This window comes from Ochotona curzoniae, unplaced genomic scaffold, assembly GCF_017591425.1.
Source record: "Ochotona curzoniae isolate NIBS_2020 unplaced genomic scaffold, NIBS_Ocur_1.0 contig_1274, whole genome shotgun sequence".
NCBI classification, from domain to species: Eukaryota; Metazoa; Chordata; class Mammalia; order Lagomorpha; family Ochotonidae; genus Ochotona; species Ochotona curzoniae.
This window is the reverse complement of record NW_024465023.1, coordinates 34,479,548-34,551,636: the sequence shown is the minus strand read 5'-3', so window position 1 is coordinate 34,551,636 and position 72,089 is coordinate 34,479,548.

The following is a 72,089-nucleotide window of genomic DNA, read 5'->3' as shown; positions in this document are numbered from 1 at the left end:
GTCAACTAGTACAACTGTTAAGGTAGGCAATACGAAGATTCATCAGAAATCTGAAAATAACATTTACTGTGTGACCCCGCCATCTCCTTTGAATTTATCCAAAGAAAATGACGTCAGTGTATGAAAGAGTTCGGTCGTGACCCCTTGTTTATAGTACCTGATTTCACAATAGCAAAGATAGGGAATAAACCCAGATGTCCACCAACTAGTGACTGGACAAAGAAACTGTGGTACACAGGGATTATTAAACGATCATAAAAAAAAAAGCTTGAAACTTGTAACAATATGGATGCAACTGAAGATATTATGCTAAGTTAATAACCCAGAGCCAAGTATCACATGTTCCCTTACTTGTGGCTGTTAATATAGAGTACAAAATTTGTGCCATATCATTTAGTGCACAGTTATATACAATGCTTTGCTAAATCATACCATACAAATAACAATATAGTCTTATTTCATACCGTATAAAAAATAAATGGGAGTGGGGAATTGTGAGGACTATTGGGGTATAATAATGCTTTGTTCTTAATTTGAAGTGCTGGTTTTTATAAGTGTGATCAGATTTAAAAAAAAAAAAAAACATTTATCTGCACACTGATGTGCATTTCTTGCTATGTATACCTTATTTCAACAAAAGGTTTTAAATAGGGAATTATTGACATATAATTGGTATATAGCTGACTGTGCACGTATTTTGTATACAATCTGGTGAGCCTTCGTATGTGAGTACACCCATGTCACTAGCACCACAATCGACACAATAAACATATCCAACACTGCAACAGGTTTTATTATTGTGTCTGTTGTTAGAACCCTCTTAAATTTTGAGTTGCATAATACCATACAAAAACCATAGACAGTATGCTGTATAGCAGATCTCTAGAACTTATATATTTAGCACAACTGAAAAATGCTATCCATTGAACAAAACTTTCTTTGTCTCTCTCCCTTTCAGTTTCTGACAACCATTATGATATGCTCTGTGTCTTCGTGTTAGACTACGTTAGAGCAGATGATGTAAGTGGAGTCATGCAATATTAATTCCCCTGTAATTGGCTTATTTCACTTAGCATTATGACCTGGAAGTTCTTCAGTACTGTGAAAAATATGAAAATTTCCTTTTTAAAAGTCCAGATTATGTTCCAGGGTATATACATATCACATTTTCTTCATCTATTAACCTGTCAATGCATGCTTAGCTTGTTTTTATGTTACGAGCATTGAGAATGATGCTGCCATAAACATAGGGATGCAGATATCTGTTGCATATCCTGACTACAAAATCTTGGATATGTGCTCATAACTGAGATTGTTGCAACAGATGCCATTTTTTTGATTGTTCAGAAATCTCCACGTGATTTCTATAAATGCTTCATCATTTTATATACTCACCAATGGTGTAGGAGATGTTTGACTTTTTTACATCTTTAATAATATTTATTTATTTATCTTAAAATATTTATTTATTTTTATTGGAAAGTCAGATGTACAGCGGGGGAGGAGAGACAAAGAGGAAGATCTTCCATCGGATGATTAACTCCCCAAGTGGCTGCAACAGCCAGCTGAGTCAATCCGAAGCCAGGAGCCAGGAGCCTCTTCCAAGGCTCCCACGTGGGTGCGGGGCCCCAAGGCTTTGGGACGTCCTTGACTGCTTTCCCAGACCACAAGCAGGGAGCTGGGTGGGAAGCGGAGCAGCCAGGATTAGAATCGATGCCCAAAGAATCGATGTGTGCAAAAGTGAAGACTTCAGCCATTGGGCAGGGACTGACCAATATTTATGATCTTTTGTATTTTTGTAACAGTCATCCTAACATATGCAAGATACTGTTTCGTTGTGATTTTGGTTTGCGTCTATCTGAAAATTAATGATGCTAGGCATCTTTTCATATCTATTTGTAGGTGGACAATTAGGAGGATAATGGGGAATCTTGCCAGTGTGAAACTATAACCAGCTCTAATCTTGTGAAAAAGCTTTGAGAACTCAGGGTAAAAGTCCTGAAGCAGTTGAAACAGGAAAGCATGGGTGCAGGAACTCTCTAATCCTTAAACTTTGACAACAGATCAAAGAGGGTACTTCTTCTAGTGTATGCTGTTTAAAATTTGGTAGCCAGCTAGAACACATTGATTGACCCGCCCCCCACTCCTTGCATGCAAGCACAGAAACCACATTCTGTTTCATACCCTCCTTCCTTATGCCTACATGGGCTAAGTCTTTTGCTGTTAATGAACTTTGCCTATTGATCATCAGTCAGTAGCCCTTGTATACTATCATCAACTCTATGCCTCAAGTTCCTTGCTGCTGTACAGTGAACACCTACTGATTTTTTGTACTTCTTTTTTTGGAGAAATGTCTCTTCAAGTCTTTTCCTCATTTTAAAATTGTGTTATTTCCTAATTTTCTATTGAATTGTAGGGGTGCCTTATATATTTTTGGAAATGAATCTCTTCTCAGAACTACAATTTGAAGTTTGTTTTCACCATGCCTTCTCATCCTGCTGCTGTGCTCTTTGTTGTGTAGAAGCCATTTAGTTGGATGTAATCCCATTTCTCTAATTTTACTTTTGGTGTCTTTGCTGTTGGTATCACATATAACAGATCCTTGCCAAGACCAATGCCAAGAGTTTTTTAATGTATTTTTTTTTTAGGGTTTCAGGTCTTTAATTTAAATCAAATTCAAGTTCATTTTCTGTACATGATATGAAATAAGATACAAATTCTATTCTTCTGCATGTAGATATGTAGTTTTCTCAAAATAATTTTTAATGTCAATTTCTTGAATTTCATTTGTTTAATAGGGAGGGAGAGAGAGGGAGAGAGAGAGAGAATCTTCCAAATGACTGGTGCAGGGAGCTAAATGGGAAGCAGGGCTGCTGCGATTCAAACTGGCACCCATATGTGATCCCAGTGCTTGCAAAGTGAGGTCTTTAGCCACTAGACTATTGCATCGGGCCCTAAGAGCTCCATTATTTTTCAGCTTCCTATACTCTTCCTAGTTGTAGGAGCGAGGGTCACAGTGAGGAGTGAGGGAGAGTCCAAACTCATTACTATGTCTCCTTTGTTAAAAAATTGGTGGGAAGGAGAAGTGCCACTCTAGCTCCTTTATACTGTTGGGTTGGGTTCGGGGACAAGGAGGAAATGGACTTCTATGAGTACTAGTGACATGAGAAAAAAGTGTAAATCTGAGCCTGTCTTCTGCCACTGAGTGGCGAACAAGTGATAGGCTTCCTGGTTTCTTAATGCAGCCATCGTTTTTGGCCACAAAATTTACGTGGTGACCTTTGTATCTTTTGATGTTGGGTGGGGAGTGGGGTGTAGGGCTCTCCATTCAGTCTTTGCTGTCCCTACCAGGGAAAGGGAGTAGAATAGTGGCTGCCTCGATTTAAGATTTAAGTCCTGACTTTCATTTACTGGATGGATAATCTTGGGTAAGTTATTTATTGTCTCACTGTTTTTGCATTTATAAAATGAATGCTAATTGTACTTAATAGACTTGCTGGAAGATGGAGCATTGTGCTTAAAACAGTGTCATGCAAGGTATAATTCTGTCCAATATTCCTGGTGAGAAATTTGAGTCTAATCTGATTATTGTTCCCCTGAAAATGAACTTCTCCATTCTCAGATAGCTTTCAGATTGTTCTGTTTTTTTTTTTTATGCTTTTAAATTTAATTCCTTAAAATCAAGGGGATTCCTGGTTTCTATTGAACTGAGAACTGTTTTAAAAATTCCGGGGAAATTTTCCTCATCATTTATTCAAATGGGTCCTCATATTTTGCCTCTCCTTTTAAGAGAGCTATTATGTGGGGAAGTCTTTTTGTGCCAGCAGTGGAGTCAGGAGTGTGAGTGGCTGGGTATAATCATTTTAGGCAAGGGATGGTAAGGACATGACCTGCATCAGTAGTGGAGAATGTGAGGAGGGGGAGGGAGAGTAGAATGAGAAGAGGATTGGGCTATGTGGCCCGGCCACTGGGAGTTTGACAGGACCTGTGAAGAAAGTAGAACCCTGTAGCACGGACTACTGTCGGAGATGGAAAGAACTTTGTGAATGTTTTCAACACATTTTCCTTTCCTTCTCAGCTGCTCACAAATGTTCTGACCCAGACACATCTCAGCTATCTGGTTGGGAACTGGGATTCCTGGGTTTATTCTGATGTACCTTGTATTTTTCCACTCTATGGAAAATACAAACGGGCTTCAATCACTCCATGTCTGTATTATCCTGTGCTAATCATGTTGCTTACTTTCAGTCAATCACTCTATTACAGCCATTCCCCAGCCTCACCCTTGTGTTGTCATAACACAGCTCCTCAGCACTCCTTTTTATTAGTGCCTTCATTTTCCAGATGACAAGCAGAGACAGAGGAATGAAGCAACCTATCCAAGACTACACAGAGCATCAGTGGTCATGCTGAAGCTAAAGCCATGTCTCACTAAGTGTACTACATTAGTTTCACATGTTTCCATTTGAAGTGAAATTCATAGAACTGTGTCAGTCAGGAAACACTGTCTAATGTGTCACTGAGGGTCTGGCACTGTGGCAAAGCAGGTAAAGCCACCCACCGGCAATGTAGGCATTCCATTTGGAAACCAGTTTGAATCCCAGTTTGCTCCTCTTTCCATCCAGCTCTTTGTTAGTGCCCCTGGGAAACCACTGGAGAACAGCACAAGTGCTTGGCCCCTGTCACCCGCATAGGAGACCTGGAAGAAGTTCTTGGCTGCTGGCTTCAGCTTGGCCTAGCCCTGACCATTGCGGTCATGAGGGGAGCGAACAAGTGGATGGGGGAACTTCTATCTCCTTCTTTGTCTCTCTTGCTCTCTCTTTAATTATGCCTTTCACATAAATGAACCTTATAAAATGATGTACAGAACGATATACAGAAAAAAATGTGTTTGCCCCAGCATGATAGCTTAGTGGTGAAATCCTTGTTTTTCCTGAATTTTAGTAGGAGAATTTTCTATGACTGAGGCTTGCAGGAGGGCTGATGTGTGTAGCACCTCAAAGAAAGCAGGGATGGAAGGAGTTTAGGGAGTTAGAAAAGAGGTTAGGTATGGGAGGGAGAAAGTGTTGATAGTCTTCATGAGATATTCAAAGTCTGAATTACTTCCTTTTCTCCCTCCCAATGTAGTTTCCCTCTGTCTTAGCTATGACGTTCAGCACTGGCAGAAAATTAATAACTCATCCTACTCATGTTCACAATAATGTTTAGTGCTCCTGCTCGGTAGGGGTGTAAGGGTAGAAGGATAGGCCTGGAATTCTGTCTTCCCTGGAACTTAAAAAAAAAAGACAGTAATTATTCTACTTATACACGCAGATAAAAATAATAGTGAGGCCCCATCAGACAGTGTTGAACTTTAAATAATCTTTCCCTATTCCAAAGGAACCTCTTCTCAAGGGTCTATTACTCTGTGGTGCTCCTTGATGATCTTAAAGAGTGAGACAGAGTCCTTTAATATCTGCACATACGTTTATTGAATTATTCTACATATCCAGCACAGGGTACTGGGATTTCACAGATAAATTAGTTGATCACAATAAATAAGGGTCAGGAGAACAATACACACACACACACCACACTTAAAACCATAGAGCAACTTCTATTCTAGGGAACACAGCTAGAGATTGAGAGCAATAGTAGCCAACTCTGAGTGGGTTTCACAGTGAAGATAACATCTGACAGAGGGAAGAATACTGCTTTTTAAGGGGAGGAATTGAGTGGGAGATTAGCATGTGGGAACTGAATGTGTGTAATAGGTATGACTAGATGAAAGAGCTGATGTCTTGGAACTCTGAAATGAGGTAGAGGAAGTTTAAAATTGAATTACGAAGAATTATGGACTTGACTTTAGCCAATTCTGGATAGATCTGTGATTCAGAGATTATCTGATGCCAACGTAGACAGCCATGACACAGAGATGGGTCTGGGTAGCCAGTAAGTACGCTGTTGCAATTATTTAGAGAACAGACGATGAGGATCAGAAAGAAGACTATAGGTTATCAGGGAGGAAAGGACTAATAGAAGAGATACGTTGGAGGTAGCATCAACTGGACCTATTGGTGAAGGTCAAATGGTGGGGACCCCCCTGATGTTTAAACTGTCAAAGAGGATACTAAAATATCAAAATCCTTGAGAGCACTGGTCAGGTTCATTTTGGGACAGACTGAGGTCTCATGTGTGAGCAGAATGCACCTGTAATGGTTCCTGAGCTGATCTTGGAACCTGAGCTAACTAACAGGGAGAGTACTTGGGAGGGTTTAATTCATTTTTAAGGGTAAATGAAAGCCATGAAAATGATTCTTTGAAGCTTAAGTTACATTTATGAGACAGAGGACCTGTGAGATGTCAAAAATGGTTTTGTGATGATAATGGGTTTTGGGGAAAAGAAGTCATGAGAGGCATACGTGACTTTGTTTCTCTCCTGTTCTTACCTCCTTTGTTAGTTTGGCCAAATCACAAAGATAAACTTCATCAGTGATTTGGGGAGGAAGATGACAGTGCCAAACAACAAGGACCAGAGTGTGCTCTGTGTGTTCAAGAAGCATTATTTCAACTTTCCTGGATTGGGTACGTAGGGAGTGAGTGGGCAGGCAGATGGGCAACATAAATGGGAATATATGTGGGGCAATACAGGAAGAAGGCAGTCTTGAGGGAACAGGGTGAAATTCAAGGAAGGGTAGAGTAAAATAGTTGTGTTTAGCCCTCCTGAATTATTTAGATAGCAGGAGTAGATTACCGTGAGGATCTCCCTTCAAGCTACTCATTCTAAGGAGAGAATAGACTGTTAGCCCCTCTAAAGGTCCTTTCGATCAGTTGAGGATTTAGATCGCTTAGAAGGCCACCATTGGGTAGCAGAGCGGAGCAAGGCAAACCCTGCACGCAGGCATCGGTTTGTGCTCTCTCTTCCTCTGCTCCCTGAACAGCTGAGGGATTCTTGGTCTGTTTTATCTACCTCTTCATCTTGGAGACTATCTGGTGCCTCAGACTCATCTTGGAGGATGTGATGATCATCCTTGACCTGATCTGCGGGGTTAGAGCCATGTAAATGTTTGTGTTTTAGTGCTTGGCTTGATTCCTTGGGACGAACAACACATTCTATTGGCAATAGGGCAGCGGTGGCTGGCACAGCCTGTTTCTTGGATGGTTCAACCAGTTCATGCTCTTCTGTGCCCTGTTCATCAGCTGGTTTGGCTTGTGTCTCAATCAGCTCAGCTGGTAACTTAGCTACTTCAGCTTGCAGATCAGTGTGCCCTTTGGTCTGTTCTTCAGTGAACTTGGCCTGTGCCTGATCCAATTCAATCTGTATCTTACCTATTTCACCCTGAAACTTGGATGGTTCAGCCTGCTTTATTGGGACTTCACTCATCTCATCCTGCTTCTCTGCCCCCTCCTCCTTTGCTTCAAATTCATTCCAAGGAGGTTGAGCCTTGGCTAGCTTGGCCTGTTCCTTGCATGAATCCACCCGCTCCTCAGCTGCCTCAGACTGTGCCTGAACCTGCTTCTGATGTGCTATGGCCTGCGCCTCAATTTGCTCTTTCGCTGACTCATTCTGTGCTTCACTTTGCATCTGCACTTTGGGTGGTTTGATTTGTATTTGCGAGTGCACCTGGCCCAGTACAGACCGTACCTTGGTGAGTTCAATTCGTATCCCAGATGGCATAGCTTGTGCTTCAGCCTGTTCACTGTCAGATTTGGATTGCTTCTCACCTAGTTCTGTCTGCTGTTTGGCAGGCTCAGTGTGCTTCCCAGCTGGTTGAGCCTGTGCCACTAACTGTTCCTTAGCTGCTTCCTGGATTGGTTTGGTCTGTTCCCTAGCAGCTTTTGCTTGTTTATCAGCAGATTCTATTTGTACCTTAGCCTGCCCTTTTGCCTGTTCCTCAGCTGGTTCGGCTTGTGCCTTAGGCTTCTCCTTAGCTTTTTGGGCTTGCTCCTCAGGTGCTTTGGCCTGTTCCTTATCTGTATTCCCCTGTGCCTCAGGTTGCACCCCTAACAGTTCAGAACACACCTCGGTGAGTTTAGCTTGCATCTTGGCTGACTTGGGTGGTAGCTCAACTGGTTCAGCCAGTGCCAAAGCTATCTTGGCTGTTGCCTTTTGTGGCCCTGGCTGTAATTTAACTGGTTCAGTCAGTGCTAGGGCCAATTTGACCTTTGCCTTGGGTGATTTGGTTGGTACCTCAGGCAGTTCAGGAAGTGCCAGAGACAGCTTGATTTTAGCCTTGGGTGACTTTGCCTGGACATCAACTGGTTGAGCTAATGCCATGGTTACCTTGGATTTTGCCTTGGGTTTTGCCTTGGCTGGCTGCACCTTTGCTTTGGCCAGCTTAGCCTGCACCTGAGCCAGCATTGCCTTTGCATCACCTGGCTCAACCTGTGCTTTTCCAGGCTGGATTTGTCCATCACATTTTTGGGGGGAAAGTTCTGTCTGTGCCTCTGTTGACTGGCTCGGATTCTTGATCTTCTCCCTGGCAGGCTTGACCTGAGTCTCTTCCTGGGTGGACAGGGCCTCCACTTCAACATTCTTCTGGGCCTCTGCTTTTTTGTCTTCATCCTTCTGAAACTGAAAGTCGTAAAATCCTTTGATGGCCTTCAGCACTGCAAGTAGGGAGTCCGGCAGAAAGAGTTAGTAAGAAGGAAGAAATAACAAATGGGAAGCAATAGAGGAGCCTCATTGGCTTCTCCATCAAACAACCAAGTACAAACTCTGCCAGAGACCCCATAGTCTTTGCCACCATTTAGCCCAAGGCAGGCAACATTAAACACTTCCTCCAGACTCCCACCGACTATTCTCTTAGTATTCTCAGGCATAGCTAAGCTAGACACAGATCTTAGAAACCAATTCGTTCCATTGGTAGATCCCAATTCAGATAAGCAAGACAACAGTAGGGGGTGGGGAGCAATTTCCAATATTGCAAGAAGACAAGCGGAAATTGTACATTTGCCCACAATAAGGCTGTACCATAAGCATCACTCAAATAATAATTCTTTTGGGCTCAGAAGCAGAGGTTATCTTATACTGATCAGAGGCTCTGACTGGCAGTTATATGTCTTTGAGTAATGAAAAGTGAAAAATTGGATTACGAATAAATATATAAATATATCCTCGTGGGCATACAGAAATCTCGAACATGAGTCCTAGCAGAAGGAAAATGATGGTAGGGTCCTGAGTAGCAGACAGGTTGGAGTCTATGGGTGGGGGCCTACAACTCCCATCTGTGAGGAGGAAGCTATATCCACAAAGCCTGGAACTGTCATGGAATTGGCTTAAGTTTACAAAGTAAACCCATAGAATAGTAAAGCCAAAATTAGCATCATAAGAAATCATTCATAGCATAGCCTCAGAAGCTTTTCTTCCATCAGCGTCACACTTGGATGCCTAAGAAATCAATGTATGGCAGAGTTATTGGTGTTGAAGATTGCAATCCATGGAGTCACCTGCTTACCTTCACTCTGTGTAAGATACTTCTGAGGCACTTGAGGGTATTGAAAGTTCAGTTAACATCATGAGCCCTTGCTCCATCTGTCCTACTAACTGTTGATACAGATGGGGACCCCAGAAGCCAAGAGGTGCTTATATCACTTTAGAGATAGAGCCAACTCTAATACTCAGGCACCCATCTTCTCAGTTCAGGGGTTTCTTTCCACCCACTGCTTTTGTACTATAAACAATTAGATATGATCAAGGTTATGGTCAACTTTACCTTTAAGATTCTCCAAGCAATAGGCTGAACCTTGAACACATAAAATAGTGGATCTCAGATGCTACCCTAGGTCTGTTTGACTTCCCACCCAACCTCCCAGCAGTGAGAGGACTTGGACTCAAGCAACATGCTTTGAAATTGCCTGGGAAGCAAGGAAGTGAAGTTATCTTCCCAGTTGTGGCTTCTACTTGTTTCTGACTTTCACCCTTTTCCAGAAACGTCTGAAGCTTTCAGAAAAATGGCATATTCAGTCTCCACAATGGTTTGTTTTCCTGGTTGCCTTTCACTTACACTTTCAAGCAAAGTTAGCAAGTTAGCTTTCTGGAGGGCGAAAATGGTCATTTCACTTCTATATCACTGATAGTTGACATATCACAGATAGATACTAAAATTTCCTTTCTTCAACTTAACTCTCACTGTTCACATGTAGTAGTGAGATACCGATTATTATTCAATCTCCAAAAGAGTAAACATCAATTTAGATAAGGAGAAGAAAACTGTTTATGGATAAATAGAAAGTTAAAGATATTGCTGTTATTCTGCTCTCCAGCTAATACTGGCTTTCTTATTGGGTGTTGGTAAAGACTGAGAGCTTTTTAGGAAACAAGGGGTGGAGAGAAAATGCAGTAAGAAGACAGAACCGTGAAAGCATAGAAGTGAGGAAGCTTCTGGGGGAGGCAGCAGAAACTTGCCTTCAGTATGAGCCTGGGTATTGGGCAGGAGAATAGAAACCATGGGAAAGGCCCTAGTACTAGAGCCTGAGACTGTGTTTGACCCACACCCTCATGATCTCTTACCAGTCTTCCATTAATAAGGTAACTATTTTGTTAGTGACATCGAGACCACTGCAAAACATGCTATCTTAAAAAAAGAACACACTGAGAGTAGATGCTAGAGCCACCTAGAACTCTGGCCAATCATCTTTTCCTATTAATTCCACGGCAACAGCCCACAGAGGGTTTTACCTTCAAGGGATCAATGGAAACAGGGAGATTCAGATGACCTAGGGTTTTAAGCCTCTGTTACCAGTGATTCTTAGCTGCTCTTCAGGAATATGTGGAGTGCAGTGTATGGCTTCTGCTGGTTGGGAAGGGTAGGACGAAAGTAATAGGGACTTCTTTGCTACTTGTTGGATCCAGAGAGAGCCAAGATTCTTTCTATTTGGAGACTCAACACATGTAATGACAGACTCACTATTCCGTTCGTTCATTATTTTGATGGTGATGGGAACAATGTGTCTCCCAGGATTTCCCTCTGATTTAGTCCGCCTTTTCTGTCTTCTTTTTGGGTCTCTTTATCCCTCCTGGCTTCTTCTTTCTAATATCCAAATGGCTTAGCTTCCTTACTCATAGGAAGGAATTAAGTGCCTCCACCCATCCTAGTATTCTTATTCTTGCACCAAAATAAGCTTATCTTCTAATTTCATTTTCCATGAATGTTTTTGAACCCCGTCTCAGAGATATATCTATGCTGCTTTAGTGTGTGCGTACTTAGTGTGGGAAGATGAACTTCCTATCCTTTATTCCCAGGATCAGCTGTGATCATAAGAGCCATTTCTGAGGCATCAGAGCTGACCACCAGCTAACAATGCCACACCATTAGCACTCTTTAAGCTGTTGTCTTTAGTTTCCAGTGGAAACACATATTTTCTACTCAGCTTCTCTGTCCGTTGGCCCAGAGTCCTTTGCATAATAATGCCTCTGGTTATCTGGGTTACAATGCTTCCCACCACTTCCTTTGGAAAGAAAAGAAACCAGTTAGGGATGGGGCTTCAATGCCTTTTCTGGGCAGATATTCCCTCCACATATTCAATCATACCGCAACCCCATTTTAAGTGGTAGTGGTAATTTTCTCCAGCTGCTCACACGTCAGAAGCAAAGTCTCGGCAAAGAGAAGGACCTTTCCCAAGATTTGGCCCAGAGGGCTACAGAGCTTCTATCTTACCAGGTTTATCTTCAGTGCCACTTGCACTTTCAGCCTGGGCTTTCAGTAACAGCACAGGAATATCTTCACCAAAGATTTCAAGAGTATTTTCAATCAGGAACTGAACCAGCTGGGTAACCTGAGAGCAAGGCCTGCAGTCAGAGAATAGGACTGGAAGGGAGCCCCACTGTGAGGAGCAGCTCAAGAATGAATGAGAGACCACCTCTTCTCAGATAAAATCCAAACCCCTGAGATACAAGGCAAAAGAACCACAAAGGATTTTTTTTTTTTTTCAGAAGGTGTAGGAGATTTCAAATACTCTATTGCCACTTGACAGGAAAAATAAAATGACTTATCCAAGGTCACAGAGCCAGTCAGTAATTGACACACTTTGCTATACAACGATAGTTTCCCAATTTGTCAAGTATCTGTTCTTGTTACCAGGTGAAAGTCTGGGGAGCCGAAGGAATGAAGCAGGATTCTTGATTTCAGGAAATCTGCAATCTGGTATGTGAACCAAATAACCATTTTTTTTTTTTTCTTGTTCAGCACTGTAGAGTTTCAAAACATTTTTTACCCACTGTTTGCTTTTTTTCCCCCCCTCTAATAAACACCAATAGAAGGGGGATAAGGATAAGGCTCAGTGAGGTCACTTGATTTGTCAAATTTACACAGCAAATGATGACTTTCTAATGGTGGCTCCCAGACTCAGCCTGTGCTCTTTTCATGAAATGGGGTAGAGCAATGTTTGTAAATACAAGAGGTGGCTTTTGGGGGGTCAATAAGGAGAGAAGTAATGGGTTCCTTACCTTGCCCATGTTCCGGCTTTCATCCTCTGGTCTTTTGGGATTGGGCAACCACAGCATGTTCGGTGCAACACACAAGGCAAGGTTGAATGCTGTCATCTGGTTCTGCTCAGAGTTAGCCACAATGTGGTCCAGGACGGCGAAGAGGTACTTTAGCAGCAGGCGATTGCCTTCAGGAAGCTGAGCTACCAGTCTGAGAAGTGAATGAGTTATGACATCCAAAAGATGTGAAACGAGCATAGCTTCCTAAGTGTGTGTGTGTGTGTGTGTTGGGTTTGTAGTGATAACTGTGTAAGATCTTTCTTTTCCTCTGTTTGGTTAATTTTGTCAGAACCTTATTGATAACTAGAACCCCCCCCCCCTTTCTCCCTATGCATTAAAAAGACATTAAATTTCAGAAGAGGAAAAGTCTCCTAAGGGCACACAACTAGTTTTAGACAGAGCTTAAAATGGAACCATATATGCTACATGAAGAGCCATGGTTAGAGAATATCTGAACTTCTGAGATATGACATTCCTCCCCCTTTTCTTCCTTTCTTCATCTTCACAACTCTTCACATGCCCCAAGTCCCAGGCTGGAGCTTTGAATAGGGGTCTTACCTCTGGAGAGAATGGACTTTCTGCTGTTTGGTGCGCCCCTGCATGGCTGTCATCCACTGGCTGTGCATGCCTGAGGACAGCACGCTGTCAGGTATGTTGCGCAGGAATTCCTGAATGAAATTCACTCTTATGAAATATGTATCTTCTTGATCTAGGCCTACAACCACTATAAGAACAGCTGATGAATAAACAGATGCACCTGTGGCCCACAGTCCCCTGCCACAGTCACTGTCCCACCCTCTGTCATATGAGTCACTGAGGCTTTGTCCAGGCAAAAAAATATGGTTTAAATGAGCAGCTTTTATGAGGTTTAGGGCCAAGTGTCTGGAAGTAAGGGGTGTCTTGGTTTCTTGCTGGTATTCTTTTGAATATTGGAGTGGACCACGTGAAACCTACTTACAGTCAAGACAGATGCAGACACGAATACTGACTCTCCAGCCATCGATACCGGGGTCCCAGAATTCAGCTTCTCCTTTATCTCCTTACATATTTTGGCATTGGCTGAGCGGCGGAAAATGCCAGGAGTGGTTGGACCTTCCTTGTATAACAGCATCAGCATGTCCTAGGAAGATCCCAATATATCTGGGTGGGGCCCTCAATGTCTTCTAATCCCATTCCCAAGGTTTCCTGGGGCATGAGAATACATTTGCCTCAACCTCTCCAGACCCCTAGGTATCTTTTCTACCCATAGGAAACCCTGAACCAGTGTCTTAGCTGTTGCAAAAACTCCACTTCTACTTCCTAACATCATGGAGAACTTTCTCAGTCTAAGTTGAACCAATATAAGGAATTGTGTGGTCAGTAGAGAACACAGACAATCTCTATCAAAGCACATGCTGAAGGAAGTTACTTGTCACATGTAAGAATTAGTTGAATGCTAAGTAAAGCTGGAGCATTCTTGCCTAAGAATATGGGCATGTTCTGAAACTGGGGCATAGTCATTGTGGATTGGATGGGGATTTTGGATGCCCTGTTAGGATGTGGTGGCATTACTTTGTGAAGCAGATTGAAACCACAAAACGTGAGTGAGTCCTGATGTAAAATAACTTAGGGATCTTGAGAGTTACCTGGGTCCAGTCTTTAGGTCATAGTTTCATGCTCACAACCAAAAAGGACTTACCATGATAGGCTTGGGAAGGCAGCCTGATCTGCACAATATGGATAGATCCAGGCCAAAGAGCTTGTGAGCGACCTCTTCCTCTGGTGATTGCACTATGGAACTTTCTAAGGATAGAGGTGGATTTTTCTGCAGGGCCCAGTACAATAGGGATTTCCTTTTCTTCAAGCTTTTCTTCTCACTAAGTTCTATGGGTGGAAAAATGAGGAAGAGACACAATTAGTTCATGTAGGATTGGTATTGACCCTGTTCCCACAAGACATTGGAGGCGTTGAGTGACAGAGGCACAGTGGGAGTAATTGGGTGCCATAGGGACAAGGACAGAGGATGGAGACACCAAGGAGGAGAAAGCCAGCTAGAGTGTAACATAAACTGAAATAAATGAGATTGTAAAATGGATTAAACAGGTGAATTCAGTGCAAAACATAATTGAAATTCATGTCTATTCCTACTTGTTTTTGTCTCCAGTCTCTTTCATAAAGCCCTCAAAAGTTCTGCAACTTTTGAGTGATAGAAGCCTTTTGCTATTCATAATAGAAAATGGATAACTATGAGTTTATAATTACCATATTGTTTAGAATGAGTCACTTGCATAGCTCCAATATCATCAGAAAGACCAAATGATTACAGGATTAGAAAGTTGAAACTTTCACCCATTCTCCTATGCCCCTGGAGAGGAGAGTGGGGCCTGGAAATCCAGCTCTATTAAAACACTCTTGAAGGAAGAATGATTATGCTTATTGGTTTCTGCATATGCGGAGGTACTAAGAGACGGTGGCCAAGAGAGTATGGAGAAGCTTTACACCGTATTCATTCCTGCATCTACGGCCCTTCTATTTAATAAAATGGCAAATGTAAATAAATACCTAGCAAATTGAATTTAGGTAGACACATATTTGTAGCCAATGGATCAGAAGTACAAATCATAACCTGGGTCTTGTAACTAGCATCCACACCAGTTTGTCTTGTGGAACTGAGCTCATAACTTTTCAGCTTTGACATTATCTTCAGATCGAAGTTTCAGAATTGATTAGAATGATAGGACACTCAGTTGATACGTACTGGAGAACTGTTTGGTGTGTCTGGAAAATACCTACACAGCTGGTCATTAAAGTATGTTGCGAGTGTATTGAGTAGAGAGGAAAAAAAAATTTGCTATTTTTTCCCTTCATAGAGTATCTGGAGCAAAAGGACCACATATTGTTTCTGGATTCCCAGAAGCCACACAGAACTTGGTGCCAGGAATCCAACTCTTACCTCTCTCCAGGACACTGGGTAGTCCACTCTTGTGCTTTAATATGAATTTATACTGCTTCTTCTCAGGTACCTTATTCAGAGATGTGGGGTCAGGGCAGTTCTCATAGGTCCTGTGAGTGGTGTGTTGGGGAGAATGGCGCAGATTGGTTTGGGCAATGCTATACAGGCTCTCATGGCCTAGAAAGAAAGGAGAGACACTTACTTTTTCCCTAGCAGTGCTTGGCCACCTAATCTTTCTGATCGCTTCCCTTCCCCTTTCAAACATTGGTGAAAGATCTTCTCTAGAGAGGAGGTGACTGAGAGATTTCAATTCACTGATCCTCTCTGGTTTACAGTTATCTGAAGGACTGGAGGATTCTGAAGTTGTGTACAAACTCAAAGGGAAACAGCATTACAATTTGCAATTTGTGCCATTGGAATGAGGCATGGGAACTCATGATGTACCTCTGCCATTTTAGATCTAAGAGTTTGAAAAGGATATTTACAAGGTGCAAGCATTAAGCATATTAGATGCCCAGTTACTTGTGTATGTAGTGATGTGTTTATTAACCTCTCTGGGTCCCCAGTTTCCTTTCAGAAACTTAGAACTTTTAGACAATTTGTGCTAAATCCTGAGAGATAAACTCTGGCAGAAAACATGCATAAAAACATTTCTAAATAGTTCCAGAACAGAAACTAGAGTAGCTGATATTATTCATCTTGATTTAGACTAGTTTAAGGCAACAGTTTATCAGGCTGGCTATTCTCTTGCTTTGCCTTGCCTTGCTTTCTTTTCTGTAACCAGTTTGGAAAACATAATTGTGCAATTGGCCTGATGCCGTTGATTCGTTGATTCGGGAGATACATATTGGTAGAGCTCACAATTTAGCCTTCTGGAATGAGGAAAGAAGAGCCTGTTTATGCACACATACCCCTTTTCAGAGGTTTATAAGATTGCTCCACAAACTGTGTTCCATAAACAATAGTAGACCACAGGAATCTCAGAATTAAGTGGATTGGGAAATATTGCACTCTGCACGGATCCCCTTTTAAAACATGTTAATACATTCATGGGTCAGTAAGTTCTACAGTGAAGAAACAACTTTCATTTTCTTAAGCCAACACTTCCCAATTCTCTTGGCCACTCCTAACTTCTTTTCTCCACAAAGTAACAAGGAACATCTTTAGCAACTTATTCTTTTGAAGTTGGCTTAGGACACCCCAATTTTAAACAAAGTTAATGGTCAAGGAATCTTCTGGATATCTCTCTTCAAGCCTTGCGGCTAGGATGCAAAATCATGTCTCTTATCTTGAACTTGGCTTCCTGATCATTCTGATACCCAGTAAGTGAACCTCACATCTCCCTGTGTTTGCAGACAACTCTGCAACTCTTACAGCCTCCTTTCCCAAACAAGTGTCCTATGATAAATCCAGGGACACTTGGATCCAAAAGTCCACTGTACATAGACCTCAGGCTATCAAGAACTACAGGGTAGGGTGGAACCTCACTCAAACCTTCATGCAACTCAAAGATCTTACCAATGAGTGGGTAGGACAGGGCCTCCTTTGATGAATTCACCCATAGCAGGAAATCACTGGATTGGCCCTAAGGAAGAACAAGGGCAAGATGATAATGTGGAGGAGGCAAATGTTAGTACATCAGGCCAGAGCATGTCAGAACTGCCCTCTCCTCAGCTCCCAAAAGCTTCAGAGGCCCTAGTAGTGCCTGAGAAAACCAGTCACGTTTGCCCCACATCTGTCCTCACAAAGCATTGAAGACTGCAACAATCTTCACGGAGGAAGCTGAACCAAGGTCACTAAGGAGAATTAGGATTGAGTTGGGGAACCACTAAAAAAAACAAAAAAACAAAAAATAAAAAAAACCCCAAAACCGAAACAAAACAAAACAAAAAAATGAGGCAAAGTAGAACTGGGGTAGGAGTTGGGTAATACTGCCAGGTAGGTCCAAAAACAACATTGAGAGGACAGGGACATAGGTAATTGTTCTAAGATAAGTGGCAGGAGGGTCTGGGATACTCTGAAGAGGGAGGGCCCAGAAAATATTGAACTAATGCTGCGTTAACAAATTTCCACAAGCTCAGTGATTTAAAACAAGTAAATGCATTCTCTCACAGTTCTGGAGGTCAGAAGTCTAAAAAGATTAGGAAGAGTTGCACTATTTATGGAGGTGACCTTTTCCAGCTTTGAGAAGATGCCTACGTATCTTGACTGCTGACCCCTTTCTTGATCATCAAAGTTAGCATCATAGTATCTTGCAGTGTCTCTCTTCTCCTCTCTTCCCACTTCTCTGCTTACATCTTCACATGATTTTATTTTCTGACTTGGACTTACTTGCCTCCCTCTTGTAAAAACCTTTGTGATTACCTTGGGTCCACTAAGATGACCCCCCTGTCATTGTGAGAATCTTAATCACATTTTTGAAGTCCTTGGCTACCAAGCAAGGGAACATTTTCAGATGCTCTGAATATTAAGGAAGTCATTGTTCTGTCTACCATAGAGGTTGTGTGGGTTGATGGTAGTGTTGAGGGGAACAAAGGTTGGTCAATGCCAAAAGTGAGGAATGTGGCAATGTTGAAGGAGAAGTCAAATATAAAGGAATATAGTAGAAGTGGTAAGAGTCACAGACCTGTTTACTGACATCTTGGAGTCACTGGAAAGTGTGGGCCAGGTACTACTGACTCAGAGGGAGGGCATGTCATGTGATGACTGAAATTTATAGCTTTCTCTTTCCATCATGTGTAAATACCACATTGGATTTTCCCTCACCTTTACCAGGTTCCCAGCTCTCTTCCCCCTGCCCCTCCCATTAAAAAATCACACACACACACACACACACACACACACACACACACACACACACCTCATACATATGGTTAATAGAATCAGTGGGCTTTGCATACTGGCAATCTCTAACTTGGCCCATCTTGACTTGGGGCTTTCCTTCAGCTTAATTTAAAGAAGACTTAGTTCCCTAATTTGTTTCGAAGTCCCAGATTAGGGTCTCCAAGACCTCAAGTGTGGACCCTGGGGTGTTTTACCTTTCCAAATCTGTTTTGTGGAAGCATATACTAAAATGGATGTACATTCCCTCAGCAGCTGGCAGTGGACAGAAGTGGGTCAGGAGGGTGCTGGGTGGTGTGGGGAACACCAGCCTGGGACTGAAAATCCATCCTGTGTAATCCAAAAGGAGCTACTTCTGCAGACAATCAGAGCTTGACTGTGTGTAAAGACACACACATACACTCATATACATGAGTATATGCACAAAAATTCACATATCACAATGGCACATGCATGTAGATATTTATAAGACCCAGCTATACACACATTTTCCAACATGAATCCACCCACATACCCCAATATGGTTAAGCACATGCATATACATACAAACATGAATCTATACACAGAGATGCCCAAGCATTTTATTTATACATGCATCCATACTGATAAACCAGTGTGCAGGCCATGCAAGTGCATGCTTATATAACCATACATACACATATACTAGCAAGGCTACACATAGATGTGTGCTCATGCATAAGCACACACCCTTCAAACACATACACACATCAGGGCTTCCTACCAGGGTCTGTAAACTGCTTTGGGCTCATGAGCTTATAGAGGAAATTGCAGCCTTAAAGAGCATTTGGACTTAACCTAGCCCCTTCTCACTGTCTTTGGATGCCAACTCCACGCATTACAGGCCTTTCCCAAGGTGCAACTCCAATCATGTCACTTTCCTGCTCAAAAAGCAGTGACTTATTATCTGCATGTGTTATGGATCAAGTCCAATTCTTTATCATGATATTCAGATGCCCATATCGATCTGGTCATGAAACATCTCTCTCCTTATCCAGTATAACTCTGGAACATTTAGGGACACTTCAAATGTACTTAGTGTTCTTCATTTCTGCTTCCTCACATCCTCAACTCTACCCCCACTGAAGGTGCTTCCTCCACTCAAAATCCCCCTCCTCCCAACATTTCTGAAGATATTCTTGCTATCCTTCAAAACTCTGCTCAAGCGACGCCACTTCCAAGAGGCTCTCCTTGACCTGCTCTCTTTCTTACTGCATTTGTCTCTAAAATACGAGTGAGATTTTTCCTTTTCTAACATACCACAATAACATACTTAAGCTCTTTGGGGAAGCTAGCACTCCACTCTTGCCCTGTCTTCTGTGTGGACTTGGTTTATTTAACTCCTATCATCTCCAGAAAGGTCCTAAAGAGCACTAACCAGGACCAGAATATGGCTATGATTTCTCTGTTCGTTACCCACCCCAGCTTCTGGCACATCAGAGATAAATGATGAACATAATTTACCAAAGCTAGAATCTACTTACAGAAAGTCCCAGCTGATACACTGCCCTCCCAATGACCTTCTCGGTGGTCTCAGTGTTTGTAACAGTTATTACAGTAGTCTAGATAGAGAACACATCAGCAATCGTATGATTAATATATGAACTAATGAGAGGGAACAAGTGGAGTACCAGGTCAGCTATATTAGCCCGCACTATTGCCATTTCTCCTTGGGGCTGGATGCTGGCATGAACAGAGATGCCTGGGACCCCACAGACCAACCATTTACCTTCAACAGTCACAGAGGGCAATAACAAGGAACACGAAAGGCCAAGGGGCATTAGGCCAGGAGAATTTCTTGGGTGGAAAAATTATGAACTTATAATTGGTTTAAACAGTTAATATTTTCCTGAATACGTTCATCTTCTTGTTATGTCAAGGTGAAAAACCAATTTTAACACTTTAGAAAGCATGCCAATATAATCTTCACAGAGGTCAGAATTGGATCCCTTTGGGGCTGACAGTAGACACAGATCGACTGAGGAACTTGGGAAGCCATGGGTTGTTACCCAGGCATGCATTTTCTGATGGCATCTACAAACCCTCTATTTCTCCTGCTCACCAATCTGTACTTTCAAGGGGCACTCCCCATAGACAATCAGTGAGACTTACTGAAGCAAGTTCATCAACTTCCATCAGCAGAATCTTAAGAGTCATGTTCTTTGGAAAATCATTTTGCTTCTGTTCTTGGATGTTACTGTATAAAGAGGTGGATGAAGGGTAGGGGGAAGGTAAGGGTGAGTACAGAAAGCAAGGGCTTTAGCTGTCAACACTGACCAATAGTCATACAGTACTAGTGAAGATGGAGTACATTGTGGCAGACAGGAATGTTTCTTGTCTCTCAAATCCTACTCAATATACAACTGAATATCAGCTTTTCAATTGTGTCTTCATCCCCTAGGACTCCCACTGGAAATGAAAATTACAGAGACAATACGTGGAAAGGGGATATCTCTTGGATATGAGTGTGAGGGTTTTGAAGTTTCTGTTACTAAGCAGATGAGACCCACGTTGGAATTGAGAGCTGAAGAAGACTAAGGCATCAGATGGAGACTCTTCTCTGGTTGAGAGGTCTTTTTTGAAGCTGGTCTCATAAATCACAACAAATATCTCACAAACATTGGATAATTATGATTTCTAATATTTGACTTAATGGAGGCAAGGTAAGGCTTAAAGATTGTGTTTTAGTTTACTGTGTTTATGTGAAAGAGAGTGAGAGCTGGTTTTCTTCTCTCCATACACAGAGAAGAGATAGATTTTTATTGAAGTCTGAGGATTTGGATCAGACTTGAGGGTAAGCCTCCTGGAAGTGAGGGTTGTTAAAGTCTTCAAGAAGCCAGTAGAATCATCTTTCCTGGAGACCTTGAAGTACCACCATCCATTTCTCTTACACAGTGTATCTGATGCTAACTGGACCAAAGTGAAGGAGTGGAAAGAACGTTCTTGTTTTGAAGTTGATGATCCTGATAAGCTTTCTCAGGCACAGAAATAATGGGCCATCCAGAGGTCTGCATTGGAGGAAATCAACCTGAACAATCCCACTCTGGGGTCATCCTGAGGAAAGGACTGAGATGGGGAGAGGAAAGGAGGGAACGACTTACCGATGCAGAGCTGAAAACCAGCGCTCCTTGATTTCCGGGGAACTAAGAAGAAAACACACAAACACACACATACAAAACCAGAATTCTTATCTAGAGAGGCACATAGAAACAGATCTTGAGTGACTCATGTCTTTTGAACTAATTCCTTCTTTTTTTAAAAAAAAAACAAACGAATTCCTTCTTAATGATCTGGAAAATAAAAGGGAAATCTTGTGTGTAGCAGTAACTGTGTGAGTGTGTGTATATGCATAACAGCATGCACTCAGATGTGTGTGTGTTTAAATCATATTTATGGATATGTGGATTGTGATCAGAAGTATTACGTGTATGTGAATATGTGAGCATGCATTTGTCCAAGAACCGCGGTGTGGCTGTGTTGGTGAATCTAGGCGTGTTTGTATGGCTATGCATATAGATACTAAAGATGGTATGTGTGAAATGTGAGTGTGTGTGACACACAGTATGTGTAAAGCCATAGGACTATTATGTATAATTACAGGTACGTGTAGGTAGATATTTGTGTAGGCATTGATGTATGTGCATATGGGTTAGTGCAGTAGTATGACTTATGTAGGGATATATATTATTGTGGAAATAAAGTAGGAACAAAAATATAAGTAAATATCTATGGATATACATGCGGTGATAGCCACAGTATGTATATGTAAGGGTATAATAAGTGTGGATACATGCACTATGCGATATGCATGAAAAGGCATTGAAGTGGTTGTGTTCACAAGGACCTTGTTGAACAGCAGCATGGAGTAAGTTGTCATTTTACCTTATAGGACTGCATGTCCAAGTCTCTGTTTCCGTTAAGCATTCATGAAGTAACCACTAAGTAAACAACTTTGATTGTCACTCAATAAATCAGATGTGGGGTTATACATCTGGAAGGCCTGTGTAGCTCTTGGAAACCAAGTGTCAGTTAAAGTTTATTTTTTTGCTTTAACTTAGTATCTTTTCTCTTACCTTCAACAAATACAATCTGGGTGTGGCAGTACAGAATCTTCCAGAGATGTTCACCTTATTATTATTCATTTTACTATAGATAGATGATTTATACATTTTCTGTATTTGGTTATATTTCACAACACGGTAAACAAGAAATTTTAAATTTGTTTTAAAAGAGATAAGGTCAGAAGAAATGGATAATGCACAAAAAAGTGATGCCAATGGCCGCCTTACCAGAAGGTGACCACACTGTTGGTTGTAGGCCAACCAATCACAAAGGAGGTGTCTGCGCAGATCTTCTTCACTGTCACTTCATCTAGGCAGGAGGCAACCCACACCTCACTCAGACGGACCTGCTTCTTAAGTTTTAGGCTGTTGGTGGTCCTAGGATTTATGTCCATGGCAACTCTCAGTCTGGATCTACAGGAAAGAGTCAGTCCCCACCTCCCACCAGCATGGAGGGTGGGCTTTGATGTCTCCCACTAGTGGGTGGCTTTCTGTCAGTTAGCTTCCCTTTCCCATTCTAATGAATACCTGGAATCTCCACCTCTTCTCCTGCCTTAGGTGTTAGACTTCCTCTCTGTGTCTTTCTTAACTAAAAAGGAGTATTATCTGTATTTTAGGCATACTACAGAGAGGAAATATTGACCTGTTAGATTTCCCAAAGGCATTTTTGCCATATCCCAAAGGCCTCCTGGAGAAAGAACCACTCCAGCCTCCCCCACCCTTGTCCACTATCACCATCCTGTGTGGTGGGGGCATCCTACTTGGGCTTGGCAATGATGAGAGTATCATTGTAGAGTATAAGATGTCTCGATTGGATCTGTGCACCATTGTTGAGTTCAGCCTCATCATCCATGAGGAAGGTGGAGTTGGGTCCATGGAGAGCTCCCACCAGAGCCCTACTGCCTGGCTGACTGGCCTCCCAGAGTTGGTCCCTGGGAAGGGTGAGATGGGAAGGGAAAAATCCATATATCATGAACTGGTGAGACAGACACTGCAGAGAAACTCACTGGAGGACCATATTGTTGATGGTTTCAGATGTATTTCCATCTTCTAAACTTTGGGTCTGATCATGACTCTTCCTGGCTTAAAATTTCTCAATATTCTCAGCTTACACTCATTATATAGTCCAGACTTTTGCTTGACCTTTCCTGATTTATTCCTGCCCTTTCCCTGTTTTTACCCCATACTTTAGTTGTTCACTGTTCTTTGCTGATTCATGCCTCTGGACTATTGTACATTGTAGTCCGTCTGCCTGATTTGCCCATCTGTCCTTACCTCACCCCACCTAGGGAACATAAGATCATCATTTAGGACCCAAATTCAAATATCATTTCAATGACTCCCATCCTAGTACTCATACATATAAATAGTTCGTGCTTTCCTTCCAGCATGACTTCTCCTGTCTGGTGATTTCATCCTTTCCTTTCTTTAGAAAAGTTCTCAGGCAAAGGAGAGTGGACCAATGATGCCAAGTTATCACAAAGAGTGGGCATCTGTTCTCAGGTCTGAATTTAGGTAGGAGTGTTATGAGGGCACCTCAGAAGATTGTTTTCCCCACTGCTTGCCCCCTACCACACACACACACACAAAGATAGATGGGAGATTTAAAAAAAAAAAGGAGAGTTAGCTAAAGTTGTGATTTCTCATGAAGGGCCTGAACTTGGAAGAGATAAGGGATATAGTGTTCTCATTTCTGTTTATGAATCTATGAACCTTGGCTGGCAGCTAGTCTGATGAAAAGGGGTCCTAAGACAAATTCCTGTTCTCTCAAATTGGCCCTTCCTTCTAACTAGATTGGATACTGTGTGAGTGGAAAAAGGGCTGAGACAGATCCAGTATCTTCCACTTACAGGATGATTCCAGGGAACTTAGTATCAGATGGTTTCCCTTTCCTGAGGATTTTGATAATTTGTTTTACAGATTGTAAATACTCCAAAGATGCTTTTCCCATAACATCTTTCTACTAAGCTAGGATTTCATTTCATGGGTCCCAGAGCATAAGCTGTGAGCCAAAAAGCTGGAATGCAGAGGGTATGAACAAGTACAAAGCTCACCTGGAGATATAGTGTGATCGGTTGAGAACCCGGCTGAGGGCCAAAACAGTGGATCGTGGTTTGACACTCCCACTGGAACTCAGATTCCCAATGGTGCTCATGCTGCCCAGAGTGCTCAGACTCAAGCTCCTGATGGTACTTGAACCCTCTCTGACACGCATGATGTCATTGACGCTGGTGAGATCACCATAGACCATGGTGTTGGTTGCACCTGCAGTCTGCTTTTCAGGCTCCATTCCACAGGCGCCCATGTGTTCACTGAAGCTTGCATCTGCACTGGTGTTTACATCTACATCGGCAGTGTTGATGTTGCTTGTTTTCTCTTTGCTGGTGGTGACTTCATTGGCGTTTGAGTTTCCACTAGTACCAATGATCTTGCTCATTTTGGTCAGGTCACTGAAACTCTTGATAGCATTGTCATTTCTGGGGCTAGTATCACTCCTAGTCTGATCGTCTGTTGCAGCATTACTGCCACTTTGTTTTACAGTTGACTTCATTTCCTGTGGAAATATGAAGCCTTTAGGCAGGGTCCTGGTAGCCCTCTACCTCACCCTTCCCTTTGATGCTTGGCTTGTTTCACTGGTGCCTTCTGATCAGAAAGTTAAGCTTGGTATTGTGAAGCGAATGACTATGCTATTATAATAATTAGGGAAAATATTAAAGGGGAAGATACAGACGGAAGAGGAGGGAGGGAGGAACATCATGTTTCTAAATGTGCATCATGAAAAATGAAGTCTGCTCATTTTGTATAAACTTTAAAAATAAATAGAAAAATAAAATTTATTTAAAAAGATGTTTAAAAATATATATTCTTTTTTTGTTCTGGTAATGGTTACACAAGTGTTTTACTGCATAATTATTTATTACACTCTACTCAAGTTGTATTGCTTTTATATACATGTTACAGATCATAATTGTTCAAAATTTTAAACTCATTTTAAATCTAAGAGACATAGACAGGCGGAGAGATTTCCCATCAAAATATCCACAGTGGTCATGATGGTGTGGAGGCAGGGAACCCAGTTTATATTTCCTATATGGCTGGCAGAAACGCAACCACTCAGCCATCGCTTTTTTGCCTTCCAGGTTGCACATTGACAGGAAGCTGGAGCAGAACAGAGTCTATTCCAGGCAATCCGATATAGGATGCATGTGTCTTAACTGCCAGGCTAAGCAACTGCTGCATATTTTTTTTTAAGTAAAGAAAAACATCAGAATAAGACTTTCCATATTTGTTCTTTTTAATTTTTTTGTCTTGTTTCTTGCTTATTGTGTGAAGACCAATTTAGGGTCTTCTTTGAATTTATGATCAGTATCTGAGGCATGCCTCAAGCAGGAGGATGCTTAGGATGAAAAACATCCAATCAGAAACAATGCAGTTATTTGAAGGTAATGGATTCTAGTGTTGCACAAAGCAGTGTGTTAAATATAATGTGTGATAAAGGAAATGAGAAGGCTAATTGTTTGATGCTGACAACTTATGCAGATATTTTATGTTAATCTAAACCTTAAAAAAATTAATGAGGGAAGAAAATGAGAGTTCAATATTGGCTTGCTTTTCAGGGATATGCCCCCTCAGCTAAGTATCAAGGACAGTCACTGGTGGCAGAGGGGGTGACAGACCTGGAGGTTTTGAGAAGATAAAGTGGTTATGAGAATGTCTGAAGGTAAATATCATACTTCCCAAGTTCATGGAATGGCTCCTAAGGAATTAGAAATTCCATAGGTGTTCAATGGGTATAGGGTACTAGTTTGATTTTTCTTCCTTTTCCTTATCCCTTTACTTCCTCCGCAAATCCGTTTGCCTTTCATCCAATTTGTACTTCCATCATCACACATTTCCTCATTATACATAGCTAGAATATACATCTATACACATCATATGCATCTAATATATACACTTTAACACAATATATAATTATATGTATATTACATACATGTACACATGATACAGACCTAGATTATATACGCTAGAATTTCAACTATGCCACTCACTTTACAGGAACAATATTTAAACAAATTGGCATGCATAAATCCAATACTCTGAACAGATGAAAGCACAATCCTTTGATCTTCCCACTCTGATCTGCATATGTTCAGAGGCACCTCTCAGGAACAACAAAACGTACTTTAAAAGTCACTTACCTAATCCAACCATCACCTCTAAATGTTACATATATCTTAACAATGTATAGAGCATAAAGGACATGCCTCAGGTGACACAGGCTTTCAGTTGTAGAACTGAGACTAGAGTCAAGGTTAACATTGGGAATATCATTACTCTATTCCCAGAAAAGTAATGACATAGTGACTCTCAAGAATGCCATTTCATATAAGATACTTGATCATCTACAGAGTTGCGTAACTTTAGGGGTTTTGGACCCAACACCCCTGGGTATCGAAGGATGACTATAGTGAAAATTACAAAAAGGTTGTGAAAAGAAGTTAAAGATGACACAAATAAGTGAGGAGATGCTTTGCGTTCATGGGTTGGAAGATTTAATGTTGTTAATGTCAATTCTACACAATCTACACTATAAATGCAGTCTCTAGCAGGACAGTGATTTTGTCTTGCAGAAATTCTTATGGAAACTAAAGGGATCCCACATAACAAAACCAATCTTGAAAAACAGGAACTAACATGGTGGCATAGTGGGTAAAGCTGCTGCCTTGATGCTGGCATCCAAATACAGACATTGGTTTGAGTCCTGGCGGCTCTATTCCAGAGCCAGATCCACGCTAATGCATCTAGAAAAAGCAGAAGATAGCCCAAGTGCTTGAGCCCAGGAAGCTTCTATCTCCTGGCTTCAGCCTGGCCCATCCCTGATTGCTGCCACTATTTGGAGAGTGAACCAACAGATGGGACATTTCTGAATCTCCATTTTTCTGTAATTTTGCCTTTCAAAGATTAAATGTTTCTTTTTCATGATACAGTTCCACAGGCTCAGGGATTTCCCCTTTCACCCTCTCCATTTCAGCCCCACCCCGTTTATCCCCCAAATTATGACAATAGTGTAGTCCTTCAGCAACAGTCACAAGTACATCATGACATTATAGGTAAAAAAATAAGTTTCAAAAATTAAAAATAATAAAAAATATAAGAAGTTACACTTCTTGATTTTAAAACTCACTATAAAGATAGGGTAATCAAACAGTGGAGGACTGGTACACAGAGAAGCATATAAGTCAATGGACTACAATTGAAAGCACAGAAAAAATATACATCTTTGGACATAAATTTTGACAAGACTGAGAAACTTAAATGAGAAACTGAACAATTTTGAATAAATGATGATGAGACATATAGCCTTATATAAAATGACAAAATTGGCTATCTATCTTATATCCTATGTGAAAATTAGGTTGAAAAGATCAAATATCAAATATATAAATTTAAAAGCTATACAATTCTTAAAAATCATAGGGGGTGAGTGGTGTTATGGCATAGCTAGCTAAGCCACTGCCAGCAATATTATCATTTCATATGAGCTTGGGTGTGAGCCCCAGCAGCCCTATTTCCAATCCAGTCCTTGATAATGAGCCTGAGAATGCAGTGGAAGATGGTCAAATGCTTAGGCCTCTGCTATCTACATGGGAGACCTGGATAGAACTGCAGGTTCCTAGCTTCAGCCTGAACCCTGCTTTGATCTTATGGCCATTTGGAGAGTGAACCAGAGGATGAAAGACTGGTCTCAACCCCCATGACCCTCTCTCTAAAACACATACATTTTTAGAAAAAACAAATCTCATGAAGTTGAAATTGGCAATAACGTCTTAGCTATAAAACCAAAAACGTAAGCATTAAAAATAGAAAAATCACATTTTGTCAAGTTGAAAACTTCTGTGCCTCAAAAGACATTATTAAGAAAGTGAAAAAGCAACTACAGAGTGAGAGGAAATATTTACAAATACTCATAACATCTAATAAGGATTTAGTACTCAAAATGCACGAAGAATTCTTACAATAATGGGCAGAAGACTTGAATAGAGGTTTCTCTACAAAAGATACACAAGCAATGAATGAGCGCGTGAAAAGATGTTCAGCATCACTAATCATCAGGTTGATGCAAATACAAGCACAATGAGATGCCTATTCACACTCAATAGGATGTCTATTAAAAGAAACTCAAAAAATAACAAGTGTTAGCTATGAAAAGGAAAAGTTTGAACTCTTGTATATCACTGATGGGAATCTAAAATTGTGCAGGTGCTGTGGAAAAGACTGCAATTATTCTTTGAAAACAAACACAGAATTATCACATGAGCAGAAATTCCACTTCTGGGTAAATACATAAAGTAATTTAAAGCAGGGGCTAGAAAAGACAATGGTATATACATGTTCACAGCAGCATTAGCCAGAATAGCCAAGATGCGAAAGCCACAGAAGTGCCCATCAATTTTAAAAAACGGTTGAACAAAATGAGGGAGATATGTACAATTTCGTGGTCTTTAGCCTTAAAAAGACAAAAAACTCATTGGTCGTTCAGTAGCATGTTATTTAAATTCATGTTATTGTAAATTTTCTCTCTGTTTTTGATTTTGTTTTATGACTTTTCATTTAAGGGGATGTACAGTAACTGTGTAATAGAGAACATCATGTACAGATGTGAAGATACAATGCAGTATGCTTCTCTACTTTCAAATCAAAGATGGACTCCCAATGAAACTGACAGATGTACTTTGAAAATAGGATGCTGGACTCTCTGCCATTCACCATGCCTACAATGTCAGGATACCCTTAAATAGCAGAATAATGGACTTATGACTGATTGTGAAAGACGACTATTGTAATAACATGAGGGAAATTGGGGGTTGGAGCAGGTACTTGAAGGGGGGGGAGGGAAATCTTGGAGCCTATGGAACTTTATCATTGAATAATAATAAATGTATAAATTTTAAAAAGAAGAGAAACTCAAATACATGCTATAGTATGGATGAAACTAGAACATACTGCAATTTATAAAGTAAGCCAATCCTAGGTCTCAACCACTACTGAGCCATGTGTGAGCCGTATGTGGGTATGGACGAGCCGTGGCTGGGCTGAAACATCCAACAGCAAGAACAAGTTGGGGTTGAGGGCCAGTCAGGAAAAGCCACTGTTCCTGCTAGGACTGGAGGTGAACTGAGTAGGGTTGGCTCATGGACGCCCTGGAAAGTGCGAAATCTGGCATTGGGAGAGGTTCTGATGGAGGATACTGGGCAACTCCTCTGGCAGGACACAGACCCTGCAGGTAAACGCAAGAAGTATGATAGGAAACAACCCAGAAGAGGCCATGGAAAGTGTCCCACTGGCATACATTTGGCATGGGTCAGGGGCAGACCAGGCTGAATCAGTTCACGTCATCCACTGGCAAATCCAATCACCAGAACAGAGTGTGGGTTGGGTCAGGTTCAGTCGCGACAAAAACCAGTCCACAATATGGTATGCCAAGGTGAGGTTACCTGTACTGGATGTGACTGCAGCGTCCAACCAGCACACGTGAGAACGAGGAAGGGAGCGGGCAGAGCTGGCAGGGGGAATATTGGGTGGTTCCCTTGCTGGACAGCAACTCCCACTGGAAAGCATGGGCTGGAATGGGGCAGACCAGACTAAGCAATGCTACAACACTTGTGTGCCTCATATGGACTAGATCAGAGAAAAGCCAGGCTGAGTTGATTGGTTCTACTGGTGCAAAGTACAATTAGAGTGGGTGAGGGTGGTTGGGGCTTAGCCACAGCATCAGCTGGCAGAAGCTGACACTGGGGGTCTAATTCTGTCAAGTTAAACCACAGAACCACCTGGAGAGTGCATAATCCGGGAGTGGGAGAGGCCTGGGAGGGAAATAGTGGCTCCTCCCTCTTGGGTTACCACTACCACGGGATGGCATGAAAACTAGGACAGGGGCTGGGGTGGCTAGACAGAGAGGCATCCAACAACATCCGTGAGGGCTAGATAGTTGAGCTGGTTAGATGGAAATAAGCTTCAATACCCATTGACATGTATGAGAGCAGAAGGGGATGTGGGACAGAGTGGACTAGTCTGCTGTACACACTGGCAATCCAGGGCAGGGGCAGGCCTGGTGGGGGTTATTGTGGGTTGATAAGATTAGGCTGCAGCTCCCACTGGTTTATGTGAGGGCTGACTATGTGCAGGGCAGAACCAGGCTGGACTGTGGTACCCATTGGTTCCAGTGGAAGACAGGGATGGAAACAGAACCAACCAGCGATTGCAACCACCAGATGATCAGGGCAATGGACTGTTTCGGGCCCTGTGCTTGCTAGTACATACAAGAATCTGGTTTCTTTGGGGATCTCCCCAACTGAACTGCTGGACTCAGAACCCTAACCATGAAAAGACAGAGGACAGAACAAGTCAATCAACCACCTCAGCTATATGTTAGCAGTGAAAAACTAGGCAAACGGAGACTCTAAGATGGACTATGTCAATCAGTGGATTCTTCAACGACCTCATTGTGCTTGGAGTGGTGAGATTGGCAGCGATTCATAATTGGTGAAGTATCAAAACCACTTGAGCAAGAATCTTGGAGCATGTCCCACATCAGGGACCTGGGGTGGGTGGGAGACTGGGTTGGGCTTCTCCCTTAAAATCCCCTTTTACCTCAGATACATGAAGGAAACAATACGGAAATAATAGTCTTGTCCACTTTCCTCTAGTCCTTGAACCTTTTTACCTTAATTAACTATGTAAAGATTGTCAAAAATATAATTTAAAAAATGGAAAAAGTAAGCCAATCATAGAATGGAAGATACCATATTTCAATAAAGTATCTGGGATAGACAAATTCATAAAGGTAGAAAGCAAATTAGTGATTGCCAGGGGCAATGGAAATTATGAGGCGAGGGGTTATCATTTAATGAGTATAGTGCTTCAATTTGGGAGGGTGATAAACGTTCCTTAAAATGATGAGTAAGGATATTTTTTATTTTTTAAAAATTCAGAGCAGATGTTAAGTGTTCTCATCATTTAAATGAAAACTGTGTCCAATAGTGTGTTTGTTAATTATCTAGCTATAAGTATTTCACATGTGCTTGCAAACACCATGCTGTATATGTTAAACATATGAAATTTTATGCCAGTTACCACAAAAAAGGAGTATCAAAGGCTGTGAAACTTGCCATATTAGAATTAAAAACATAACTGGAACATAACACTGTAGCATCAATAACACTGCTGGATGAAGAACATTTAGAAAGCGATATATTGAGAAGAGAGACGTCAGCAATATACTCGTGTAGAAAAGAAAACATGCAATAAAGATTGACCCCAAAAATAATGGAAAGAGTGGATGATTTTGTGGATAATGTTCACAAAACCTGGTTCAGTCTATTAAAAACAAACAACAAACACAATTGAATTCCTATCTAGCACTACATGCAAGGATAGATTCTAAAAGGAGTAAAGGTTTAAATGTTGAAGACAAAACCTGTAAAGTTTATGATTACCTGTAAAGGTAATTTAAAAATCGGGAGACTATCTTTCTGAACTGGGGTGGGAAAGGACTTCCTTGATAAAATCACATAGGCTGGAATCAAAACATCAACAAGTTGATTAGCTTAGTAACGTGAAATTGAGTTATTTAATGCTTAGAGGGTCTTATAAATTCTTATAAATAGGATCTTTGCCTATTTTGTTCATTACTATGCTCTTAAAAATTAACAGTGCTTGGTACATACTAGATGTTCAAAAGGCATATATTGAATGTTAACGACAGAGTTATTTTCGTGAATAATTATTATTTTGTGAGTCCAGCAAACTGTGTGAAGTTCCTCTGGGTCGCTGCTGGTACAATTGGTGTAGGGAAAAGGAAGGGCATTTAATTCGAGTCAGAGCTCCCAGAATTATTCAAAGGTGAATGAACTCTACATTGAAATTTGAAAGAGACATAACCATCTCCCGGAATTCAAGGGTGACAGCAGATCTCAATAACCCTTAGACTTCACAGAAGAAATTTCAGAGAAGGACCCAGGATCTGGAATAATTTAAAGCGGATATTTTAGAGTTGTTCTCTGGAGAAAAGCTGTCCTATAAAATGAAAATAAGGTGGTATTTCCTGGGCAGAGTATTTCCTGTGGTTCAGAGGGAGAGTAATCATTCCTGTGCTTCATCAGGAAAGTGATTCCAGCCCTTGATGGCAATAGAGACAGAAACTTGAGTCAAAAGGATCTGAGGAGTTTTTCATTAAGATTTTTAGGTTCCGGGCCCGGCGGCGTGGCCTAGCAGCTAAAGTCCTCGCCTTGAATGCCCCGGGATCCCATATGGGCACCGGATATAATCCCGGCGGCCCCGCTTCCCATCCAGCTCCCTGCCTGTGGCCTGGGAAAGCAGTTGAGGATGGCCCAAAGCCTTGGGATCCTGCACCCGCGTGGGAGACCTGGAAAGAAGCTCCTGGCTCCTGGCTTCGGATCAGTGCAGCACCGGCTGTTGCGGCTCACTTGGGGAGTGAATCATTGGATGGAAGATGTTCCTCTCTGTCTCTCCTCCTCTCTGTATATCTGGCTTTCCAATACAAATAAAATAAATCTTAAAAAAAAAAAAAAAGATTTTTAGGTTCAGAAATACACACAGAAGTGGTTTAAGTGATCTCTTGTTTGGGGTTGCTGTACTTCCGTTTTTTATTCTTTTTTTTTAATATCTATTATCTCTTTTGATTAACATTAGTCTCAGCTGAAGACCCGAGGGAGAATTATTGCCAAACTTGAGAAAACATTCTGTTATGGGGATCAATGTCACCCCAAATTCATCATTTCAGAATGTTCGATGACATGCCTGTAATTCTAGCATTTAAATAGCTTTCCTTTCAAGTGATTTCAAAGAGTAGCCAAGTCTTGCAAATAGCACTTGAAAGAAGAATGCAGAGAGAAGATGCTCACAGGTTGTCTCTTCCATGATGAATGTGCCCCACCCTTCACCTTCCCACTCTGAATCTAGTCTAGGAGTGTTGAATCCACGTTGTGACTGACACTCTGCTCTCAGCCTGGACATCTGCAGAAAACATTTCTCTTCTTGGCAGCTGACTTTGACCATTGCCTATCCACTTCTACACAAAGCATTTAGAAATAACCGAAACCTAAGCAATTTTGAATTGTATGTAGTCCAACCCCAGAAGCTGAGGCTGAGAGGGGAAGTGACTTGACTAAAGTCATATACAAAGTTACACACATCTAGTGATCTGAGGAGTCATTTGATACTGGCTTCTATATTGATGACTGCCCTTTTACACTGGCAAATCAGACAGCCAGGGGTATCAATACTGCCTCTGGTACTTACTAGATGTGTGTGTTCTTGGAAAGGTCACCTTCATCTTTCAGAATCTCCATTTCTTGCTCTGTAAAATGGAATCATTAATAATCCTAACGACATTAGCTACCTAGCATATCACAGGTGCCCAAAATGCATTATTTCCAGAGAGTTTAAGCAATTTCTTTCAAAGTGACCTATAATGTCTGTGGCCCCTTAGCTAGACTAAAAGCAAAATCTGCTATCTTCCAGGATAAGCTCATTAAGACACACACCCTTTCATTCTCCTTTCATGTCCAAATTCCCAAAGTCCTTGTTCCTTGCATTTAAGAATATTTTTAGTACTACTGGAGCCCATGTAGGCTACTGGGAGCAAAAAAGCTCAAGCAGCATTATTCCATACCCTGGATAGATCCACCAAATCTGCAAATATAAAATACTATCAAAACTCACCATCTGTCTTCCAAAGACAAAAATCTAGATTTCTAGGGTGAAGGGAATCTTGATTCCTAGGGTGATAAAAATTATTGGGACAGGACAGGAGGGAGGGAATGAGAAAGGTAAGAAGAGGTGTTGAACTTTTGTAGTTCCACACATGGGATTGCAGTAGTAATATTAGTCTGGCAGTGTTAGCATTTTTGCAAAGAATGGAAGAGAATGAAGAAGGAACAAGCGAAAGGAAGATGTGGTTTGGTTGATTGTAAGAGAATTTGAGCCATGGTACTCACACTGTTAGGCTGGGAGAAACACGCCTTAGCTGAATGCTGAATAATGTAATGATCAGTTCCAGATGACTGGATAAAGAAAATGTGATTATGATAATATCCCAAACATATAAAACGGGACATTAGCCATAAAAAAGAATGAAATTCTGTATCTGACAACAAAATGGGTGCAACTGTAGAACGTTATGCTTGGTAAAATAAGCCAATACCAGAAAGACAAATATCACATATTTTCTCTAATATGTGGTAGCTAATACGCAGAGTATGAAATATATATGTGTGTGAAAATGACATCTTGAGATTTGATTATACTGTATAGCCCTTGCCTATACTCCTGAAGAACAGTGGTTTTTCTACTTTCCACATGTTGTGTTCTTTATTTAGTGGAGGATTAAGCTTGTGTTTATGAAGCAAGTTCAAAGTATGTGATCTCAAAAAATTAAAAAAAAAAAGACAGGAAGGAGGAGGAAAAGTGGGAAGCCTCACTGTGTTCTCAAAACATGTATGAAAGACTTGAAATCTGTTCTCTTTATGTAAATAAATAAATACATTCACAGACAAAAAAATAATCATCTCCTTTTTCTCAGTAAACCACTTGGGCTCGGGGAAAGGGAGCCTTACCTAGGCTAAATCTGAAGTTCTCCTTTCTCGAATGCATTCTCCAAATGACAACCCTCTCTATGATGGTAGGACTACCACACACAGAGATTTAAAGCTGTAGACTCTGTCCTGAGGTTTTGGTGTACCAGTCTTGCAGTGCTCATTCTAGTGTTAGAATGCAAAGTCTCTTACTGCCTTCAGTCTTTACACACTAGAAGATTTCCAGGAAACCCCTCGTTGCTTGATACGTTACCTCTCATTAGTACTTGTCACTTCTTTCCTTGCCAGAGCTGTCAGAACCCAGAGTAAGTAAACAGGAAAAAATTAGGAATATGCACAAACTGCACAACAGAGAGAGGGCCCAGGACTTACAAAAACTCCCCCAAATGAGCAAACAGCAAAACAAGTTACCCAATTAAGAAACGGGCAAAAAAACACAAACATTTCACAAATGAAATTCAAAGGGCTAATAGACACATGAAAAAAATGCTTAGGTTCTCTAGCTAGTAGGGAAATGGCACAACAAAACCACAAGGAGGTTCTAGCTAACACCACTGAGAATGACCTAAATACAAAATCAACAAACAGTAATGCACTGTTGGTGAGAATGCAAACTAGCACATCCACTACAGAAGTCAACATGGAGAAAAAGCAATCTAGCATGATGACTCAGCCATCCCACTCCTGGGAATATATTCAAATGAAATAAAATCTACACATAAATTACCTACAATCCCATGTTTTTAGTAGCACAATTCACGCATGATAGGTAAGACATGAAAACATCCCAGATGCCCACCAACATCTGCTGAATAATACCAAACTGTATTTGGGACAAGGCATAAAGTACAATGAATGGGTGTCTGTCCATGTTAGGAGCAGGTAGACCTTGGACTCTCTTATCCATGGTCTGATTTCTTGGGCACAGTTGGGAAAATAAAGGTATACATAAATTTTGTATAAAGGTATATAAATATATATATTTGTTAATTTACAAATTGATCTTCGGAGGAAAAGAAAATGTAAAGATGGGAGGTATAAATAGATTAGTGAGTATCAATAGGGATGTTTTAGGAGTTGGCAGAAGGAACCAACCTATAAGCCTTATGGAATCTGGACAAGTTGTGGTACTTCTTGAAGAAGCCCATGGTAGAAATGAGACCTTTATCTTAAGGCTTAAAATATTAGGACATTTCAAAAATTTCATAAACAATGGAATTTAAAGGTAACTTTATTTTGGTGCACTTAAAAAGTTGATACATGGGCTGATATTGTGTCCTAATGGGTTAAGCCACTGCCTGCAATGACAACATCCAATATAGGCGCCAGTTCAAATCCTGGATGCTCCATTTCCAATCTAGCTCTTTGCTAATGAACCTGGGAAATGGCACAAATATTTGGGCCTCTGCACCCATGCTGGAGACCCAGATGAATCCCCTGCTCCTGACTGCCTGGTTCAGCCCCAGCTATTGTGACCATTGGGGAAGGAACCAGCATTTTTTTTTTTTTTTTTTTGGTTCACTGCTATATCTCCCTCACATAGAGAAGTACCTTGTCCATATTAGGTGCTAAAAAACACTTGTTGTATGATTTAATTTGCCCAAAGGTACACAGTGGCAGAAATTGGGGGTTGGGGTAGCAAGACCTATATGCTTAAATTATTGATTTCTTCAAGCCCCATTTGAAAATCTGACACAATTACCCTCTCCTTGGCTGAGATGTGGGGTGTGGAGGGAGGCATGTGGCATTTGTCATTTGTTTATTTTCTAGAAAGGTGATATATAATTATCCTTAAGAACACAGAAAAATGAAATGAATTGGGTGGCACCAGTTCCAGTCCCACCTGCGTCACTTCCAATCCAGCTGGCTACTAACGTGCCTGTGAAGGAAGCATAGGGTAGCCCAAATCCTTGGGCCTCTGCAACCAGGTGGGAGACTCGGAAGACGATCCAGGCTCCTGGTTTTATGTTGGACCAATGTCTGCCATTGCAGCCATTTGGGGAATGAAGCAGTAGACAAAAGATCTCTGTCTCTCCCTTTCAATCTGTGTGACTCTCCTGAATTTTTTCAAAAAGAAAATTTCTTTTCTTTAAAGAAAAATTTAAAAAAATATTTTAAAAGAAATTCTTTAGAGCACCAATATTCAAGCTCATTTATTGTTATATATCACTGAACTCCCTTCAATAACTTATTTTCATACACACTGGTCTTTGTATGTAGAAGGTTCTTTCCCTATTCTTCAAATGCTATGTTCCAATGCAACTGCAACAATTCATTTCTTCAGTATGACATGAAGTTTTCCCACTCTGTCCTTTTGCCTGTGGTGTCCCTTCAATGTAGTATGCTTATGCCTGTCTTTATCCTTCTAAGATATTTATTAGATACTAATTTATTCATGATACATCTTGATTGTTTTTTTTTTTGTAAAGTTGATTAATTACATTTTGTTTTGCACTCTGTCACGAATTCCTTCCCACACCTGAGGCATTGCCCAACCAGATGTGGGGAATTTAAGATTATACTTATGCTTCATTCTACTTTGTCTCCCCCAGCCCTGTTCTGCCCATAGCAAAGTCCATCAGGTCCCAGAACAGAGTAAGTGTTCCTTGAATGCTGAATTGGCTTTTTTGTCAAAAAATTTATTGACCATATATTATGTTCCAGGCACTGTGTTAAGATTTTATATGCAGGGGCCAGAATTGTGGTGTAACATGTTAAACTACTTCTTGGGACAGTGGCTTGCCCAAGTGATGTTTGAGTCCCAGCTACACCCACTTTTTTTAAAGACTTATTTACTTTTATTGTAAAGTCATATATACAGAGGGGAGGAGAGACAGAGAGGAAGATCTTCCATTCATTGATTCACTCCCCAATTGACCGCAACGGCCAGAGCTGAGTCAATCTGAAGCCAGGAGACAGGAGCCTCTTGCAGGTCTCCCACGCCGGTGCAGGGTCCCAAAGCTTTGAGCCGTCCTCAACTGCTTTCCCCAGGTCACAAGCAGGGAGCTGGATGGGAAGCAGGGCTGCCAGGATCAGAACCGGTGCCCATATGGGATGCCAGTGTGTTCAAGGTGAGAACTTTAGCCGCTAGGCTGCCACACCAGGCTCATGTCCCAGCTAAACCCACTTTAATTCAGCTTCCTACTAATAGTGCCTGGGAAAGCAATGGAAAATGGTCCAAGTATTGTGACTCCATTCCCCACCCCACCCCCATTTGGGAAATCCCTATAGAGTTCCTGTCTCCTGGCTGTGATCTGGCTCAAATCCAGCTTTTGCTGATTCAAATCCAGCTTTTGCTGATTCAAATCCAGCTTTTGCGTCCATTTGGGAAGCAAGCCAGTGAATGGAAGCTCTCTCCTCCCTCACCACCTCCTGTCACTCTATCTTTCAAATAAAAAATAAATATTAGAAAAACATTTAACATGCACAAACTCACCGTTTTGTGAAAAATAATTAAGTGAATCATGGCTTCACAAAATTAATGGAAAATGAAAATAAAACATAATGAATATTTTCCACGAACTTCATGAAGACCCTATGTGTATATATTTGTGTGCATACACTTACACACATATATGAATATTAACATATGTATATACATATTAGAATACTATTAAACCATAAATAAGGATAGTTTCTGCCATTTATAACAAAAAGGATGAATCTGGAAGATATTATGTTAATTAAAATGCATGGCACAAAAAGCACCATATGGTCTCACTTATATGTGGAATCTAGAAAAGCTGATCTCATGGAAGCGCAGAGTATAATAATGGTTATCAGAAGCTTGGGTTAAGGGACAGGGATGGAATTGGTTGGTTAACAGGTACCAAATTACAGTTAGGCATTACACTGAAGAAATAAGTTCTGGTGTTACACTGTGTAATAGGGTAACTACAGTTAGCAATACTATATTGTATATTGTAAACTAGCTGGAAGAGAGGATATTGAGTGTTCCAACCACACATACATGATAAATGTTTGAGGTAGTAGTTATGCTAAATACATGATTGGTATAGATATATTGAAACAACACACTACCCCCAAAATATGTGTAATTAATATGTGTTAATTAAGAGCATCAAAGTTTTAAAAAGCAAACAATTCAAAATAGCATTGCTTTTATCTTAAGACAAATATCACACAAAAAAATAAAACTTTCATGAATATTTAATACAAACCACAAAATTTCAAAATAAAATTTGTCTTGTGGTTAGCTACGTTGGGCTGAATTCTCAGAACCGCTGGAGAACAGCACATTTTTCTCCATTTTCTGGGATATTTGAGACACAAGCTTACAGGTCGAAGGCAAGACTGATGGTAGATGTCAGTGATGAAAGGGGTGGGTGAAACAACGCAGGGGATGATGGTGAACTGGAATGGTGGCAATTAGAGTGGCATCTCAGGTAGTAGCGATGACAGTCCTGACAGCGATGATGATGCCAGCAGCGATTGTGATGGTGACAGGTGAGATGAGAGTGGCAGAGCTGAACGGTGCTGCTCAGAGTGGCTATTGATGATTATTTAATCTTGATCCACCTTCTTGTCAAACTCTGGGTCCCCTCAAGAATTAAACTGGACGCACATTTAGGAAGCTATGGCCAGTTTTCAACGTTCTACTGTTTCGTGTGAATGCTTGTTCAGGACTTCAAGACTACCTTTTGCTGGACCACCTGTCCTCTTTCAACTCACTTCTCCCATCTCACAGATTAAGCTCATTTACCTTTCAACATGCCCCTCATAGCTTCCTTACCTCTCCCATCCTGTGAACGTTAACTCAAGTACTTTTGCCCCTGAGCTCACATACCCCTCTCGATTGAGCATGTGTCACACATTGGCTTTAGGAGCTATATGTAGCTCAGATTCCAATTTCCTATTGCATTTTGATTTCTATCAACCCTGGGATGTGGAAGAGAATAAGGATGGATTAATAGGAGATTATTCTTCCATGCTAAGATTGCAATGTGACCCAGTGTCATTTAACAAATGGATGATTATAATTCAGACCTAAGATCCTGTGGTAGGGCTTAAAAGTCCTTTGAGATAGGGGTCGACAGGTTCAGATGATCTCTAAAGGAACGTTGTTAGTCCAAGAATTAGTAGCAGTCATGTCTACCCTGGAGTGATCATTCATTCATTTGGTTAACACATTTATTGAGCCATAACTACATCTATGGCTGCGCTGACAGGTTTCTGAAAGTACAGGAGATATTCTTTCCATGCACCTTCCCGAATGTCAGTCAACAGATAGCTATTGAATGTTTTCTTGTTGTCAAGATATTGTCTGTGTTCTATATGACATTGAGTAGTATAACTGGAAACTATAATGAAGCAGATATGTTTAATTTAGAGCAGTACTTTCTAACATTTACAACTGGTTATGATTAGAATAGACTGTCTCAATAGGAACATAGTTCTCCATAATTGGAAGTGGTAAACAGGGGCTGGAGCATTGAAATACATATCTAAGTTTCCTTGGAACTCTGCTCTTCTTTCTGTCCTTACAAAGAGCTCAGTCCCTCCCCCCTATACTCTCACTGCCACTTTAAAATATCTTATAGGGCCCCCAAAGAATGATGATTCCGTGTTGTTCTTTTATTTACTCTTTTTTTTATTCTTTTATGTCATTTTCAACTTCCCATGTTCCCTCTATTTTTCTCACACACTTCAATCTTGAATTAAGATGGGGTGGATGGCAAAAAAAAAAAAATCACTTTTTTTGGTGTGTGGCTGCATAGTGAGTGCCCTAACTGCCTGCAGTTTGGTATGAAGCTTTAGAGCTTGCAACACACTATCATGAGTGTGGATCTCATTCAACAGATATTCTTTGAACTCTCCTTTGTGTTAGGTGCATGATTTTCTGGCATCCTCAAAAGAACCATATGAGGTAGGCTGAAGGAACCCAAGTCCAGCTGAAAATCCTGAAATCAGGTCATTTGTCATACAGGTCATAATGAAGGGCTGGACCTGTATCTCCTGGCTCCTTCTAGTGTCATCAGCTGTCTGTCACATATACCCCAGACATATAAGGCATCATTTTTTTCCCAAAGGCGGTGGGAAAAAAATCCAGAGAAAAACTTAAGAGAAAAACTGGTTCAAAACCATCTATTCCAATTGTTCTTCTGATTGTCTCCTCACAAATATCAGCGTTGCCAACCTCAAATGACTATTGGCTCCTGGGGAGTCACATGGATATAGGTAATGCTTAGTTGGCTTTTGTTAAAACTACAGCCAAACAGCCTATGTGGCCAGTTTCTAGCTTTGTGGACTGGAGAAGAGGATGATTTTGACATCTCTGATCCATGAACACAAGCTCAGAGGCAAAGATGGTTCCAGTTTAACAGAACTGCAGGCCCTCAAACCAATGTACCACAAGAAGTCTCCTCCAGAAATGCAATAGATAAATCCTTAATCCGGGACTGGGAAAAAGAAAGTTCTCACTGTCTGTCAAGACTTCATGTTAGCTGCCCCCATCTCCCATCCTACTTCCTTAATCTTTGTCTCTCCCATGCTGAAAGCACCTGAAAAGGAAAGAAAAAAAAAAACAGGAAAAATAAAAATATGTAGAACAGAGCAGTGCAGTGAATCTCAGTTATGATCAAACTAAGAGGAAGAAGTTAGACATTTTCTGCTAAAGTCCATACTTCACATCCCTCATAATTCCTAGTAGTAACAAAAGTAGTACCTGTGCTGTACGTCATATTTGAATTGTTTCCTGGTCCTTATCCTCATCTCTCACTTGTGTTTACCAATTTTTGTTTCTTAGACTTGAGAATGAATATCTACCCTGTGATTTTCTGATTCATAAAGATCACACGTTGTCTCATTTGTTTCTCCTGTGACCTTCTAAGGTAATCACGATGGAAATAATCAGCTCCACTTTCTAGATAAAGACAGTGAAACAGAGCAGGAAATCATGCCTTCTTCTCCATTTAGGGACCAATACTAATTAAGAGTATATATGAATACACTGTGACTCACAAGGCTAATATGGTAGCAGCATCTAGGAAGACCATTTTTAGGCCAAGATTCCTTACATGACACTCCTGAACTTGCAAAGAGACAGTGACCAATTTACTTACACACAGGATTGGTCTGGCCATTGGCCCTTTTATATATGCAGTGAGGAGAGACTTACAACACTCTGTGAGCAGATGAATGGATGTTAATCGGGGAAGGTAAATGGAGTAAAAGCTTTGGGTGGTTGTTCTGAAGAAGAGCCATCACCACTTAAGGAAGTAAACAGACAATAATAACATCCTTCCATATGTGCTCAAGCGGAGTTCCAAGCACAAATGGGCTGATGCCTATACTTCCTGCTCTAAACCTGCTGCAGGTAGGGCTCTCTAGACTCAACCATTTCAAGGCCACCTACTTGTCTCCAACCCTGCTGAAAGGAACTTAGACAGGAACTCTCCTAGGGTCATTGGGTTAACTCCTTCAGGGAAAAAGCTGGACAGGGATGTGGAGATAAGTAGACGGCATAGATTCCCATCTTTCATAGAATAGCAGTTGATATACATAATCACCTCCAAACAGTGAGAAAAACAAGGGAAGGGTCATCAGTTTAAGTTCTCAGATGGAGAAAACAGATCAGAGCTGAAGAGATCTCCCTAAGCTTACATAGTTATTGTAAGAGACAAGAGAAGAACTCAGCTCCAATAACTCCCAGCTGGCCCAGAGGTTTTCTGAAATATAGTCTCTAAACTGAGAAACTGTTTTTACTCCAAAAGCCACTATATCAAATCAGTGCTGTAGGATCACTACTCGAACATGCTCCCTTAATGGTCTCACAACAAAAATATGAAAAAATGTTTGAGGCACTGGGTATGCTAAATATCATAATTTGATCATCATATAGCATATGTGTATATTGAAATAACACAAGGTACTCCATAAATATGTACAGTTATTATATGACAACTAAAACAATATAAAACTTTTTAAAAGGACAGTTTTGCCTGTGATGCTTTTGTTTGTGTGTGAGTTTATCTGTTAAGACTCTTGTGTACCCAAATCCCCTCTGTGAGGAAATGAGAATAAATGAATCTTATATCATTTTTGTTCCTGTAAGTCTGCTTTCATTCACACAAAAATCAACTAGTGATAGCAACTACTTAATATTAACTTGCTAATTGTTTTAGCTTTAGCTGAAGAAGGTACACAAACCCGTACAATTGACCATAATCCACAAAATGTGCATCGGCCACTCACACACATATGTAACACCTGTTGAAATTACATGATTGCAAAGAAGGTATTTGCCTTGGTATTTCTGTTCCCAAAGCAGAGGGGTAGCAAAATGACATGCACAATAGGCCACAGCACAGTGCCTAAAGGGGATTTTTAAAAACCAATATCTATAAATAGATTCTTCCCCAATGCCACCTCTCCCCCACTGAAAATCCTCAGAAACTTAAAAGCTCTATAGCTTATTTATTTGTTTAACTCCTAAGCCTTATTTGGTAAGGGAGGCTATTTAGCTAGCCCTTAGTTTAACAGTTTCAGAGGAAAGAAAATGGTTTCCAGGGAGAAAAAATCAGCCTAGGAGCCAAGGTAAGTGACAGAATTTGGGGTTCTTTGAAAGTCCCACGTTCCATAACAAAATCATCAGATAATCAAGGGTAGTCTGGGATCACTGGGTTGTAAGGAGTAAAATAGTGTGTTAACCATGATTTTTTTTTTTTGTCATTTCACTCCTGTCTATAACAGCTACCATAGTCATATGGTAACATCAGGAGGACTTTGTGGGGGCTGCAGAACTAATTGCCTATATGGGGAAGATCATCTTGAAGTGAGGCAGGCTTTATAAATCTCAACCCAAGTGAGGGCATCATCCATATTATTCCACCACAGGCTCCCTCACTTCACTTCTCCTTTCCAACTTCTCTCAGACTAATACTGATGCTGAGATGTCAGACACCTTAGGTATCTGATAGGTTCATTCTTTAATTAAAGATAACCATCCCTTGAGACAACCCATGGTGCCTGCATGATGGCTCAATTGGCTAATCCTCTACCTGCAAGCGCCAGCATCCCATATAAGCACTGTTTCATGTCCGGATTGCTCCACTTCTCATCCAGCTCCCAGCCCGAGGCATGGGAAAGCAGTGGAGGATGGTTCAAAGTCTTGGGACCCTGTACCCGCCTGTGAGACTCAGAAGAAATTCCTGGATTCGGGCTTCGGATTGGTTCAGCTCCAGCTATTGTGGCCATCTGGGGAGTAAATCAGCTAATGGAAGAACTTTTTGTCTCTCCTCTATAAATCTTCCTTTCCAATAAAAATAAATCAGTCTTTAAAAAAATGAAGGACAACCCACCTAGGAGGCAAAACATATTATTAGATGAGCATTTCAGGGTAAATTAAATGGTCTAACGCTGAAGGGGACCCAGAAGTATATGCATGTAGTGCTGAGATTTGGAAAAGGGATAATTTGGGCTGTATACCATGCTTTGCCACTTATAACATAGGACCCTGAAAAAAAAAAAAGAAGAAGCCTCTTCCTTCTTGGTCTGTCTAGTTCCCTTCCAGTGTTTACATCCATGGAAATGCTGTGTCTGAACTCACGATAGCTAAATGAAGTTTGGATAGGCAGAGGTGGTAGGTATAATGGATACCAAATATGAATTATTCTCTCCTGTTAGGGAAGCTGTTTGGGTCTTACTTTACCCTAGACTATTCCTTGGAATCAGTAAATGATGAGTATAATATTTTATTTATTTTTCCCTTTCCTGGATCTTTGGGTACAGCAGGTATTCCTCACTTCAGAAAATGAGAAGCAGACATCTGGGACACAAAGGGTTTGCTGTAAATGGCTCTCATGGAAACTGAAAAAGCACAGAAGAAAAGTTCATAGGGCAGGGCGAGAACACTAGATTATCAGTGGCTAAAGAACATGTCCAGCCAGCAGACATGCAGAACGTCACAGATGTACAAAGATAGGTACTTACCACAAACAAATCAGTAGTGTTTAAAAGTGTTACTACACAATTCTTGGAATTTGGAACCCCAGTAAAACTCAACAACAAACCTTAATCTGTCTGGGTCTCTCTCCCTTGGTTGGAGCCAGCAGCACAAAATCGTCTCTCAACAGAGGGTCCTATTCCTTGGCAACTCCCACCAAATGCAGAGACTCTGTGTAGGGCAGAAAGAACACAAGGAGAAGGAATTTACCCAGAATCCTCTGAAACCAATTCTGGCCTAGTCGATCAATTGAATTATTAGGTTCGAGCACCTGATAGGGCATTGGTATCTGTGCCAAAAGCATTATTCTTTAGAGATCTCTTCTGGGAATACTGATTGAAGACGCTTGGGTTTCACCAGGTGCTCCACCTGAAGGCACTTGGCTGTGGTTCAGGATTGGAGCTTCCCAAAGGCTGCCTTCCAGACACATGACCTTCCTAGTGGTGAGCAGCAGGCATAGCAATCAGTCACTTGTCTCACTCACTGACGTAACACAGGGTGGAGGCATCAGTGACTGTCAGACCACCAATTCCAAGCTGGCAGTTGTTTTTTTTTTTTGCCCTTTGCACCAAATCTTGTATTCATAAGGAACCCCTTTTGGCACAGCTGGGACTGCTAATACCATTTAGCAGTGAGATGATCTGAAGAGCTCTTGAGACTCCTACAGGCTATCTTGAGTGCCAACAATTGCTGACTCTAATTGATACCCTGAGAGAGGCGAGTAAATGTGTCACCCAGAAATTGATTCACAGAATTACAAAATGAAAACTGAGATCCATATTTAACCATTGGATTATTCAAACACACTTAAGCTCAAAACAGAGCTAGCTAATATTTCATTTATATTTCATTTTGGACTTTGCCTTATTAAATATTGTCACTGTTCTTTAAGAGGATTGTATATATTAGGTAGTATGCAGATTATTAATGGGAATAGTATTCATGAAATAAATATAACAGAAATAGAGACTTAAATAAATAGAAAGTAAAAAAAAAAAAGAAAGAAATCTGAGGTTATAACTAAGTAGCTGAAATCAGACAAAAGCAAGGCAATCTCTCTGCCCAAATATAACTTATAGTCAGTTGTCATACAAGCTCTCTAAAACTGTAGCCAGGATTGGTGCTCACAGAAAGGAAAGGATAGAGATAAGGGCATTTAATTAACATTTAATTAATATTGCAAGTCTAGGGGTTGTGGCCTAGTCCTATGCACTGTATGAGGGTCTGCTAGCTATATAACCTTAAATAACAGATATATCACCCCAGCCAGCTATAGGAAAGAGACACTAAACATGGACTTCAGGCTGGAGTTTCAGTGTTCTGACTAGTTTATAGTCCTTTCCTGGGGGAAAAAAATTTGCCCTTGAAGGCCTTGTCCTCAGTTTGGTGGCCCTGTTGGTTTCCTGAGGTCTTCCCAGGACCACACATCCACCTGCAGCCTGCCTTGTTCCCCTCTTCTTACTTTATGAGTACTTAACTCTTTCCTCGTGAACTATCTGATACCCCAGATTTTTGCAGAGTATCCTGAATCTCTTAAAGTTCTATGACTTCATATTTCTTACCCCTTCTTTTTTTTTTTTTTTTGGTAAGTGCAACCAACGTATTGTTGTAGCTATTATCTGAAGTGTCATAACTGTCATAGTTACAGTCCTTAAACCCCTGAGGTTCAGTCTGTCTCTTGGAGTTCCATCTTCCAATCACTTGGGACTCTAGTTTGTATTGGGACACATATCCGTCCAGATCTCTCCTTGCAATTCTCTACTTTTAGACAGTTTCCCTTCTTGCCCTGAATTCTCTCTGTACATGTCTGTGACTTCAGCTCTTTGCTGCAGACCCTTTTTCACCATGCCTCCCCCAAATCACTGGGTTTACACTTTAATATGTCCAAACAATTTTTTCAGAGCATCCTTTTTTTTGCTGTTAATGTATATTCCCACTGGTGTGCCTTTACTTTATATCTAGAGTCATGCATTTTGGAGGTTTGAGTTTTCTAAGGATCTCCTTCCTATATTTCTAAGAGAGCTTCTTGCATTTCTCTCATTGACACACACACACTACATATATATATATACATATATATACATACATATATATACACATAAATGTATACATATTATACCTTCATGTCTATATGCACACATATAAAAGATATTCCAGAAAGTCCGTGGAAAATGGAAATGAAATGTCCATTTTATGTGCAAAAGTTATTTGAAATTCATGCATTTTTTACAATGTGCATATTCCATTAACAGTTTAAAGATCTCTCATACGCACGGATTTCAGAATATTTTACACCAAGGCAAACTTATCTTTCAATGCCACATATCATGAACTTTTTGAAGTATGCTTACATACTGCCTGGATTCAAGCCACTGCCCTGCCCACAATTCTAGCTTCATGCCTTAGCAAACTGAGAGCCAGCAGGTACTCGGGTCCCTATCACTCACACGGGAGACCTGGATTTTATTTTGGCTTTCTGGCATTAGCCTGCTTCAGCTTTTGCAAGCATTTGGGAAGATCCAGCAGAGCTTTCTGTCTGTCTCTGACTTTCAAATTCATTAAGTAAATAACACTAAAGTGTACAACTCAATGTGTCTTCATGTGTTCAGAGTTGTGCATCAGATCATCATAAGCACTTGCAGAATATTTCCATCACCACAAAGTCAATCCCACACTTGCCAACAATCCTTTGTCCCTTTTCTAGAGTACTTTCTCCTAGAATGTACTTCATATATTCCTGGTGCCTCACCTTTTTCCTGGAGTCTTATTTCTCTCTTGGGGACCCTTTTCCTTATATTTATGAAACTGTATCCCTTTTAGGGACCTTTTTTGTTTGTTTGTTTCTTTCTTTCTTTCTCCGCCTTCTCCCTCAGTCTGGAGCTGCAATTTTTATGGTATTAGCTGCAGTTTGGGTATTTGGTATTTTTGCAGTTCTACCACTTTCCTTCTGTCCTTTCCCTACCTTAAAGTCTGGTGTCCCTTCAATATACAGGCCACTCTTTGGCGGGGTCTTATCTCCTTAGTAGAATACTTTGAGAGCCCCTCCCTCCTTTGGTTCAATTTCTATGTGGTCCCAACCTTTCTCTCTCTCTCTCTCTCTCTCTAGAGTTTTATCTTCTTATTTTCCTAGAATTTTCTTTTTTTAGGGGGAGGCTACATATTCTTCAATCTTAGTTTTTCTGATTTTTGTGTTTCTTTCCCTATAATCTTGGTGTAATACCCAACTATTGTTCTTCTGCAGTTTTCCTCTTTAGGGAATTCTGCCTCCTCCATATTCCACTTATTTTCTACAGTCCTATTTCTGAGAGGCTTCCTTGCATCACTGGGGCTCCGCCCATTTTTTGCAATCCCGTCTCTCCTGTGGTTTCCTTCCTGGATCTTTGGGGGCTTTGTCTTTTTTCTGCAACCTTATCCCTTCCCTAGGTTTCTGCAGGTTCTCTGTTCCCAACACCTTTGTGGCACCACCTTAAAAAAAAATGAATATTCTCTCCAGTTTCATGTGGCTCCATCTCTTCTTTCTGGCATCTAATTTTTATCCTAGGGGCTCTCCTGTTCAAATACCTAGGTTTCCACCTCCTTCTCGGACTCCATCTCCCTTGTGCCAACTCCTCCCACTTTCCTGGGTTTTTCCTCTTCCTGGATTTCCTCTGTCACCTGGGTTTCTCTTCTTTTTGGTGAGTTCCTTGTTCCTTCCTGATCTTTTCTATCCATCCCCGCTTTTCACCTGGGCCCTGTCCTTAAGGTACCTAGTTCTGCATGATTTCTGACTAGGAAGTGGAGAATATGACCCCTCAGGAAATGTGTCAGACTCCATGACATAGAGGTTGAAGAATCAACAGGAGAGGGAAATACAACTTATGTCCACTCTGCGCCAAGAGCAGTGCTTTTCCACATACATCACCTCCTGTAATCCTCACAGCAGGGCTGTGAGTAGAGTTTGATATCCCCATTTGACAGATGAATAAACTGTGATTTAAGTAGAGAAAAGCTTCTTAGAGCTGAAGGGAACACAGAGAAATCCATTCTGTCTCTCCTTCCCGCACTCCCTCCCCATCCCCCGCTGCCCCGCGTCCCTGTGTGCTGGGTAGGGGAGGATCTTCATCACTTGCTGGCTGAGGAGAGGGTTTAGGTGCCTCCACCTTTGCTGCTCCTCCCTCTGACTTAAGAAAACTCAGACATGTAGACGCCCGTGACAGCCCACCCCTCCAGGATCTGACTCTTTAAGACGCGCCCCCGGCGGGAAGGGGGAGAAAGACGCGGTTTTTTTCACACCTCAGAAGAGGATGACTACACCTTCAAGTTTTGGGTAGTATAGCCGGAAGATGTTGGAGGGGCTTCGTGGCCAGCGGAGATGGAATCGGGCTTGGGGTGGTCCCTCCCTCAGTCCCGGTCCCCTACTCCACTCGGGTTCGTCCTCCCGTCGAGACCCTGGGAACACTACAGCGCGCAACAGCCACCTGTTCCTTTCCTGCCGCCCCAACTACTTACCTAACTCGGATCCACCTTCTGAGCGCCCGAGCGCCGCGGCTGCCTAGATCTGAGGTGCAGGTGAAGAGCCACAGGCGTGTTCTGTGCAGCCTTCGCCCTTAGGGTGGGGGAAGGGTGGGCTGCGGGGTTGCAGTTGGAGCCGGTGAGAAGCCCGCGGCGCCGGTGGCCGGGGCGGTGGCAGACTGCCGCAGCAGAGAAGCTCTGCTTGGCAATCTACTGCCCAGAGCCCCTGTGCCCCCGACGGGTGAGGGCACCTGACGGGCCAGGGAGTGAGCTCCGTCTGGGTATTAGGAAAGGGAGAGGAGTGAGGGAGAAGAGGGCGCACAGGGATGGAGCGCGGTCCCTCTGGCGCGGAGGTCGCTGAGCAACCCTCTGACCAGAGACGGTGTGGTCTGCCCGCAGGCTCCGCTGAAGGGCTTCGAACCTTCTTGTAGCCCGCCCGCTGGCTACCCAATTAAGCTCCTCCTTGCCTGCTAAATAAGGGCATGAGTCACCGGGGACCAGGCTGGACCCGACTGGGATGATTTGGACCTGGTTGGGCTGGGGAGAGCCTCTGGTCCTAAGACCGCCCTGGGGAGGGGCTACAGGAGAGCTGCGAAGGGGAGGGGAGCGAGTCTGGTGTAGATCCAACAGCGCAGTGACAGGGGCGGGGGCTGCAGAGAAGGCTCTAGAGAATCAGGCTGCAGAGGAAGGGACTGGGAGGAGGCTGAGACAGGGGGCGGGGCTGGGGCCATGGTGGAGAGAGGACCAGGGACTAAGGCACCCCTGTGAAGACGGACAGGATTTGGGGGTCCCTGAGAGGAGAGGAGCAGAGTCCAAGGCAAGAAAAGAGGTCCAGCTAAGTGATTTTGAAGGGAGTGGGAAATGAAGGGAAGGGCCACTGAGAGACAAGGGCATGGACTAGCAAGTTTGTGGAGAATTTGCGGTCAAACTTGGAAGTGGTAAAAACCACATTACAGGGTGGCAGGGAAGGGTGTTTAGAGCTCAGTACATTCTAAATTACGCGGCAAACGTACTAGATCCCTCCAACTTTCAAGTCCCTATACTGGGTGATACAAGGAATCCGCAAGCAGTAAACACACACACACACACACACACACACACACACACACACACACACACCCTAATGCAGTATGAGCCAGTGAAGCTATGAACTGAGGGGCTTCAACCGCAGAAGAACACATTGGGAAGAGAGAATAAAAGCAAAGATCCAAGTGCTTCCTTTGGAATGCTGGAGAGTCCTGGAGAGGAATGCATAGGAGCCAGATGGGCCGTGAGGAAAAGCACAGACAAGTCCCGGGAAGCACAGGGTGTAGATGAGGAGATCTTGAAGTGGCTGCTGCAGAGGCTGGCCTAGTTGAATGATGGTGGGGCTTGACGACAAAAGGGCTGACACTAATGTTGGTCTTGGCCCAGCAGCAAAAAAGCAAGCAACAGTGAACTAGGCTCACTGCTCAAATGGGGTCAGAAGGAACTGTCTGCTGGATGATGGTTCTGCTCTGTAGACCTCCTGAAGGCAGTTCTTGGATTTTCATCCTGATGGCAGGAGGGGACAGTCTCCCTGTGGACAGCTCCTTGAGCCTGAATCTTGCCTGAGATGGCAAGAATTCCAACTCCCACTCCAACTTCCTCTAAAAAAAACAGTTGAGTTTTTATCTAGTCCATATGAACCCCATACCCTGCCTTACTGGTAAGGCCTTTATATTTGGACCATTTTGGCTGCTTCATAGTACTGGTGTTACTACCACATACAACAGGAAAATAATTCCAACCAAAAGTTAGAGGCATTAGTTTGGATGGAAGGAAAGGGAAGTAAATGGGTGTCCTAAGGAAGCATCCAAACTAATGTGTTCTCTGTGCTCAGTTTTGCCCCAGCTAATCCAGAACTTTGCCTCTACCTACATACCGCTCTCCCCTTTCTTCACCAGGGTGACTATTTAGTCTTTAAGATCCTGCTCAGTGTCACCTCCTCTGTGAAGCATTCTCATAGAACCATTTTCATCGGCAGCCACGATAAAGTATTACATTTATTCCCTTTTCTATGGTTCTACAGAATGCCTCTGTCTAGCATTTGGTTGGAATTATTTTCTTGTTGTATGTTTGAGTGTGCGTGTGTGTGTGTGTGTGTGTTGGTGTTCACCGGATTCTTTAACCATATGGTGAGTTCTTAAAGGCAAGGCTGTTGCCACTTTAATGTTGTCATTGATTAGTTTGATGCGCAAACCACCGTAAGGACTCAGCAAGTAGGTAGGTTTTGCTGCAGAATATACTAAAAGAATCAGAAGATGTTGAAAGGACAGTAATTACAATAATCCAGACCAGTGGTAATAAGGATTTTAACTTGGCCAGTGCAGATGAAAAAGCACACATTGATGTCAGCCCTGCTGCAGCAGGAGAATTGGCAGGGCTCTGTGATTGAGTTGATGTAGGGGGAGGGAGGGAGACATCTGGGATGATTCCAAGTCTTGGAACTGGTGAAATGGAAAGACAGTCTATGCAAACTGGGAAATCAAGGACACTGAATCAAGGACAGGCTTTAAGCATGTTGAATTTGAGGTTGAGATAGAAATCTGCGTTTGGAAGGTAGGAATGAGCCAGGCATAGTAGAGAGCCTCCTCACCTAATTTATTCAGACCCCAAATCCTCAGGAAGACTCTGCCAAACTCTCCCTTTCCTCTGTACATGCGCACTGTGGAAATGAAAGCTGTTGGAATTCTGAAGCGCTATAAAGCTGTATTTATGGACAGTACATGGAAGGGAGTAAGATGCATTTGGAGCTATGAGCAAAGATCTGTTTTGAAGAGAAGACCCACTGTTAGGGAGGGATATGTGGGTAAGGAAGTGTGTATATGCCAGGCAAGATTCTTTCAGAAGGCATGTGGCATCCCAGATGCCTGGTAGCCTTTATGAATAGGTAGATCTCTAGGCAAGCGTTCTTCTTTGGAATGCACATTTACTTCTGTTTTCCTCCATTGAGACTAATGTGCTCTATGTCCTCAAGATCTTTCTTTTCTGCCAGTTAATACAGTGGAAATTTCTCCTTTCCCTTAACTTCCCGCCACCAGGTTCCTAGTATGTGTTTTTGTTCCATCTTTCTGGTGATGACTCTAATCTTTCCTCCAACTCATTCTGCATATACCACCAACCATTTTCATACTTTAGCTAGTAAATGAAAAATGCCTAGCAAAGAGCTTGGAAAAGAATAAATGGTCGATAAATTGCAGCTCTTCTTCTTCTACATGTTGCAGCGTGAATAGTGTGGTAGCAAGGGTAATGAAATAGGAACCAGGACAGCTCTGCCACTGGCAGAGTGTGGGATGCTGGCCTCATCCTCTTCCTTTGTGAAATGGGGGGTCCTGATATGGCTATAGGGCTATTATGAGGTGCAGATTTAATGATATGTTTGGACCAGAGCTAAGCACAGGCAAAATAGACCAGCTACATGGTTCCTTGAGATAGTTAAAGAGCGAGAAGACAGAAGGTAAGAGGGATGTGCATGATGTTAGGAGCTTTCCTGACTGAATCAGTCATAAGAAGTCAAAAGAAAGGTATGGAACCATGTATATAGAGGTGCAATGGGAGACTAATTCATCTTGTTATGATAGTGGTGTATCATGTACACATTTAACTTATGAGAATTCCATTATATGCTGCCTGATGAAGAGAAAATGTGCTTTATTTACTCTATCACTCTCTCCCTCATCTAAATTAGTATCCACTGACCCGGGGCCGGGGGGGGAGTGTGGAACCACAATGAAAATATGCAGACACAAACAGAAGATTAATGTTGTTTTACATATGTATATATATATATATATTTATACATATATATATATATATATATTTCCCTAAGTATCTACCTGGGTCCTGGTGATTTCAGAGATTTTCAAGGGAATTTAAGCCAGACAATTTTTGTTGTGTATGCTAACTCTGGGATTGCCTTTATTCCATATAACATTAACTCCACCACTGAATTTCTGCATTTCCTAATATAATGCTGTTGTGCCAGTCATTGAGAGTATCTTTTCAAAGATTTGTTTATTCTGAGGCTGGTGTTGTGGTTTATCTAATTAAGCCTCTACCTGTGATCCTGGCTGCTCCAGTTCCAATCCCGCTCGCTAGTAATGCACTTGTGAGGGCAGCAGACAATGGCTCAAGTACTTGGCTCCCAGAAACCATGTAAAAGATGTAGAAGAAGCTCCTGGCTTTTGGCTTTAGCCTTTCCAAGCTCTGGCAATTGCAGCCATTTGGGACGTGAACAAGCAAATGGAAGACATTGTCTTTGTCTCTCAGTAACTTTCAAATAGTTTTTTTAAAATTTAAATATATTTATTTACTTCATTTGAAAGGTAGAGTTATAGAGAGAAGGGTAGAAAGAGAAATCTTCCATCTGCTGGTTCATTTTCCAAATGGCCGCAAGGCCTGGGCTGAGCCAGGCTGAAATCAGGAGCCTGGGACTCTATCTTCCTGCTTTCCAAGGCACATTAACGGGAACTTGAATAAGTGCCTATGTGGGATGCTGTCATTCTAGGTCAGTGCTTAACTTGGTATGTTGCACACCAAGCCCTCATTGAGAGTATTTTATCCTATACTCCATTCCTGCTTACCTTCATACCTCACTAGTTGTAATACAAAGAATCCCCTTAGGACATGTTGGTGATTTTGTGCATTTTCAGTCCAGGCATTCTAGACACATTTATATTCTAGTGACATTTATATTGCTCCTCAGAACCTTTCACTTCTAGAATCTTATAACCAGGGAATTAGAGGGTAGTGACAACTTGGTGACTAAGAAGGATTAAATGGCAGACTCCTTGGCAGCATAATATTTTGGAAATCATGTCCAAGGACCGATCCTATCTCTGCTATTGATTTTATGTAAGACTTCGGGAAACCAGTCCTTTGTCCTGGGGCCTCAGTTTTTTTTTTTTTTTTTTCCTATTTAAGTGATGGGAATTGCAATTCCGACTGATAATCTCTAAGGGTTCTAGTAGCAGACATCTGGTAATGGTGCATTGTACAAAGCTAAAAATTTTGGGTTACTGTTACCTCAAAAAGCATTAACATTAGTCCCAAGAGTTAGTCACTGTAGTTTTGTGGAGCTGAGGTTTCCTTCCAAACCTCCCATAAAATGATGAAAACTTTTAGAAAGTCTCTTTTTCAAGATCTCCCCAAAGACTCTGAAATCAGTATGGTGGGAAGTCAACCTATGGAAAGCAACTGTGTACTTTTTCTTTTGCTCTCATTCCTCCTTCTTCCCCCTAAATCTTGAACGGGGCGGGGGTGGGGAAGTATACAATAGCAAGCAAGGTCATTTCATAGGCTGCTAAGGTTCCTAAATAAAGGAAGGAGTGGATCTATTCAGGTTCCATATATTTGTGGCATGTTCTGACCAAAAGAACACTTGTGGACCAGATCATCCTAAGCTCAAGTATAACACGTGTGGAAGGCTGCAGTCAGAAAGCAGAAAAGATCAGCCTAGGTCACACAGTGCATCAGTGGAACTGCTGAGCTTTAAAGGGCCTCACAGGCTCCCCTCTGGACTATGGTCTAAGGACCACCAGCCTTCTTGAGTCCCTTGCTGCTGGGAAGAGCTTAAAAAGTTCATCTGGGTTAGTACAGCAGCATTTCCTGCTCATTACATCCTCCATTAATAATGGTGCCTGCCAGAGTCCCATGGAGTATTGCATCCCTTTTCACAGCCCCTTTGGCTTCCATTATGGTTTAATCTGCCTCTAAACCTGCTAAGTAACTTCATCTGCACCCCTACATCACCCACTGAACTATCCAGCCTCCACTTAGGTCATCTAACTCAGAATCATTCTTATTTTACATTATTTTTATCCATAGTATTTTACTACTCGAATATGATAGACGAATTCCTGACCACATACACTTTATGTTCTCATTGGGTAAGCAGCCGGTGAAGGAGCAAACAGTTAAATCAAATAAGTGCATGAGGAAAGCAAACAAATTGCTATCATAGATAATAACAAGGTGGAACCTAATCTTAGAATCAAATATGATTTCTGTGATGGGGTGGCAATTAAACCACAAAAAGAATGGGAGGTGTTATTTGGAATGGAAGGAAGAAAAGAAAAAGGGTGTAGGTAAAGAGTTTCCAAAACAAGAGAAACTGTGTTAAATTTCTAAGGTGAGAACATTTTGTGCATTCGAGGAACTGAAGGATGGCCAGCAGGGAGGAGTTGGGGCAACTTGAAAACATTCTCTTCTCACTGATTATACATTACTGGCTCTTCCCACAGCAAAAACAGTTCTGTCAAAATCACACAGCATGTTCACAAAGCTCTGTTACATACTTTTCCCTTGACTGCTGCGATCAAATCTATGCAGAACTTGAGTTAGCCAGGCCTTTGCACATCCATTTCCAGAACCTAACTTTAATATACTTCATGAAGAATGTGTAGGGCCAGTGTGGTTCACTCTATGCAATAATTCAGAGCTTCTGAAGGTTTTTTCTTTTAGTATCTTAGTGAAATTCCTTATAACTATTTCTGATTTAACAAAAAAGTAGCCTGCCCTCTCTGTGCGTGGTAGAGGTACTGCATCAACATATGACTACAAAATTGTGAGAGAGGAAACTGGGTTTCCTATTTTTCTCTCCTGGGAGAAGGGCCTTCTATTTTTTAATATTTGTGTTATTAGGGTAACAAGTAAAAAAGCAGGATTTCTATCTATCTATCTGAAAAGAACATATATATGTTGAACATATATATATAATGAATGGATGATTGATGTACCTCATCCTAGAAGAGAATCTGAGAAAGGAAGTGGACTATACAGGATTAGGGCATGTCTATCTGCTTGGAATCAACTTGTGGGTAGCACCAGTGATATTTGAGTTAGCTTATTAAAAGTGGGTGGATTCAGGCCATCATGGTGTCTCAATAAGCTAATCCTCTACCTGCAAGATCCATCCCATATGGGAACCAGATCATAACCAATGTTCCACTTCCAATGTAGTTCCCTGCTGTGGCTTAGAAAAGCAGTGGAGGATGACCCAGGTCCTTGGGACCCTGCACCCATGTGGGAGAGCTTTTGGCTACTGGCTTGGATTAGCTCAGCTGCATCCATTGTAGCCATTTAGGGAGTGAACCAGAGTATGGAAGGCCTTTCTCTTTGTCTCTCCTTCTCTCTGTGAATCAGCTTTTCTAATGAAAAGAAATAAATCTTAAAAAGGAAAGTGGATGAACTTTCCCACTAACAAGTATACTCATACTAAATCAGATTTCCTATAGAAAGATACATTAAAGTGAGCCCATCTTGTAAATATCCCTGCCAGTGTCTATTATTAGTTATATGCTTAATTTATTTATTAGTTGCTGAATACCTACTGTGTATCAGGGTGCTCAGCTCTGGGGACAAAATAATGAAGGAGCAGGTCAAGGATGGTCAAGATGTTTTTCTGTCAAAGGCAACTCATGGGTCAGTGACATATGTAATCACTAACAATATAAAATCCATCCTATGCTGTGAATGCTTCTGTCCAAATCTGTGACCTGAAGCCCTCTTTCCCCAAGTTAAGATGGAGGAGTCTCCCTAGGTTAAGTTAAGACCATAGGGTGAAGTTGTCATGAATGGGGTTGATGCTGTTATAAAACCAGTCCTTTGGAGCTCATTCACCCCTTTCACTGTGTGAGGATGAAGCAAGAAATAGCCTCTTAGGACCAGAAGGAAGTGAGCCCTTACTGGACCTGCTGATGACGTCCTACTCTTCTGAACTCTGGGAAATAAATTTCAGTTGTTTATGAACTACCCAATTTATAATTTTGTTATGAGAGTTTGAAAAGGCTGATTGTCGTAAAATCGAATTATGTGATATTAAAATGAGATGTATCAAAATTTCAAAGATTTTTTTTAAAAGTACATCTCAGAATTGATGTAACAAGGCAGAGGTTTCTTAGAAGTTTGTTGTTGTTGTTGTTGTTGTAAAGGTTAATAAGTTAATATGTGTAAAATCTAGAGAACAAAACCTAGAGTATGAGTACTCGATGAATACTAACTCTTATTTTTGCATTTTCAAGGGTTATTTGGAAGAGTTAATTTAATAAGGCCAATTAATGATTCTGTTACAGGATTTAATACAAGTTTGGAAGAAAGCCCATACATGTGGAAGGCATCAGGTGTGTGTAAGTGTAAACTCGTAACTATGTCAGTGGAGGCTTTTTGGCTCATGTCAGATGATTCAGCTAGAATCAGAGGACAAATTGGCTGAGGGTGCTAAGAGTTTATTTCACTGTGACAAAAACAATTCAGCTCTTGCCACCTTCTTGGTCTGTCTCTTTTTCTCTTTCTCTCTCTCTCTCTCTCTTTCTCTTTCTCTTTCTCTCTCTCTCTCTCTCCCCATTCTTTGTTGTGGGTAAGTTCATGAACTTGGGACACTATCAGCCTTCAAGGGCAGAGGCCCTGGACATTTATCTCCTGGAGTTTGAGATAAAGTATACTGCTCCAAGTGACCGACACCTCTTGTTAGTTATAGAAAGCAGGATGACTGAGAGAGAGAATGGATTCATAAACTTAGGCTGGGCCTGGTCCGACAGCCTAGCGGCTAAATCCTCGCCTTGCATGTGCCAGGATCCCAGACAGGTGTGGTTTGTGTGCCAGATGTTCTGCTTCCCAACCAGCTCCTTGTTTGTGGCCCAAGAAAGCAGTAGAGGATGGCCCAAAGCGTTGAGGCCTTACCCACATGGAAGACCTGGAAGAATCTCCTGGCTCCTGTCTTAGGTTCAGCTCAGCTGTGGCTATTGCAGCCACTTGGGGAGTGAATCAGAGGAAGGAAGATTTTTCTCTCTGACTCTCCTTCTCTTTGTATATTTGCTTTTCTAATAAAAATAAATAAATCTTAAAAAAAAAAGCAGGCTGTCTTTGATGTCTCACTGGCCTCATGGTGTTTTTTCCTTTAGATGAAGATATAATTGCTTCCACGGTTCTCTGTAATATTTTGTAGATTTAGGTACATTTTTTTAGCCCCCAGTAGATGAGCATCTCCACCCTGAAGTATCTCCTCTGAACCAATAGTCACTAGTTCCCTTGGCTGCCCATTCAAGCTTCCTGAGATTTAGCTCTGTTTTGTTACTCCTAGCCTCCAAGAAGACAAATATCTTAGCTTCTTTATAACTGGAAGTAGAAACAGTATTGCCATTGTTGTTAACAATCAAGGATTCCAATATCAGCTCTGAACTTGTCAGTGTATGACTTTAGAAAAGCTATTTCAGTTCTCAGAACTTCAAACTTCTTCATCTGTCAAAGAATAACCCCCTCCATATGGGCAAGTCATCCTCTTCAACCAAATAAGGGTGACACACAGGGGATAGTGAAAAATCAAAGTGAGTTCATATGGGACATGGCATCCTCCATGTGTCCTCCATGATCCTCCTCATGTCATGATGAATCAAAGAATAAGACGCTGTGTAATAAGTGCACGGACCAATACACTAAGTCCTTAAGAAGTGCTGGTTTTCTTCCTTGCAAACTTTCTTTGTTAGAGGGGAAAAAAGCTATTTTGAAACTTTTTCTTCCTGGTGTTTTCCCAAGGGAAACTCAGATAAGGCTACTAAGCTGCTTTATTAGTATGTAGCAGATTAACTCAGTTGATTAGCAGACCTCATTAATGAGGTAAATAGACTCATTTCAGCTCCCCTGCGGGTCATCTACCTTTACTCTTCTCATTCACCAGTGACTGTGCAAAAGCCATCAGCTTATTTGGTGGAGGATGTGTGTGAAAGCTGGAAATCTATATCCTGTCTGTGTGTGTATGTGGTGTGGGGAGGAATCTGGTTTCTCACTGTTCTTAGAACACCAAAGTTAACCTCATGATGGGAGGACTGAGATGAGGCATTATTGGTTCACAAAACGTTAGACTTCATAGGCACCTGGGAGATCATCCAATTCAACTCTTTCTCCTTTCATCTGACAGATGGAGAGACTGAGATCCAAAGAAAGTCTGCCCCAAAGGTTCTCAGGAATTGCTCAACATCAGACTTGAGACTATAGATTCCTTGTTAACTACTCTGTCCACAGGCCCGTGGTGTGTAGCTCACATTATTCTCAGTTCCCAGAATGACACCTAGTCATATTCTTAAGGTTATTTTGAGAACAGGAGCCAAATCTTATTAATTTCATAGTGAGGGTGAATGAGGTCTTCTGAAAGAACAGTAAACATATAGCCAGAGACTGATTAATTGGAGGGAGACATGTAATGCCCAGTGTTGGGGTCTTTATATCTGAGAGGAATTGGCTATTTGTTATATTCTCCCCCCCTCCCCAGCACTGGGGAAAACAGGGTTGCTCTGGTCATTCTGTTTTGTCATCACCTGTCTGTCAATTTTGTAGGTGGCCTTGCCTGCCCCACACTCAACTGTGAAGGTTGCACTGCATGAGCCCCTTATCAGCAGAGGCTGTTACCTTGGCAACCAATGAGGATATCAGTTGCTGTGGGTGTCACTTTAGTCTCCTCGGACCTCTTATTTGGGGCCTCCAATGAGACAGAAATGTAAAAACTGTGGGAGAAATAAAAACAATTTCCTTTTCTTCTTAAAAAAAAAACAACAAACAAAATAATTTCCTTTCCTCCCTTTTAACCCCCCTCCCCAAACAAACTCCTATTTTCAATAAATTGAGACAGTGGGACTTTTTTGGTAAGCCATCTTGGGTTGCACTTTCCTTGCTCACTTGTGGAAGGAATGTCTTCTGGTGGTTCTTCTTTCCCTATTTCTCTCTTCATAAGGAGAATAGAAATGGTAGCAGAATCAAATCTATTAGTATGAAAACATACGTGAGTGTGGAAAATATATTAGCTGTACTGAGCCTTGATCTGATAGAGAAATAAGATGATATATAACAGGAGCCGGCCTGATAGCCCAGTGACTGAATTCCTCATCTTACGTGCCCTGGGATCCCATATGGATGCCGGTTCATGACCTGGATGCTCCACTTTCCCTCCCAGCTCCCTGCTTGTGGCCTGGGAAAGCAGTCAAGGACAGCCCAAAGCTTTGGGACCCTGACCTGGAAGAAGGTCCTGGCTTCTGGCTTCAGATGGGCACATCTCTGTCTTTTGTGGTCATTTGGGGAGTGAACCAGCAGATGAAAGATCTGTCTCTCTTCCTCTCTGTAAATCTGACTTTCCAATATAAATAAATCTTTATCAAAAGATGATGCATAACTAAGCAGGTGGAACTCGGCCTAGGACAAGACAGTCAGGGATAGACACTGTGGTATAGAGCATCTTCTTTTCTCAGACATGGATGAATTGACTATAACCTTGGCAGCTTTTTATTCATCTATCATTAGAAGGTCGTAACAATGTGAGTTGATCAAGAATTTGACATCAAATGGCCAAGAATTTGAGATCTTTCCACAGGGGAAGAAGGTGGTCTAGTGCCATAGATAACTAAGCAGATGGACAATCAAATAGAATAAAGAATAAAAACAAATTGCAGAAAAATCCATAAGCAAAAAGTCTTGGTGCAGATTCAGCACTCACTATGTCTGGAGTACCATGTTTTGACTCTTTAAAAGATTCCATAATCGGCATGCACACCCTCCTCCATGAGATCTTATCCTATCATATTCTTCCATAAAATCCATAAAATCTATGCTCCATAGTTGTTCTGTATAACTCACACTGTTGAATGCATCCTTTTTGTTTTTACAATCAAAGTTCTCCAATGGTCGTGATAGTCATGACTTGAATGAGACCTGTTGACCCCAGAACCAATATTCTTTTCATTTCATTATAATTCTTACCTAATTTATTTCTGTTTAATTATCATGCACTGTTATATCAATAAATGCTAGTATATAACTGCTGACATTTATGGGGAATTAATCACATTGAAAATTCAAAATACATGTATTATCTCATTTAGGGTTCACAAGATTCTCAACATATAGGTATTATTTGCCAGGATGAAAATTGAAGTTTGAGAAATTAAACAATGTACGCAAGATTTCACAGGTAGCAGATTATAGATGCAGATTTCAAATCCAGATATATGGATGATTTCAGTGCCTCTGCACACAAATACTACTGTAGTGTCCATTTGCTGGATGACTTTGGCCTACTATGAGTAGAGTTTGATTTTGACTTGTGTCCCAAAGGAAAAAAAAATGGTCTTCATAAGTACTTTAGAGCTGATGGAAAACATCTGTGAAATACATGAATGAAGAAATGAAAGAGGGTCTGTGCTTGGGAAGCTCAATTTTGTCTTCTGAAATCTACCTACTATTTAGGAAGGGATAACCCATGCCTTACTAGCATAACCATGTTTTACTAATCTGTGTTTCATTCCTAATATATATAGTATGCCTCAGAAAAATGTATGTGTAATGAACAGTCACATGTTATGGAGACTATAGATTCTAAGTAGCGAAGGAGGGTGATATTATTCAGAACCCTGTGAATGATGTGTGACATCACTTTGTGAAAATATAATTATCACAGGCCCTAAATGCAGAAAGCCTACCAAATCGCCCTATATTGATGAGTTTTAGCTGCTTTATTAATCCACAACAAGCGTTCAATTAATACACAATTAATATTGAGGAACAATTTGGAAAATATTTTATAAAATTGCATGTGTGTTATTCTTCCTTTCTACTTTGTCAGAATTTCTCTTACTTTTGCTTTCCTTCTTAGGTTGAGTAATTATGTCATTGAGTCTGAGCCTTTGTTATTTTCTAACATATGTTTTTAGCAAGAAGATAATTATACATACTGAGTTTCACTATGTAATATTTTTACTGTATTTGATCTTCAGATATTTTCAAATTTCACACTGATATCTTCTTTGAAGGACAAGGTGATTCTAAGCATACTTTCCCAATTCGAAACGTATAATTTTTGGCTACTGATTTCCAAATTAACTGAATGTTTTGAGCTGCAGAGTTTGTTGAGGATAGCCTTATGTTCAGCATATGATCACTTCACAAATGTTTATGCATTGTCCAATTGTTGGGTATCAAATTCTCTATTATCTCTGTTCAGAATTTTGTTCAAGTCTTCTATGTTTTAACTTATTTTGTCTGCTTCACCAATTCTGCAAGAGATGTATTGAATTTTTCAGAGTACTAATTTGTCATTTTTCGTTTTATTAGGTCTTCTTTATAAAGTTTGAACCTAAGATGTCAGATAAAGTTTATAATTGTTATCTCTGACTAGTGAATTGATCCTTTTATCCTATGTAATGACCATCTTTTCTCTAGTAATGCTTTTTGCTTTGTGGTCTCTTTGGGTGATATCAGTATAACCACAATGACATTTTAGTTGGGCCAGAGTTTGTCAGTTACATATTTTTCTATACTTTGACATTTACTTCTTTTGTGCCCTTGTGTGTTAGGTGTACCTCTTTTGAACATCGTATAGCTAGATTTAAAATATATAAATAATTTTGTGTATGTACATTTACTGTAAAAAATTACTGGTTTTGATTTATCTGCATGTATCTGTCTCTTTTCTGTTTCTACCATTTATTATGAATCCTGTCTCTTTCCTGAAATTTGAACATTAAATGATGATCGATTTTAAATGCTATAACTGGGTTAACTGAAAACTAGATAGCTGGTAAAGCATTCTAAGGGAGTCTTTAAAAAGCTGATGAAGGGCCCGGCGCGGTGGCGCAAGTGGTTAAGGTCCTCGCCTTGCACGCCCGGGATCCCATATGGGCGCCGGTTCTAATCCCGGCAGCCCCGCTTCCCTTCCAGCTCCCTGCCTGTGGCCCGGGAAGGCAGTTGAGGACAGCCCAAAGCCTTGGGACCCTGCACCCGCGTGGGAGACCCGGAAGAGGTTCCAGGATCCTGGCTTCGGATCGGCATAGCATCGACCGTTGCGCTCACTTGGGGAGTGAAACATCGGATGGAAGATCTTCCTCTCTGTCTCTCCTCTCTGTAAAAATAAATCTTTAAAAAAAAAAAAAAGCTGATGAAAAAATACACGTCTGAAAAAGCTATATATTGATTTTTAAAAAATTATTTATTTTATTGGAAAGTCAGATGTACAGAGAGGAGGAGTGACAGAGAGGAAGATCTTGCATCCGATGATTCACTCCCCAAGTGACCGCAATGGTCAATGCTATGCCAATCCGAAGCCAGGATCCAGGAACTTCTTTCCGGCATCCCACGCCGGTGCAGGGTCCCAAAGCATTGGGCCATCCTCGACTGCTTTCCCAGGCCACAAGCCTAGAGCTGGATGGGAAGTGGAGCAGCCGGGATTAGAACCGGCGCCCATATGGGATCCTGGCGCGTTCAAGACGAGGACTTTAACCGCTAGGCCACGGTTGCTGGGCTTTATGGATTTTAAAATATTTTCAGCAAAACAAATTTACCTATTTGGAAAAGAGATTTGAAAAGCTGAGTTACATAGAGAAAGACAGAGAGGTAGAAATCTTCAATCTTCTGATTCACTCCCCAGAGGGCCACATTGACCAGGGCTGAGCCAAGCTGGAGCCAGGCCTGGATTTCCCACATGGTGGCAGGGGCCCAGACATTTGGGCCATCTTCCATTATTCCTAAGTCATTATGAGGGAGCTGAAGCAGAAGTGTGAAGAGTGGCTTGAATAGCGCTATGGAGACTGATGAGACCCTCGCATCTGGGACCCTGCATCACTTCCTGCTTCCTCTCATGGCTTGCAGGTTTCAAGAGTTCTAGTTACCTACGAACTCACTGTGACGTCATGATGCTGTGCCAGACAACCCCACCCACCAATAGCTTGTGGCTCCTCCTCTTAATCCCCGCCCACCTACCAATCCCCTGTGGCTCTGACAATCCCGTCCACCAATCCCACATAGCCACCCTTCCGTCCACTTCCTTTTGCTCCTTTTCTTCCTCCTCCCTCCCCGTGTACCTGCAGCAGCTTCCCAGCCGGGGTTCCCCATCCTCCCCCATCTTGCCCCCCTCCCTTGCCCTTGCAGCCCTGTCCTGCCATCAGATCAGGAGACATTTCCCTTTTTGTTCTCTCTTCTTCCATCCCCAGTCTCTTCTTACCCAGCTGGATTAAAGGACCTCCTAAGTTCCTCGCTGTTTCTTGCATTTTGGTTTATGGCGGCAAACTTATCCTGAAGAGAGGACCTGGCTGTGCAGGAAATCAGCTGCGTGTAAGGACTCATTGCAGGTAAAAACCACTCTTTTTAGAAAGGTTGGAACACGAACTAGTGGCAGACAACTTTTCCTTGTTAAACCACCACACTGGCCCATATACTTGCCTTTTAACTAAAACCCCCATAAACTTTTCCGGGCAACAAAAACAACTTTTGGTGGAGATGTTTCTGAAAAGGTTGAAATTTAAGTTAGTGGGCTGATCAGGGACCATCCAATCCATCGAAGTCATTAACAATAAATAGGGAATTATTTGGGTACTTGGAAAGGCACGGACAAATTAAGAACATTTAGGCATGTTTCTATATTTGGAAAAATCTGGTGTACCCACAGGTTGGACTAGCCCTTAGGCTTACAGAAGTTACCTTATTATTTTTATTGGAAAGTCAGTTATACAGAGAGGAGGAGAGACAGAGAGGAACATCTTCCATCCAATGATTCACTCCCCAAGCAGCCACAATGGCCAGAGCTGAGCCAATCCAAAGCCAGGAGGAGCCAGGTGATTCTTCCAATGTCTCTCATGTGGGTGCAGGGTCCCAAGGCTTTGGGCCGTCCTCTACTGCTTTCCCAGGCCACAAGCAGGGAGCTAGATGGGAAGCAGGGCTGCCAGGATTAGAACCTGTGCTCATATTGGATCCTGGTGCATGCAAGATGAGAACTTTTACTGCGCTGGACCCCCAACTTTAGTATTATGCTTTAGAAATATTTATTTATTTTTATTGGTCAGATGTATGGAGAGGAGAGACAGAGCCAGGAACCCAGAGCTTCTTTTAGGACTTCCACGTGGGTGCAGGGTCCCAAGGCTTTGGGCTGTCCTCCACTACTTTCCCAGGCCACAAACATGGAGCTGGCGGGAAAGCAGGGCCACTGGAATTAGAACCGGTGCCCATATGGGATCCCAGCATGTACAAGACGAGGACTTCAGCTGCTAGGCTACTGTGCCAGGCCCTGTTATTTTTAAAACTTATTTATTGGGGCCGATGTTGTGGGATAGCAACGTAAATCTCCTGTTGCAGGTAACAATTGGAGTCTCTGTTGCTCCACTTTCAGTCCTGCTCCTTGCCAATGTTTCTGGGAAAACCTTGAAGGATGGCCTAAACGTTTGAGTTTATAAACTTACATGGGAGATCTTGAAGAAGATCTGGGCTCCTAACTTCCACCTGGACCAGCCCTAGCCATTGTGGCCATTTGGGGAATGAACAAGCAGATGAAGATTCCCTCCCTTCTTGCTTTGCCTGCACTAGGATGCCATGTTGGTATTAGTTCATGTCCCAGATGCTCCACTTCCCATCCAGCTGTTTGCTTATGGCCTGTCACAGCAGTAGAAGATGGCCAAAGCCTTGGGACCCTGCACCCACATAGCAGGCCTGGAAGAATTTCCTGGCTCCTGGCTTTGGAATTGACTCAGCTTCAGCCATTGCAGCCATTTGACTAGTGAACCAGTGGATGGAAGACTTTTTTTGTCTCCCTCTTTCTCTGTAAATCAGCCTTTCCAATAAAAATAGGAAGCGACACAAAAAGAAAGAGCTTCCATCCACTGATTCACTCCCCAAATGACTGCAACGGTCAGAGCTAAGCTGAGCCAATCTGAAGCCAGGAGCTGGGTGATTCTTCTGAGTCTCTCATATGGCTGCAGGATTCCAAAGCTTTGAACCACCTTTCACCACTTTCCCAGGCCCAAAGCAGGGAGCTGGATGGAAAGTGGAGCAGCCAAGACAGGAACCAGCACCCGTATGTGATGCTTGCACTTATAGGTGAAGAGTTAGTCACAAGAGCCATCATGCCAGCCTCCTTAAAAGAAACCTTTTTCAGGAAGATTTATTTATTTAGAAAGGCAACGTGATGGAGGGAGAGAGAGACAGGCAGGAAGATCTTCCACTGAGCTTTACTTCCCATATGTCTGCAAGTGTTGGGACTGGGCCAAAGTCAGGTGACTGGAATTGCCTCCAGGTGTCCCAGTTACGTGGCATAACTGGAGTGCTTGGGTCATCCACTGGGTTCTCCGGTACAGTAACAGCAGGCTGGGGCAGAAGCAGAGTAGCCAGGACTCAAACAAGCACTCTGGTTTGAATTGCAACAGTGCTGTAGCTCCACAATACTGGCCCCTGAAATGTCTTCAAAAGGCTAAAAAAAAAAAAAAAAAAAAAAAAAAAATCAGATGTTGTGCACTTGGGGCTTCAGTAAAGAATTTTTTAGCTTGAAGCCGTTAAAATGTCAGATCATTTGAGTCTCACTCCAGATTCCATTCAATAACATCATGGTACTGAATATATTAGTCACATTTGCTTGCCTTTGTCTAGTTAAACTCTGAAATTCACACCAGTAATGTTTTTCAGAGTTATTTATTTTCTTAGAAAAGTCAGATTTACAGAGATACAGAGAGAAAGATCTTCTATCCGCTGTTTCATTCCCCAAGTGGCTGCAGTGGCCGGAGCTGAGCTGATCTGAAGCCAGGAGCTTCTTCCAGGTCTCCCATGTGGGTGCAGGTCCCAAGGCTTTGAGTCATTTACTGCCTTCCCTGGCCACAATGGCTGGAGCTCAGCTGATCCTAAAAAAGGAACCTGGGGCCTCTCCCATGGGGGTGCAGGGTCCCAAGGCTTAACGCTGTCCTCGACTGCTTTCCCAGGCCACAAGCAGGGACCTGGATGGGAAGTGGAGCATCCAAGACATGAACTGGCACCCATATAGGATCCTGTCGCATGCAAGGTGAGAATATAGTCACTAAGTTATCGTGCCGGATCCAAACTTATATTTTCCTGTCATCTTTACTGTCACTCTCATGAAAACACAAACTCTGTCAAGTTTTTATCCTGTTTTCAAACTCGGCAGTCCTGAAAATGTGATAGCTTTGGGTTCTTGGCAGAAATAAGCAAAATGACTCTTCCTAATTGTGAATCATACTTCATTGAAATCTGTCACCTGAAGGGCCCAGAATTATTGAAAGCAGTTCATTGAAAAAGTGCTGGACATCAATTCTAGATGTCCCTGCCATTTCCCTATTTTTTCCTGTCCCTGTATTCTGTCTCTAGTACTGCAGCATATTTTTCCCTTATTCTTTTAACAAAAAGGAAAAGCCTCCATATGCATTAAAGAAGAAAAAGAAATGACAAGCATATCCCCCAACCGTAAGGCAAGTGTTAGTTACACTGCTGGGAGAAAAGCAACCAATAATAGCTGGTGGGCATTCTGGAAGCGGTTAATGCCAAGTCCATGTTACTATACCAGTCAGCAAGCATAGTTACCTATTCTATTAAAAAAGAAAAAGAAAACAAAAGATCTGGGAGGGAAGGATGCAGAATGCCTGCCATGGGTGCAAATCTGCTGGGGCCCATTGCCACCACCAGGGGCTAGGGGACTGGGGACAGGTCTGAATGTGGGCCACTGAGGATTTATTTAACATCTATGAAATCATTTCTGGGGCCTTTCATGAACCAGGGCACTGCACTTTGCAGATAATTAAGGGACCTGAGATAAGATGAATTACAAGGGGGAATCTAGACCCTTGGTCATTCTAAAGCACTCGTCTTTTGTGCACATGAACCAGAGCTGTGGGAAAATGAGCTTGTGCACAGAGCTGTCTTTGGGAGTAGTCTGGTAGGGGATTTGGGGAAGTTGCTCCAGCTGCTCTGCAGCACCCATCACTGAGTGTTGGGGCTTCAGAGTGGGCCGTGCCATGTTGGGCCACAGCACCTGTTGGTATGCACAAAAGCCAGGGCTTGGGGTGGGTTGGATCAGGCCATGACACAGCACCTGCTGGATTACATGAGAACTGATGCTGAGGGCTAGCTGGGCTGGGCTGCAGTATCTGCCAGCATATTTGAACCAGGACTGAGGATGGGCTGGGCTAGAATAGGTTGCAGCACTCTCCAGCACATTTGAGAGTCAGTTCTGGGGGCAGGCCTTGAAGGATTCCACAGGTGTCTTCCAACTAGATAGCAGTGGTGCAAGGAAAGGGTAGGATTTGGGAGCAGGTTAGGCTGGGCAGGGCCTGGTTGGAATTCTTCAAGGTCACCCTGACCAGACCGTAGCACCCACTAGCACACTTGAGAGCCGAGTCTGGGACCAATTTGGTAGTGATTCTTACAAGCTGGCCTGATAGATGTTCTGCACTAGACCCCCAGCCTCAAGTAACTTCATGTGGACATTTGGTCCGATCTCAGAGCACAAGCTGTGGGACTGGGCTGCCCCCAATGTTGACTCCGTGTAAGGGAAGACAACGTAGGTTGGTGCACATAAAGGACAGGACAGCCGGAGTCTCTGATTTAACAGAGGACCTTGAGTGCCTCACTTAAAGATGCAAAGAAGAGCAGACTGTACAACACTACAGGCCAAATTTTCTACCATGCAGCTAAGGCTGTGGACAAACCAAAATATACTTTAGACAGCCGGCAAGTATGGGAAGTGATATCTCACACCTGGTACAACAGGATCAACGCCATCTCATAACAATCAAAACTACTTGAGTAACATCCCCAGGATATTCTTTCCCCCATCAGGGTTGGTAGGATAAAATCCAGGAATCATGGCTGCTCCTTGGCACTTGATTGGCAGCAAGAAGTGACACAATATCTCCCCCACCCGGCTGCTTTCATAGGAGGAAGGGCCCTATTCCCTCACCCACCTTTCCCTCTCATCCATTTCCATCCCACTCAGAGACCTGCATGGATCCTCAATCCCATCATGTATGTAATATATATTTAAAAATAAATAAATTTAAATTAAAAAAGAAATACAAGAAGGTTTTTGGCTTCCAAGAGCTTTCAGTGCACATTTCTGAGTCAAAAAGAATGATTTGTCAAAATAATAAAAATTATCAAAAATCATTACTGATAATAGTAATATAAGTCATATGTATGAAGAGACTATTGCAAGAACTTCAGATGTATTAATTCATTTAATTCTTATAAAAACCTTATAACATAGATACTATTGTCATTCCCATTTTCCAGCATGGAAATAGAAATACACACATAACAAATAACTTATGCAAGTCTTAAACTATGTGTTAGACTGGAGCCAGTATATAAACTCAAGCAGTTTGTCTCTAGAACTTGATCTTAACAACTATGCCTCAACTACATTCCAAAGTAGAAAGCCATAGTGTAAAAAAAAATACTCTAGAGGAGCAAAAAAAAAAAAAAAAAAAAGATTATCCATTGCAGATAAAGCTGTGGAGAAACAGGCTTAGTGACATTCTTTTAGAAAACATGTTAATAATTTGTTGGTCTGGAAAAACACTATGGCAATCCTCAGTAAGTCATAAGAAAGTTCCAATTCTATGATCCAACAATTCCAAGTTCTAGAAAGTTGTTTACAGAACAATAACCAATGGGACCGGCTTGGTGGCTTATCAGTCTACTGCTCTGCCTGCAACACCAATATGTCATATTGGGCACTGGTTCCTGTCCCAGATGTTTCACTTTCTGTCCATCTCCCTGTTTATGGATTGGGAAAGTAGCAAAGAATAGCCCAAATCCTTGGGTTCTTGCACCCACGTGGAAGATCTGGAGGAAGCTCCTGGCTCCTGGCTTCAAGTTGATTCAGCTCTGTCCATTGCAGACATTGGTGAGTGAACCAGCAGATGGATGATTCCTCTGTGTTTCTGTTTGTCTCTAAATCATTAAAATAAAAATAAATACGTCTTTGGGCCCTGCTCCATGGCCTAGCGGCTAAAGTCCTCACTTTGAATGTACTGGGATCCCACATATGCGCCGGTTCTAATCCCGGCAGCTCTGCATCCCATGCAGCTCCCTGCTTGTGGCCTGGGAAAGCAGTGGAGGATGGCCCAAAGCTTTGGGACCCTGCACCCACATGGGAGACCTGGAGGAAGTTCCTGGTTCCTAGCTTCAGATTGGTGCAGCTCAGGCCGTTGTGGTCATTTGGGGAGTGAATCATTGGGCAGAAGATCTTTGTCTCTCCTCCTCTCTCTATGTATCTGAATTTGCAATAAAACTAAATAAATATTTTTAAAAATAAATACATCTTTAAAAAGGAAAATGATGCCAAAAGCTTCCATATATGACAGAGAACCTTCATAGCTGTATGTCTGTGTCTAGCTTATTTCCTTCAACATAATGTCCTCTAGTTCCATTCGATTTTTTTGCAAAGGAGAGAATTTCATGCTTCTTATTGGCTGAATTATATCTTATTTTGCATAAATGCCACATTTTCTTTACCCATCCATCTTTTGATAGACACTTGCTCGATTCTATGACTCAACTATTGTGAATAATGCTGCAATAGACACGGTGGTGTAGATATGATTTGATATCTTTTGGATATGTATCCAATAAATCGATAGTAGGAATGTACATAAATATAGGCACTGTGGGAAATAATATGGAGATTTCTTAAACAACTGAAAACAGAATTGGAGAGCACTAGAATTATTATCTTTTATTTTAATCAGTTTTTGCTTCATGTGTTTGGTGTTCCCTGTTTTTAGGGACATGTAGGTTTATAATTTATAATTAATCTTCCTAAGTTTAATCTATCAGAATTAGTCTTTGAATTATTATAATGTATGTTAGTAACTTTTTTTAAAAAAAAGTCTGTTTTGAGGTGATATAAGTGTGAACACTACAGATTTCTTGTGGTTGCTCTTCTCTAATTTATGATTTTCCCATCTTTTACTTTCAATCTATTTGCATCTTACAATCCAAAGTATGTCCCCTGGAGACAGCATAGAGGGGGCTTCAAAGAATTTTTGAAAAGTGGATTAAAACACAAGCTAAGTTTTGCACAAAAAAATCCTTAAAACTCATGAAAATCATCTTTGAACAGCTTGTGGAAGATGAATATTAGAAAAAAAAATCATGTATGTAATTAAAATTGCATCAAAATTAAAATTATCTTTTAATTCTATTTTCCAAAAACTTTTAAAGTATTCTAGTTGCATCTTTAAAGTGCCCAATCTGGATATTGTTTTATATCCACTGTGACAATTTCTGCCTTGGATTGAATTACTTAATTGTTTTGTATTTTTGATACTGTTAATACTTGGATTTGTGTAAAGCATTTCACTTTTTTCTGTCTAATGTGCTTCTTTGTTGTCAGTGCTTTATTATTCCTTTAGTGATTTTTCTTTCCATTAACTGAATATTTTCTAATGTAGTATTTATTTCTGTAAATGATTTTTAGGAATTTTTTTTTGTGGTTGGTATGTGGTGGGACATAGCATAACCATCTTTAGATATATACTGCTTTGATCTCCGTTACATACAGAAATGTTACCCATCTATAGCTCTGTACTTTTCCCCTCATTCTGTGGAGCTTTGTTATAAGAATTGTATCACCTAATTGTTACGACTTCAATAATGAGTTGGTACAATTATTACTTTATTGTCCATAGCTATTTCTTTAATTCAGGCGAGATTTTGTCTCTCACACATCTTTTGTGCTCTTACTGGAAACCACAATAAACACATATTGCATTTTGATAAGTTAAACTTTCAACAATAGATTTTACACACACACATATACAGTTTTACACAATTGCTTTTGAAATCAAATGAGGAAAAGAGAAAAACCTGCATTTCTAGAGCGATTTATAATTACACAATTACCTTTGCCAATGCTGTGTGTTTCTTT